General features: G+C 44.4%; 2 protein-coding genes across 4 annotated transcripts; both read right to left on the bottom strand.

Moving 5' to 3' along the window:
- Positions 1-14,707: 14,707 nt before the first annotated feature.
- On the bottom strand, positions 14,708-18,374 carry LOC132385513 (zinc finger protein 239-like). Its single transcript, XM_059957644.1, has 2 exons — positions 18,268-18,374; positions 14,708-17,232 (listed from the first exon to the last, which is right to left on the bottom strand). The coding sequence occupies exon 2, from the start codon at positions 16,668-16,670 to the stop codon at positions 15,813-15,815; it is 858 nt and encodes a 285-aa protein (XP_059813627.1). The 5' UTR covers positions 16,671-17,232; positions 18,268-18,374; the 3' UTR covers positions 14,708-15,812.
- Positions 18,375-46,123: 27,749 nt separating this feature from the next.
- LOC132385512 (zinc finger protein 226-like) lies at positions 46,124-64,872 on the bottom strand. 3 transcript variants are annotated; one of them, XM_059957642.1, is made up of 3 exons: positions 64,736-64,872; positions 64,558-64,636; positions 46,124-49,542 (listed from the first exon to the last, which is right to left on the bottom strand). In XM_059957642.1, the coding sequence occupies exon 3, from the start codon at positions 48,861-48,863 to the stop codon at positions 47,667-47,669; it is 1,197 nt and encodes a 398-aa protein (XP_059813625.1). In that variant the 5' UTR covers positions 48,864-49,542; positions 64,558-64,636; positions 64,736-64,872; the 3' UTR covers positions 46,124-47,666. The 3 variants fall into 3 exon arrangements, with proteins under 3 accessions (XP_059813625.1, XP_059813624.1, XP_059813626.1); XM_059957641.1 differs by lacking the exon at positions 64,558-64,636 and having other exon boundaries at positions 64,736-64,866; XM_059957643.1 differs by lacking the exons at positions 64,558-64,636; positions 64,736-64,872 and adding an exon at positions 52,039-52,282.
- Positions 64,873-72,089: the final 7,217 nt, after the last annotated feature.

Genomic DNA, 72,089 nt, shown 5'->3' with positions numbered 1-72,089 from the left:
GAGTTCCACAGATTCACCAACCTCTGCTGAAAGAAAATTTTCTTCATTCTGTTATGAATGGATGTCTCTCTATTCTGAATTTGTGTCCTCGTCCTTGACTCCTCCACTATAGGAAACATCATCTCCCCACCCTCTCCATCTCGACCTTTCAATATTCAGTAAGTTTCAATGAGATTCCCCCCACCCCATTCTTCTAAACTCCAATGAGGACAGGCGCAGAGCCGCCAAACGTTACTCATCTGTACACACTGTATACAGGAGTTCGGGAACCCTGCCGAGTGTTTGCCTGCTAATATCCCAAAGCTGTTCACTCTGTACAAGATTGAAGTTAGTAGCGTGACGGAATATTCTCCACTTGCCCGAATGATTTGCCACAGCCACAGAGTGCACGTGCCCTCACAAGTGGGCTGAAGAACGGGTTCAGCAAAAAAGTGGGGATTGTGGAAGGCGGACTCGCTAAGAGATGACAGGTGAAGCCAGATGGATCGACAAGGTAAAGGGCTTTGTTCCAGCCAGTTAGTGTTTCATTCTGATGGTATTTAACTCTTTTCCTCGTCGAATCTTAATTTAAAGTATAGCAATGTCTACACGAGGAAATCTGCAGATGCTGGAAATTCAAGCAACACACACACACAAAAGGCCAGGCTAGGCAGCATCTATAGGGAGAAGCACTGTCGGCGTTTCGGGCCGAGACGGGGCCTGCACCCTGGATGGGACAGGGAGAGTTTTCCCTCTCTTCCCAGGCTGACGAGCTCCATCTACCCGGATCAAAGAAAATACTTTGTATCAAAAGGACAGGCAGGAAGAGATAGGCGGCTATAAGAGGTGGAATTACCTAAGATCCGAGAATGTTGAATTTTTGTAGGTGGAGTTAAGTAGCCAAGATGTGGGGTTGAAATTGCAAAGAGAGCTGGATTAAGGGTAATGACACAATTGTGATGGGTGACTTCAATATGCAAGGGGATTGAGAAAATCGGATTGTTATCGGATCACAATGTTCAAGATCCCACATGACTGGTGACGTATCCCACCTTATATCCCAAAGCCCAGAGAAACAGCGCAGCTCGGAGTCACCATAGTTTGCAGGGTGACAAACATCATCGTTTCTCACGTGATGGGATCACCGCTGATGTATCAGATCGAAGAAATATTCTATCCTACCATCTCAGTGATTGCACTATCATGTAATGTTCAGTTATTGTCAGCTCTGTTATCACGCTAAATTTCCTTCCACTGCAGGACTTCTTTCTCCGGATGTGATTCTCAATGCTAACTGTTGTATTACCGACCCTCCTCAAGATGTGTGTTGTTTTAAATTTATAAAATGTTCTTCGGTGCTCTTTGATATCTCCTGCAGTGTTACTGCGCTTCGTTGCTGTAGGAACTGCGCTGCATAAGTCATGTCCACATAGCCATAGAATATAGGGACAGAATTTGACCATTTGGCCCATTTTCATCATGGCTGCTCTAATTTTCCTCTCAGCTCAAATCTCCTGCCTTCTCCCCGTATCCCTTCATGCTCTGACCAATCAAGAATCTATCAACCTCTGCCTTAAATACACATAACCATTTAGTCTTCAGAGCCTCCACAGCTGCTGGTGGCAAATTTCACAGATTCGCTACTCTCTGACTAAGGAAATTCCTCCTCATCATTCTAAAAAGGATGCCCCACTATTCTGAGGCTGTGTCCTCTGGTCTTAGACTCTCCCACCATAGGAAGCACCCTCTCCATATCCACTCTTTCAAGGCCTTTCACCAATCGATAGGTTTCAATGAGGTCAATCCTCATTCTTCTGAATTCTAACACTCTGAGGCTTTTCAAATGACAGCTATTCAGTGCTGGAATCATTTTCGTGAACCTCCTTTGAACCCTCTCCAGCTTCAACACGTCCTTTCTAAGATAAGGGGCCCAGAACTGTTCATAAAACTCCAAGTGAGGCCTCAACAAGGCTTTATACATCTGTGGTGAACTATGTGCCTGTCGGGACACGCCCCCTGCTGCTCCTGTGGCTCCTCCCACAGGCCCCTTATATATCTCGCCTTACGTCTCAGTGTGAGTTATTGATGGTGCATCAACATCTATGTAATGAAGCGTGTTTTGCCATTGTGAGGCTAATCGTGAGCTGGCGTTGTGGAATATTGGCGACAATGTTTTCTGAAATCAATGAGGAGGCAGTTCTGTGGTCAGTGTAGAACAAACCACAAATGAAAACCACACAAAATCCCAGTGATGGGTTTCAGTCAGAAATTTTGGCCTTTTTCCCCCCTCCATTGATGTTACCTGACTTGCTGATTTTTAAAAATATAATTTTGCATGTGTTTCTCAAGACTTTCAGAATCTCTTGTGTTTATGGTCATATTTAACAGCGTATTTGCATCGCTCAGCAAAATTATAATTTCAGTATTACATCTCTATTAATTTTTGTTTGTTCTGATTTCCAAAATATCACCAATCCAAAAGACACCAGTCTGCTGTTTCTGAGATGCCTCTGCTGATATCGTAGTCTTTATGTAAAATTGAGTCACAGTCGTAAATTTACACTGGAACCAGGTCTCTTCCCGCCTGCCACTTCGTCTATCCAGCGCAGCCCCAGCTGCCTGTGTTTGATCCAGATCCTCTTAAACACATTATGCACCCACCATTCTAAGATTCTTTGAACATGTTCATTGTAAACCAATCCACCAATTGTAAACCAATCTGACATCTCATTCCATGTTCCCACCAGCTCCAAACGTTTCCCTTCATGCGTTGTTTAAAATCTTTTCCCGCTCATCTTCAATGTATGCCTTCCCCAACGATGGGTTAAAAAAGATTGTGATTATGTACCCCAGCTCCGGCCCTCGGGATTTTATATGTCACCCTCACCCTCCCACTCAGTTTGGAGCAGAGTCCCAGCCTATACACCCACTCTTGATGAATCCGTTTTTAGGGTCACCCTCCCCCCCCCCCCACACCGTCCCAAAACTTTCCTACATCCTTCCCACCAAATCTGCGAACAATATTGCAGATCGAACACATATGATTCATTGAGGTGAATTCCAGTTAAAATTGGTCACCGACGGTTGTCATGTCCGTTTGCTCCATATCGATTAAATCACGTCCAATAATGTAAATATTTTTAAAATATATATGACAGACAGCATTGATATCGGGGAGATTGTCCTCCCGCGTTTATATTTTATTAGTTAAAACTAGAGTTGGCAGAAATGCAAGGGAAGTATGGTGGCATCGATGGGGCATAGTCTGCTAAAAGAGGAAAGGAATAGAAGACCCCGAGATAAAATGAAAGCAAGATATGCGGGAGTAACTCAGGATATCCGGCAGACTTGCAAGCCGAAGTTTTAGTGAAGACAGGTGTTTCATATTGAGAGTGTGAGAGGGAAGGACGCAGAGGTCGAACTTGTTATCTGGACAGGGGTGAACAGGTATTTTGTCAGGTGTATTAACCAGCAGGTGATTAACATTAATAAGGAGAGAAAAGATGAAGGTCTTCTTCACCAATAATGAAAAGAGGAAACCAAATGATTTTCCCCCCCCCCCCAACTATCTGAATAGTAAAGGACAGACAAGAGTGGAAAATGACAGTTTTCAGAGCAAGGAGATGGTGGGCGAACTGAGCAATTATTTCCTGTCAGTCTTCACTGTGGAAGCATAGACAGTTTGCCAGAAATTCCAGAGTGTCAGGGTACAGACGTGTCTGTGTAATCGCTACTAATAAAGAAAAGCTGAAAGTTCACAAGCTGGGGGACTGGAAAATCACAATGTCACTCTTCTCTGCTGATGAAGGGAACTACAAGATGGGAAATTATAGGCCAGTTTCCTTGACCTAATTGGCTGGTAAGATGTTAGAATCCATGATAAGGATAAGTTTACAGAGGCAGACAGTAAAATAGACAAACCTGCTGGATTTCTTCTGGAAAATAACAGGCAGTATAGACAAAGGGGAGTCCGAGTATGTTGTTTACTTGGATTTACAGAAGGCCTTAGCAAAGTAACATAAATGAAGCTGCTAAACAAGAGCCCACTATATTACATGAAAGGTACCAGCATAGACATCAGATTGGCTGAGTAGCAGAGGGAAAAGTATGGGAATAAAGGAGTTTTTTTCTGGTTGGCTTATGAGTAGCAGAGATTGGTGTGGATCCGATACTCTTATATCATATGTTGAGATGAGGAGGAATTTCTTTAGCTACAGGATGGCACCTGTATAATTCATTACCACAGACCGTGAAAGGAACAGCAGGGGATGACATGTTGCCTCCTAAATGACAGGGCCAAAGATGGTTCAAATCCACAGCATTCTGCATTGACACATTGACAGAAACATGCACAAAAAGAAAAAAAAAGGACAATATAAGAAATGTAGAGTATTGGCAAGGAAATTTTATTAAAAGGAGCCCAAGGGTAGAATCAATGGATTGATGCCTATGACAGGTGACAGGGGGTGAAAGGATGGGGAAATATGTCAGACAAATATGCAACTGAGACAGCGCAGGAGGGCACTGTTTGCAGATTTGTGTATTATGGAGATATTTGTCTGGAAAGATATTACCTATAAAAAGGGATGGGTATACAGTGAACTTCATAGAGACCAATGTTCTGTGGGCAGGTTTGTTAGAGCTGTTAGGAAGGGGTGAGAGACATAATAGTCGGTCAGACAATGGAGCAGTGGTTGTTAAACCCAAAGAGATGGTGAGGAAAAATAGGCAGTGGATGCGGCGTAAATGTGGTCAGTTGAATAGGTTGATATGTGTTTTCTTTAGTACAAAAAACATTAATGAATACGGGTGATGAACGTTGATCAGTGTGAGGAACCGTGATGTTGTTGCCATCACAAAGATTTGCCTGTCGCAAGGCCAGGTTTCGCTGCTGGATGTTCTGAGGTTTAGATGATTCAAAAGGGAGGCAAACGAGGTAAGAGTGGAATTGATAATCATGAAATATAGCTTACTTATGCATTTAAGCCCATTACCCCTACTGAGATATAGGCCAGTGACAGCAGGTTGCCATTGTCCACTATCCTGGGCCAGACTTTCCAAGTGTAGCCCATCTTACAAAAATCTTCTGAGTGAAGATCCAGGGATGAGATCTTTGGAGCTTCTGTTGTGCTATATTTTGGGGTTGCTAGCAGCTGGGACAATGGTGAAGTTATGGATAATAGCACAGCTACAGTAAGAGAGGATAATGGGGAGAGATTGCATGCTCAGCTAATGTGGTTGGAAATGAGAAAAGGTAAGTGGGCACTAGTCTATTGGGAGAAGTTTATAAATCCCCAGTAGCTAATAGATAAGCCAAGAAAATGATAAATAGGCAGAGGTTAGCACAATTACATAACACCCAATCCAGTATAGCTGATCCCCTATAGGCTGAACGACAAACTGCTATAACAAACTATCTCATAGGCATTCCACAAACTCACCCTCTTGATGTCTACCACCATCCTGATTTTCCCAATTGACCTGCATATTGAAATCTCACATAACTATCATAATGTTGATCTTCTGATGCACTTTTTTCTATTTCCCATTGTAATCTGTAGTCCACCACCCGAAATTCCTCATGTTCTTGATATTTGCTACCTCATCAGTTATTATGATGTCTTCCTTTCGGTATTTGCACAGTCTTTGCACACTGCTTGAACCCACAAGTTGCTGCTGTCTTTCATTAATTCTTGAAGATTTTTTTAATTCTGTTATGGACTTACTAAGAATGCCCACAGGGAAATGAACCTATGTTTTATATAGTGACATACATGTACTTTAATAATAAATATACATTGAACATTGCAATTTGAACCCTGGTATTTTTACACTGTGGAAATAACTCAGTGAAATTATCTATGCAGTTTCAAGAGCATGATAGGTGTAGGGTAATAACTCTTCCTGAACATGGTGGGGTAGGACCTAAGGCTCCTGTACCTCACTCCCAATAGCAGCAGTGAGAAAAGAGCATGGTGGATGTCCTTGTAAATGTGCTCAGTGATGGGGAGGGCTTCACCTGCAGTGAACTGGGCTGTATCCACCACTTTTTGCAGACTTCCCCCTTCCTTGGCACTGGTATTTCCACACCAGGCCATCATGCAACCAGTCAGGATACTCTTCACTTTGCATCTATAGAAGTACATCAAAGCTTTAGATGACATGCTGATTATACCCAAACTTTGAAGTCGAGCCTCTGTTGTGCCTTCTTTCTAATGGCACTTACATGTTAGTCGCAGGACAGATCCTCTGAAATGGTAACATCAAGGAATTTAAAGTTACTGACCCTCTCCACCTCCAATCCCCTGATGTTGACTGGCTCATGGACATCCGGTTTCTTCCTCTTGTAGCCAATGATCGGCTCTTTTATTTTGCTGAAGTCGGGTGAGCAGTCGTTGTGGCATTCAACCAGATTTTCAGTCTCCCCCCTGTCTGCTAATACGTCACTGCTTTTCGTTTGTCGAACAACAGTGATGCCATCAGCAAACTTAAGTATGGCATTTGAGTTGCACTCCACCACACACTCATAGGTATAAAGTGAGGGGTCTAAGCACACGCCCTTGTGGTGCACCTGTTCTGCTGGTGATTGTGGAGGAAATGCTGTTGTAATGTTCTTAAATGTGGAAGGGAAATAGAAATTACAGCTGAGAGAGAATAAAATTACGTTAAAATAAGCAAAATGTAAGAATGAAAATTAGATTCTGCTTCTCAGAAATGTGAAATAAATATTCTGAGGCTGTACCTTCAGATCTCACACTCTCCCACCATCATCTCCATGTACATTCTATTTAGGCCTTTTCAATATTTGATAGGTTTTCCCCCCTCATTCTTCTAAACTCCAGGGAAACAAGCCCAGAGCTCCTCATGTTAACCCTGGCATCATTCTCATGAACCTCCTCTGGACTCTCTCCAATGGAACACATTCTTTCTGAGATAAGGGGCCCAAAACTGCCCACCATACCTGGTGTGTGTTCTCAGCAATGCCTTATAAAGTCTCAGTTTCACTTCCTTGCTTATATATTCTTGTCCTCTTAAAATCAATGCAAATTTATTACTGACTCAATCTGCAAATTAACTTTAATTGAATCTTGCACCTTTAATTTCAGAACATTCTCCCTACTTAGAAAATAATTCTTAATAATGGACTCCCACATGTTACCAATCACTAAAGTCTGGCTAAATATTTCCCATTTTCTCTCTTCTTAAAAAGTGGAGTGACATTTGCAGTCTTCCAGTCCTCTGGAAGCATTCCAGAATCCAGTGAGTTTTGAAATATCACTGCTAATGCCTGCACAATCTCTTCAGCTACCTCTTTCAGAACCCTAGGGTGTAGTCCATCTGGTTCAGGTGACCTCTCTATTTTCATAGTAGGGGAGAAGGCAGCTAGGTGGAGATGAACCATGATCTCATTGAATGGTGGAGCAGGCTCAATGAGCCAGATGGCCTACACCCGCTCCTATTTCTTATGTTCAGACCTTTCAGCTTCCCAAGCAAGTTCAGTTAAGGGAGGCTATCAGACGACTGAAGAAATAGTGACTTGGGCGTGGAGGCTGAGGAAAAGGCCGTCACTCCGGATAAATAATTGCATAAGACTGGGGAATGTCTCGCCTCATGATTAACCTGTTTTGTGGGATACAAGTGTAGGCATGTTGCCTCTGGCTGTGAAGGAAACCCGTGACTTGCTCCCTCTTTGTGTACAAAGTGGTATTAATAACCGGATATGGAAAGAGGACGAAGAGCCTGCAGATTTGTTTGCATGAGTCCATTGTGCGGCATCGAGGGCTTTTCCACCTGTGGTAGACTGGGTACAATGGGGTGCACCTCGGCACACCAATTAATAAAAGAATTACAATGCTTCAATTGTGCAGAGTGCAGAGGGAAATCAGGAGCTTAGAAGAAGGCATGAGGTTGCTCTGACAGACAAGGGGAAGGAGAATCCCAAGGGGTTCTACAGATACAATAAGAGAAAAAGGATAGTAAGGAAGAGATCTCGGCCTCTTCAAGATCAGCATGGTCTTTTATGCATGGAGCCACAGTGGGGGGGGGGGGGTGGAGAGAGTGGAGCATGATGAATCTGTGGAATTCATTGTCACAGGCAGCTATGGAGGCCAAATATTTAGGGATATTTAAAGTGGAGGTTGATAGTTTCTTAACTAGTAAGGGTGTCAAAGGATGAGGGAGAAGGCAGAAGAATGGGGTTGAGAGGGTTAATAAATCAGCCATGATGGAATGGTGGAACTGACTTGGTGTGCTAAATGACCTAATTCTGCCCCCCTGACATATGGTCATGCGCTTTGGCCTAATATCCATGCCACTGTGCTGCCCAGAGAGATAGTTCCATCTGCGTTTGGCCCAGAACCCTCGAAACCTCTCCTCTTCACATATTTATCAAGATGGCTTCTAAGTGTCGCTAAAATGTCCACCAGTCATTATTTCTAGTAGCTCATTCCAAATATGCACCAATCTTTGTATGAAGAAACTACCCCTTGCATCCATTTTAAATCTCTTGCTTGTCATATTAGAACTATACTCTGTTGTTTTCAACATCTGTCCCTGGGAAGGAAACAATGGTCTTTCACTCCGTCTATGCCCTGCACGTCCATAGTATTTACCTCAAGCAGATCACCCTTCAATCTCCCACGTTCCAGGAAATAAAATCCTTGTCAACAGAACCCTTCCTACTAACTCACACCTCTACATCCAGCCAAAATCCTGGTAAATCTTTTCTGCACTTTCTAGCTTAATAACATCTTTCCTGTAACGTAAGACCATAAGTTACAGGAGCAGAATTAAACCATTTGGCCCATCAAGCCTGTTCTATCAGTTGATTAATTATCTCTCTGAACCCAATTCTGCTTTCTCCCATAACCTTTGTTAGCCTCACTAATCAAGAGCCTGTCAAACTCTGCTTTAAATATACTCAGTGATTTAACCTCCACCTCGATGGTGGAGCAGATCCACCACCTTTGGCTAAAGAAATTCCTCTTCATCTCCATTCTAAATGGATTTCACTTTATTCATATGCTATGCTCTCTAGCCCTCGACTCCCCACTATAGGCAAATCCTCTCCACGTCCATTCTTTGTAGGCCTTGAAATAGGTTTCATTGAAATCCCTCATTCTTACAAGTATCAGTGAATACAGGCCCAGAGCCATACAACACTCCTCATACATTAACCCTTTCATTCTCTGGATCTCTCTCATGAATCTCCTCTGGATCCTCTCCAATGCCAGTAAATAGTCTCTTGGATAAGGACACAAAGATCGTAGACTTAAAATTTACCCTTTTGAAACATTACAAAGTAGTCATCCCTCGGTATCCACAGGGGATTTGTTCCAGGACCCCCCCCTCCCCCACAGATAACAAAATCTGCAGATGCTCAAGTTTCTTATCTAAAATGGCGTTTGCATATAACCTACGCACATCCTCCCATATACTTTAAATCATCTCTAGATTACTTATAATACCTAATACAATGTGAATAGTTGTTATACTGTATTGTTTAGGGAATAATGACAAGAAAAAGAAAGTTTGCACGTGTTCAGTACAGACGCAACCATCGTAGCTCTTCCGGGAACGCTGTTGCTGCCTCCTGCGAGGCTGTAGCACTTTACACAGCCAGCCAGCCATCCCTTACTAACCCTTAAGCTCCTTCCTCTCGCTCGCAATGCAAGTAATGAATGAACAATGCTCAAACCGAGTACTGGAAAGAGACTACAGCAGGGTATGCCTACACATCACGTCTTTTGCGTGGATTCAGCGTAGTGCTTGGCGCGTGGCAAATTCAAATTTTGCTTTTTGGAACTTACTGGAATTTAAAAAAATATTTCCAATCCGCAGATAGGGAGGGCCGACTGTATTAGAGGAACGTAGCCATAAGCACTAAGTGTTTAACTGCTGTAACTCCAGATGGATGTGGAAGTGAACTGAGCTGGTAAACTAAGGGAACAAATTACAGGTGAACACGATGATCTATTTAGGAAAGGTTTGGCAGTTTGGGATGAACCCACCCTGCAGGCAATAAATGTTCACATCCTCCCAGCATGAACACCACAGAAAGATCATGCCTGCAAAATAAACCTGTATAGAATAAATAGTCAAAATTTCAATTAGACTTGTGATAATAGACAGTTTGTTTAACTAGTTAAATATGTGTACCTAAATGTGATTGATTAAAACCTGAAAACTCCACTTTTCAGAATCAGATTTAATATCACCAGCTTATTGTGAAATAAGTTAACTTTGCAGTAGTACAACGCTATACACAATAGAAAAAAAATGTAAATTATAGTATGAATATATATATAAACTAGTTAAATAATGAGTGCGAAAACAGAAAACAAAAAGAAGTGAGCTGGTGTTCATTGGTTCAATATCCATCCAGAAATCAGACAGCAGAGGGGAAGAAGCTGTTCCTGAATCATTGAGTGTGTGCCTTCAGGCTTCTGTACCTCCCACCTGATGGTAACAATGAGAAGAGGGCATGTCCTGGGGGATGGGGGTCCTTAATAATGGATGCCACCTTTCTGAGGCACTGCCTCTTGAAGGTATCCTGGACACTACGAAGGCTAGTGCCCATGATGGAGCTGACTAGTTTTACAATTCTCTGCAGCTTACTCTGATCCTGCACAGTAGCACCCCCATACCAGACGGTACAGCTCTGAATGGGTAATGATCCCATGAACACTATCTCACTATTTTTCTTTTACTTATTGTTGGCTACCCGACAATGCTGTTGATAAAAACGCTGGAGACAGGAGCCAAGTTTCATGGTTCTTTACTGGTAGATACCAAACTCTTAGCACATACGTACAGATCAATACGCGCCTAATAGCACATTCAACGACGTGTTACTAAAAATAGTCCCTTATTATACTGTAAGCTATATGTTATATGTTATTTTATTTATATGTATAAAATTTCAGTATATTTTATGTATTGTACTGTACCTCTGCCACAAAACCACAAATCTCTGCCCCTTCTTTAAAATCTTTATGATACTGCTCTCTTCACACTTCCTAGCCCTCCCTAATATTTTACGAGATACATCTTTCCTCCCACCAGATCTAGACGTTCTATTTGTGTTTTGATCTGCACATCAACCTCGATGCGCTTTTCTTCAGTGAACCTGCTCCCTCACTTATACACCACTTTCTCAATGCTGTCTCTTCCACCAGCGTCCGCGGTCATTTCTCTAAATCTCCCTCACTTATACACCACTTTCTCAATGCTGTCTCTTCCACCAGCGTCCGCGGTCATTTCTCTAAATTTCCCTCACTTATACACCACTTTCTCAATGCTGTCTCTTCCACCAGCGTCCACGGTCATTTCAATCACTTGCACAACCATTTCTTCACAAAAAAAAATTGCTTTTGCCTCTTTGTTGCCCTTCTCTGACCTCAACTGATCTATTACCCAAACATTCACAGCATCCTCATTCACCTCCAGATGTAAATGTGACCCAAGGTTCTAGTTACCTTCTACTTTAATTCTCCATTGCTCCCAATCTGACCTTGTCTATCCAGTCCGATTGCAGTAAAGCTCTTCATCTTCGTCTGGTAGGCGCTTCAGATCCCTCCAGACTAAGACTAATAGGCACTGGAGAAGTTTTTTCCCTACTGCAGTCACTTTGCTGAACAGTTAACTGCCGGTTAACTGTCGGCTAACTATTACTTGGATTGCACTACCTGTATGTATAATCTATATTTTCATTTATATTTATCATCTGTTATGAGCAGAGAGACAACATCTGCCGGAAGTAAATTCCTTGTATGTGCACAGGTACTTGGCGATTGAAGTCTGATTCTGATTCTGATCTTCGAACTAGGCCTGTTACAGTGTCCATTCTACGTATCTATTTATTTAGAGATACGATGTGGAATAGCCTCTTTCAGCCCAACACTGCCCAGCAATCCACCTATTTCACACTAGCTTTACAATGACCAATTAACCTACTAACCAGTACATCTTAGCACTGTAGGAGGAAACCCATGCGATCATGTGGAGAATGTACAAACTCCTTAGGGATGAACTCTGAACCCCCAAACTATAATACTGTCGCATTAATTGCTATGCTAACTTGGCTCAATTCGGGTTGCAGCAATTTCAAGTAATCATCAATTCTACCATTTTATTTTTGGTCTTACGAGGGGTGATTGATAAGTTCATGGCCTAAGGTACACGGAGTCAATTTTAGAAAACCTAGTACATATACACACATTTACACACTTAGTCTAACGGTCATTGAGCATATGGATCTTGGACCTCCAGAAAGTGGTCCACAGCAGGGGTCATTAATAAGTTTGTGGCCTAAGGTAGAAGGAGATGAGTTATACAGTTCTCATTACATGCAAATACAGTTCAACTCTTTGAACGACTATGCAGAAAGTTTGAAGTTAATAACTCATCTCCTTACAAGTTAATAACTTGTAAACCCGGTTTCTCTGACCCAGAACCCATTTCTTGTCATGCTATTCCCATACTGCAACTGAAGAACTTTATAAACAATCTACAGGTCCATAAATGTGCTTTTACAAAGTGCTAATTATTATTCTCATAAACTTCTCCAGTTACCTGCACACTAGAGGCAATTTATAGTGGCAAATTTGGCATCTTTGGGATGAGGGAGGAACCCCACGTTGTGACAGGGAGAATGTACAGAGAGGACCTGATGCTCTATTAGCTGTGCCAATGTTTAATGAATAAATGAGTTTAATGACTAGAAATTCAATATCAATCAGTAGTGCTAAATAGAAACAATGTTTCTAAAATTCAGATCCATTGATTTCTCCTCCAAAGGGAGGGAGGTGCCAGAGAAGAAAATTCATGACCTGGGAGCAGAATTAGGGCATTTGATTGATCAAGCCCCCTCCGTCATCACTGAGTCGTGGCTAAAAGAAGATTATAGCATCTAAGGATACACGTTGTATCAAAAGGACAGGCAGAGGCAGAGGGAGTTGTGTAGCTCTGATGGTGAAATATGAAACTTCATAGAAAGAGAAATCTACAAGAATAAAAAGACCCCAGTGGAAGGCCACTAACCAGTAGCCAGGATGCAGGATACAAATTACAATAAGAGTTAAAAACATAATGTCAAAAAGGCACTATTACAAGAATCATGGGGCATATGTGGGTAGATTGGGAAAATCAAGTGGGTGCTGCATCCCAGCAGAGAGAATTTGTAGAATGCCTTCAAAATAGCTTTTTAGGCAACTTGTGGTTGAGACTATGGGGATCAGCTGTTCTGGATTGGGTATGCCTAATGAACCTGGATTCGATTAGGGAGCTTAAGGTAGAGGAACCCTTAGGAGCCAGTGATCATAATATGATAGAACTCACCTGCAACTTGAGAGGGAGAAGCTAAAATCAGCACTCAAAGTTTAAATGTTCAAAGATCAAAGGACATTTATTATCAAAGTACGTATACAGTATACAACCTGGAGATTCATCTCCTCACAGGCAGCCAAAAAACAAAGAACGCTCAAAAGAACCCATAAAAAAGATCGTTAAATACCCAATGCACAAAAAGATCGTTAAAAAAGTGTAAACGATAGAAGTAAGGAAGTAGCTTTAGAACTGAAATTTCATGAAAGCCACAAAGCCAGTCATCACAGCAGCCACAGCAGAGCTGGGGAAAAGTCACGACGCGGCAAACAGAACGGAGCAAACCTGGCTGAGCTGACCCGTCCCTCAGCTATGGTCCTGACAACCTGACCCTTTCAGTCCGGCCCGGCACCCAAATCGATCAGACAACTGGACTCTCAAGGATGCCATGTCTCTGCTTCAGACAAACCTCCACCTCTGTCTCCACTTTCTCCACCATTTGTAGCCTAAGCCTCCACCTTCGCCACCACTCATTTCTCCATTGATCATTGTAATGAAGTACTATTTAGTAGTTTTGTTTCGTTTTTTCCCAGCAATCCACAGTTGTTGGGTATATGACCATTAAACACAGGAGCAGAATTAGGCCATTCAGCCCATCGAGTCTGCTCTGCCACTCCATCATAGCTGATCCCGGATCCCACTCAACCCCATACACCTGCCTTCTCACCATATCCTTTGATGTCCTGATCGATCAGGAAACTAACAATTTCTGCCTTAAATATACCCACGGACTTGGCCTCCACTGCAGTCTGTGGCAGAGCATTCCACACATTCACTGCTCTCTGGCTAAAAAAATCCCTCTTTACCTCTGCTGTAAAAGGTAACCCCTCAATTTTGAGGCTGTGCCCTCTAGTTCTGGATACCCCCTACTATCAGAAACATCCTCTCCACATCCACCCTATCTAGTCCTTTCAATATTCGGTAGGTTTCAATGAGATTCCCCCGCATTCTTCTAAATTCCAGTGAGTACAGGCCCAAAGCTGCCAAACACTCCTCATTCATGGAATTATCCTTATGAACCTCCTCTGACTCTCTCTAATGACAATACACCCTTTCTGAGATATGGGCTCAAAACTGTTGACAATACTCCAAGTGCAGCCTGCCTAGTGTCTTATAAAACCTCAGCATTAACTCCTTGCTTTTATATTCTATTCGCCTTAAAATAAATGCCAACATTGCATCACTAATGCCTTCTTATACTTTATTGTAGTGTAATAAAGGACATTACAGAGGCATGAGAGATCTGGCCAAAGTTGATTGGAAGAGCACATTAACAGGGATGACAGCAGAGCAGCAATGGCTGGAGTTTCTAGGAGCATTTTAAAAGACGCAGGATACATCCCGAAGAAGTGTTCTAAAGGTAGGATGATGCAACCGTGGAATATGCACTTTTATTTTGCTTTTATATTGGTTGCATCATCCTACCTTTAGAATACTTCTTCAGGTGAGTAGGAGAGAAGGGAGGGTCACAGCAATGGAGGGGGGAAAGAGGTGACACTGACGGCAGAAGAGGACAAGTCAGAGACGGGATGTGTGGAGGTAGGAGGGAAGGGGGTGACCCATGGACGTAAAGTTGTAACAGTGGAAGGACATGGGATGGGATGGGTAAGGGGGAAGACTCGGGCCTGCAGTGAGGGATGGAAGTTGTAACACCAACAGGAGAACTGGACGAGGCAGAGACAGGGTGGGGGCGGGAAGGAGACAATCCAGAGACGGAGAGAGGGCGAAGATTGTAACCGACCTGAGAGTAGGACAAGGGGTGGGAGGGAGGAGCAATGGATGAGGCGCAGGATCATGAGGACTTTGGTGTGGAACAGGTTTCACTGAGAAGCATTCCGATCTTGATAGTGCCACGCTCCCCTGGGTCTGATTCCCTCCTCATCATACAGACACACAGCCCATCAACCAGGCGCCAGTCTCAGGGCAACCCAAACGTGCCGCCATCAGGAAGTTGTCCCTCAAGCAGGCAGTAAGGACCCAAATCCAGAACAGCTGGAGGTGAGCAGCAGGGATGGATTTAAGGACAAGCTGAGAGAACACAGGAGAAAACACCACTACCGGGTGATGGGAGCTGACAGGACAAAAACAAGGCGGGGACCAGAGAGGCAGAATGGCTGTACATTGAGGGTGCTGCAGAGTCAGTAAGGACCTGAGACACAAGGTTTAAAATAGAACTAACTTAACTCCAGTCAAATTAATGGCTAACATCATCAGAACAAACCCCTCCCATACCCAGTGACCAGGGTGCTTCAGGTGTGACGAAAAGCAGAAACCGACACCAATAGTCACTCTTGAACTTACAACTGGATTTACCAAATGCGATGGTCAAAAATTTAACAAGAGTTATTTAAACAGCCTCCCATGTGAGCTTGTCAGCAGGTGTGACCGATCACACAGGACACGTGTGCAGCCTCTGAGTGTGAACTCGCCAATGGACTCTTCCCATAGACTTAGCAGGTGAACGGTCTCTCCCCCATGTGAACACGCTGATGTACCTTCAGTTGAGATGACTGAGTGAATCTTTTCCCACAGGCAGAACAGATGAATGGCCTCTCTCCTGTGTGAATTCGCTGGTGTGCCAGTAGGTGAGACGACTGAGTGAATCCCTTCCCGCAGTCTGAGCAGGTGAACGGCCACTCCCCAGCGTGAACTCGCTGATGCAGCTTCAGTTGCGATGACCGAGGAAACGTCTTCCCACAGTCTGAGCAGGTGAACGGCCTCTCCCCAGTGTGAACTGACTGATGTGTCTGTAGGCTAGATGACTGAGTGAACCCCTTCCCACACACAGAGCAGGTAAACGGCCTCTCCCCAGTGTGAACTTGCTGATGTACCTTCAGTTGAGATGACCGAGTAAATCCCCTCCCACAGTCTGAGCAGACGAACGGCCTCTCCCCAGTGTGAACTCGCTGGTGTACCTTCAGTTGAGATGATGAAGTGAATGCCTTCCAACAAGCTGAGCAGGTGAACGGCCTCTCCCCATTGTGAACTGACTGGTGTGCCAATAGGTCAGATGACCGAATGAATCCCTTCCCACAGTCTGAGCAGGTGAATGGCCTCTCCCCAGTGTGAACTGACTGGTGTGTCTGTAGGTGGGACGAGTGAGTGAATCCCTTCCCACAATCTGAGCAGGTGAATGGCCTCTCCCCAGTGTGGACTCGCTGGTGAGTTTGTAGGTGGGATGACTGAGTGAATCCCTTCCCACACACAGAACAGATGAATGGCCTCTCCCCAGTGTGAACTCGTTGATGGACCTTCATTTGGTAGGACCGAGTAAATGCCTTCCCACAGTCTGAACAGGTGAACGGCATCTCCCCAGTGTGGACTGACTGGTGTGTCTTTAGGTGGGACGAGTGAGTGAATCCCTTCCCACAATCTGAGCAGGTGAACAATCTCTCACCAGCGTGAATTTGCTGTCAGATATCTGAGTGAATCTCCTCCCACACAGGCAACAAAGGAATGGTCCGTCTTCCTCGTGAACTGACTGGTGTGTCTGTGGGAGGGCTGAGTGAGTGAATCCCTTCCCACACTGAGAGAAGGAGAATGCTCTGGCAGTTCATCGAGTCAGATGTAGTGAATCCTTTCACACAATCAATGCAGTTGCAGACCTGATCTCTAGAGGACAAATGCTGGTGTGTTCTCAGCATTCGGGTTCCAGTTGATTTCACTAAGTTACAACAGGAAAAATAATTTCAAACAGAAAGTACATTTCCAGCTGGGATGAGATACTCCTTCATCTCTAAGGAGGCAGAACGGCTATGTTGGTGTTACAAAGGAAATATCTGGTCACACCTTAAGTATCTGGACAGAGGCAACAAGTCTGGTATGTTGTTGTTTGATATTCCCATAAAGAAATTCTTTGCCGTTCTTAACCTGTCAAAAGATGTACAAAAGACATCAACGGGTGAAGGTCAGGATTTCAAATGACATAACTGTAGTCGCTATGGTGAACTCTGACATCACACTGTTACAGCGGGGTTCAACCCAAGTCGGCAGAACAACTCCGCATCTTCTAACTAGGCATGGAACAAGCACCCATTAAATTCTCTCACAGTCTGTATCAGAACAGACCTTTTCTCTCTGTATTCAATCTGTTCATATGCTCAGTTTGTTTCTCTCCATTAGTATTATTGTAATTTCTGGTCATTTCCCACAGCATGACAAAGATCCTGGAAACTTTCTCATTATTTTACCCCCTGACACCCCATCAGGTGTCTGACGATGGTGAACTCATCCATGGCAATGCCAATGATATGAAGAGGAGGGTAGTAGTCTTTCTCATTAGAGGGTGGCACTTTTGAGATGTGAAAGATCCAGTCACTTGTTACTGGGGACAAAGGTGCTTGATGTGATTCAATACCCAGAGAATGGTACAAAACACGGAAGAAAAGTCCAGGACATGAGGAGGCAGAACAAAGGTGATTTTTCTCAAGAACTAAAGCTAATGGAAAGATTTTGTTCTTTCTTTCTTTGCAACACTAACGGACATTTTCAGTGACTGGAAGGTAGCGCCTTCGTCCGAGATTAACTTGGAACTATATTTTGGTTCCAAGTTTCCACTCTTTGGATTTACATAGCTGAAGCATAACAGTACCTGGGAGATCCATCTGCTCCCATTACCTCTGCCTGTCCTCCCTTACAGACTGGTGGGAAAACACTAGCAATGTCAGCAATGGCCGCCCCTATACCCAGAAGCCCCACGAACGAGAGACCCGTCTATTCGCCGCTGTCCCAGCGATGCGCATGCGCGATACAAGGGCGCCAGCACCTTCGGGAAGGTGGAAGGCTCCCCGGGGCCCGGGGACGGATTGTGGGGCTGAGAGAGACGGGAACGCCCCGGGGTGCCCGCAGCTCTCAGCGATTGTCCCTGAGTCAGGGTGCGAACGCCGGTGCTGATCGAGAACCCACCTGAAACCCCGCTCCGACCCGCGCCCGATCCGCCACTCTTTTTGTCCGCTGAGCGCATGCGCGCTGTTCGGGACGGCCTGCCAGCCCGCACGCATGCGCGCTGTTCGGGACGGCCTGCCAGCCCGCACGCATGCGCGCTGTTCGGGACGGCCCGCCAGCCCGCACGCATGCGCGCTGTTCGGGACGGCCCGCCAGCCCGCACGCATGCGCATTTGATCACTGGCTGAAGCTGAAGCCGGCAGGTCTGTGTTCACGGGGCCTCGCCACATGCCTCCAAGACAGTCAATAGTGTAGAAAACTCAGCAGCGAGCTCTCACAAACAATATACTCAATAGCAGCAGGCATTGTGTCAAATGTCCAGCCTCCTCACAAATGCAGATATAAAACACAGGGGATTCTGCAGGTGCTGGCAGTATAGAGCAACACCAACGCAAAGTGCTGGAGTGGTCAGGCAGAAGAATAAACGGTCTAACCACAGCCCAAAATCTCCACAAGTATCCTCTACCCCGGGCGTCCATCCACCTTATTTATACACCTAGTGATTTTCCCCAAGACCACCCCTCAGCCTCCTACATTCCAAGGAAATATTGAAGAAAACACACAAAGTGCTGGAGGAATTCTGCAAGTCAGGCTGCATCTACAAGGTCACACCTCAACCTCCTCTGCTCCAGGGAAAATCGAATTAACCTCTCCAGTCTTTCTGTATAACTCATCCCTGGTAACATTTCTGCAATTTCCAGCTGAGCGACATCCTTCCCAGCTATCTACATGATCAGTGCCTCTCATCATCTTATACACCTCTATCGGGTCACCTCTCATCCTCCGTCGCTCCAAGGAGAAAAGGCCGCGTTCATTCAACCTACGATCATAAGGCATGCTCCCCAATCCAGGCAACATCGTTGTAAATCTCCTCTGCACTCTCTCTATAGTATCCACATCCTTCGTGTAGTGAGGCGACCAGAACTGAGCACAGTTCTCCAAGTAGGGTCTTCATCCAGTCATCCCCACTGTCCTGCTTTCACCCCACACCCTTTGATGCCCTGGCCCATCTAGCTCTGCCTTAAATGACTTGGCCTCCACAGCTGCTCATGGCAACAAATTCCACAGATCTACCATCCTCTGATTAAAGTAATTTCTCCACATCTCAGTTCTAAAAGGACATCCGTCAGTCCTGAAGTCATGTCCTCTTGTCCTAGACTCCCCTACCATGGGAAATAACTTTGCCATATCTAGTCTGTTCAGGCCTTTTAACATTTGGAATGTTTCTATGAGATCCCCTCGCATTCTCCTGAACTCCAGGGAGTACAGCCCAAGAGCTGCCAGATGTTCCTCGTACAGTAACCCTTTTGTTCCTGGAATCATTCTCGTGAATCTTCTCTGAACTCTCTCCAATGCCAGTATATCCTTTCTAAAATAAGGAGCCCAAAACTGCACACAATACTCCAAGTGTGGTCTCACAAGTGCCTTATAGAGCCTCAACATCTCATCCCTACTCTTATATACCTCCAGAAATGAAGGCCAACATTGCATTCGCCTTCTTCACCACCGACTCAACCTGGAGGTTAACCTTTAGGGTATCCAGTACAAGGACTCCCAAGTCCCTTTGCATCTCTGCATTTTCAATTCTCTCCCCATCTAAATAATAGTCTGCCTGTTTATTTCTTCCACCAAACTAAAGTGCATGACCATATACTTTCCAATAATGTATTTCATTTGCCACTTCTTTGCCCATTCTCCTAAACTATCTGAGTCTCTCTGCAGGCTCTCTGTTTCCTCAACACTACCCGCTCCTCCACCTATCTTTGTATCATCGTCAAATTTAGCCACAAATCCATTAATACCACAGTCCAAATCATTGACATACATTGTAATAAGTAATGGTCCCAACTCCGACCCCTGTGGAACTCCACTGGTAACCGGCAGCCAGCCAGAATAGAATCCCTTTATTCCCGCTCTCTGTTTTCTGCCGACCAGCCAATGCTCCACCATGCTAGTAACTTCCCTTTAATTCCATGGGCTCTTATCTTGCTAAGCAGCCTCATATGCACCACCTCGTCAAAGGCCTTCTGAAAATCCAAGTACACAACGTCTACTGCATCTCCTTTGTCCACCCTGCTTGTAACTTCCTCAAAGAATTGCAGTAGGTTAGTCAGGCAGGATTTTCCTTTCAGGAAACTGCAGGAAGTGGTTCTGACTGTGGTTTCTTTTCCTTTTCCTTTTCCTTCTTTCTCGGGTGCTCAGCATGATCTCGGGAAGTTCACTGGAGTGCCCTTCGATTGCTCCCGTTACGGTCTGATCTCTCCTTTTGGTTTCCTCAGCCTCAGCATCGTTTGAAGAATCCTCTGTTTTTGTATCTTACTTTCTGGCCTTCCATTTGGTCTCTGCATCTACCTTCACCGGCAGTTCTTTGTCTCCCAGTTGCAGTTTATGCAATAACGGTACTGCGCACAGAGTGAATTCGGGTTCCTTACAGTCACAGAACCTGAACGCTTGCAATTTTCCTGAAGCTCCCTGAACTCTCTTAAAACCAAGCCACACCTTGCAAGAAGCTGCCTGATTAACATATCAGAGGCTTTCTCCGATCTGTTGCCTACAAAGACCGTTGTAGTTGGACCACGTTCAAGGCCCCGCTGAGCGTCATGATCCTTCCTCGGTCCAGTCAGAGGCACAGAGACCGGCATAGAGATCTGCTGGGCAATGGTTCATGGTGTACAGCATCATCCAGTACCATTTCTTAATTCGCTTTCAGCTGACTTTATTGTAAGGGTCGTGGCATTCAAACTGCGGATGGATCTTCAACCAAGCTGTAGTTGTCTCAGCCGATCACACCCCCATACCTGAGGAGGCTTGCTGGTTGTTGTATTTCACGGTTACGAATGCCATTCCCACAGGAGTTATCTTGTTCTTCAGTTTTAGTTGAATATCTGCAGACTTCAGCTAGGTATCTTGGAAATACTGTTCAAACTCACTTTGTGGGATGACTGAAACAGCTGAACTGCTGTCCAATTCCATTTTAATTAATTTGCCATTCACTTCTGACTTAAGCCATATTGGTTCTCCATTGTTAATTTTCACACTGTCCTGTGTCACTCTTACCATATTGTTCACCTACAGCAAACAGATTAGTGCTCCTTTAAAACCTGCAACATGATGTTTTAGATTTTTCTCTTCCCTGTGCAGACAATTTACTTTTGCTCTTTGTATGTGTCCTACTTTGTTGCATTTTCCGCAAACTTTGCTTTTAAACCTCCACTGGCCTGGTGTGTACGAGCCTCTGCCGCAATAGTAATGCAATTTGTTCGGCCAGGCTGGGTTACTTGCTTAGGTGCTGCAGTTTAATTCTTGTTCACTTTCATTCCTGTCTGTACCTCAGTCACGTCACTGTCAGTGGTTTCCACTGATACAATGATTTTCACTGTTCTTTTAAATGTACTCTGTGCTTCAGTAAGGAGTCATTTTTGAATGCTTTCTTTTAAGATACCACAAACTAAATTATCTCTTATTGTATTATTAAGCCCGTTACTGAACAGATAAAGTTCGGACAATCTCCTCAATTCAGCCGCATGCACTGAAATTGATTCCCCTTCTTTTTGATTCCACTTATGAAACCTAACGTGTTCTGCAATCAGCGATGGCTTTGGTTCTAAGCAAATCCTGCATCACTTTTACAATAGCAGCAAAGTTAATTTCTGATAGTTTGGTTGAAGCAGTCAGACTTTGAAACAAACTGTATGCTTTTAAATCCACTGCACTCAGCAAATTTGGCACTTGTTTCTCATTGGCTATTTCATTTCCTTCAAAATACTGTTTAATTACCTGAGTTTCCATGAGTCATTTATCTCTTGGGTAATCAAATACATCAATCAATCAATGCATCAAATGCAATGTAGTCATCCATTTTTGGATTATTTTAATGATTATTATCACCCAGTACTCACTCTTTATAAACCCATGAATTCTTCCACTTCCTTACTTTTTTTTTAAACAATCAATCATGTCTTTCCTTCCAAAAAAATGTGCTTTTCATAACTCGACCGTTCCTTTTGTGTTTTATTTTATTTTGAATATCTTACTGCATTCTCAACATGTCGGTAACTGTCTCTGGTTTGTTTTCAGATACCTCATTGCCAATATTATGCTTTGTAACTTTTGAACATTAAACTAATCCAAGGAAGACATGGGAGTATGAAATGTGGGTGTAAGTTTGTGTCTTACTTTACGTGAGGCATGCACATATCACATGGTAACATGCAGACTTGTGCAATTCATGTATTTATACATATAATTCATACTGAATTACTTAAACAAAGAAGAATACTTAACTAACTAATATTATATATATATGTTTTTGTGAGAAAAAGTTTGTGAACCCTTTGCAATTACCTGGTTTTCTGCATTAATTACTCATAGGTGTGGTCTGATCACCTAAGTTAGGAGAGAATAAACTGGTTTTGCAGGAGGCTTGGAACCAGAGCACCAGATCAGTAAAGGGGTGGATTGCACCAAAAGGAAATAGTCAAGGAACGACAAAATCAAAATAACTCTTATGATGAGTCCGATAGTTTGAAGTGGGTATGCTAGGAGTATTATGGGTAAGGGTGGTGAGCTTAGAGCACGGATCAATACATGGAACTATGATGTTTCTGGCAAGTCCACATCAGACATGTGGAGGGTGCTTAAAGATCAGTTGTACAGGGAGGTGATGAATTTAATCAAGAAGATAAAGGAAAAGTATGTAAAGCTTCTGAAGTTAAGATCAAATGAGTACAAAGAAGCCAGTAAAGAAGGGAAATAGTTAGAAAAGCCAGGAGGGGCCTTGAAAAATCCTTGATGAGTAGGATTAAGGTAAATCCCAAGGCATTCTGTAAATCAAGAGCAAGAGGACAATTAGGAAGACCACTCGAAGATAAAGGGGGAATGCTTGCTTGGATGCAGAGAACGTGAGTGAGGTACTTAATGAATAATTTCCTTCACTATTTACCAAGGAGAAGGATTTGGAAGACCAGGAAATCAGTGCTGTGTGTATAAATACATTATACATTTCCACACATAGACTGGGAAGCCCATTCTGTAAAAGGGATGGATGGTTTGGAGTTTGTAAAATGTGTGCAGGATAGTTTTTTGCGGCAATACATAGAGGTACCAACTAGAGAAGGGGCAGTGTTGGATCTCCTGTTAGGGAATGAGATAGGTCAGGTGTCGAAGGTATGCGTTGGGGAGCACTTCGGGTCCAGTGATCACAATGCCATTAGTTTCAATATAATTATGGAGAAGGACAGGACTGGACCCAGGGTTGAGATTTTTGATTGGAGAAAGGCAAACTCTGAGGAGATGCGAAAGGATTTAGAAGGAGTTGAGTGTGACAATTTGTTTTATGGGAAGGATGTAATAGAGAAATGGAGCTCATTTAAAGGTGAGATTTTGAATCTTTATGTTCCTATTAGATTGAAAGGAAAGGTTAAAAGTTTGAGAGAGCCATGGTTTTCAAGGGATATTGGAAACTTGGTTCGGAAAAAGAGGGAGATCTACAATAAATATAGGCAGCATGGAGTAAATGAGGTGCTAGAGGAATGTAAAAAGAATCTTAAGAAAGAAATTAGAAAAGCTAAAAGAAGATACGAGGTTGCTTTGGCAAGTAAGGTGAAAATAAATCCAAAGGGTTTCTACAGTTATATTAATAACAACAGGATAGTGAGGGATAAAATTGGTCCCTTAGAGAATCAGAGTGGACAGATGTGTGGAGCTGAAAGAGATGGGGGAGATTGATATTGAAAGGAGAAGGATACTGAATTGTGTAAGGTAAGGGAAACAAGTAGGGAAGTTATGGAAACTATGACGATTAAAGAGGAGGAAGTACTGGCACTTTTAAGGAACATAAAAGTGGATAAATCTCTGGATCCTGACAGGATAATCCGTAGGACCTTGAGGGAGGTTAGTGTAGAAATAGCAGGGTCTCTGACAGAAATATTTCAAATATCATTAGAAACGGGGATGGTGCTGGAGGATTGACATATTGCTCATGTGGTTCCATTGTTTAAAAAGGGTTCTAAGAGTAAACCTAGCAATTATAGGCCTGACAGTTTGACGTCAGTGGTGGGTAAATTAATAGAAAGTATTCTTAGAGATGGTATATATAATTATCTCGATAGACAGTAACTGATTAGGAACAGTCGACATGGATTTGTGCATGTTTGACAAATCTTACTGAATTTTTTGAAGAGGTTACTAGGAAAGTTGATGAGGGATGTTGTCTATATGGACTTCAGTAAGGCCTTTGACAAGGTTCTGCACGGAAAGTTATTTTTATTTGTTATTGCACATAATGTCCAATCTCTTCATTTAAAATGTTCACAATAATCAATGTTTCAATTGAATAATACTTAAAGGTTCAATCTTTAGGTATTAATATTGAAGTAGTAAAATGGATTCAACAGTGGCTGGATGGGAGATGCCAGAGAGTAGTGGTGGATAACTGTTTGTCAGGTTGGAGGCCGGTGACTAGTGGTGTGCCTCAGGGATCTGTACTGGGTCCAGTGTTGTTTGTCATATACATTAATGATCTGGATGATGGGGTGGTAAATTGGATTAATAAGTATGCAGATGAAACTAAGGTAGGTGGCATGGTGGATAATGAAGTAGGTTTTCAAAGCTTGCAGAGAGATTTATGCCGGTTAGAAGAGTGGGCTGAACGATGGCAGATGGAGTTTAATGCTGATAAGTGTGAGGTGCTACATTGTGGTAGGAATAATCTAGGAATAATGGTGCATAGCTCCCAGAAAGTGGAATCTCATGTGGATAGGATTTGGTATGCTGGCCTTTATAAATCAGAGCATTAAGTATAGGAGTTGGGATGTAATGTTAAAATTGTACAAGGCATTGGTAAGGCCGAATTTGGAGTATTGTGTACAGTTCTGGTCACCGAATTACAGGAAAGATGTCAACAAAATAGAGAGAGTACAGAGGAGATTTACTAGAATGTTACCTGGGTTTCAGCGCCTAAGTTACAGGGAAAGATTGAACAATTTAGGTCTTTATTCTTTGGAGCGTAGAAGGTTGAGGGGGGGGACTTGATAGAGGTATTTAAAATAATGAGGGGGATAGATTGAGTTGACGTGGATAGGCTTTTTCCATTGAGAGTAGGGGAGATTCAAACAAGAGGATATGAGTTGAGAGTTAGGGGGCAAAAGTTTAGGGGTAACATGAGGGGTAATTTCTTTACTCAGAGAGTGGTAGCTGTGTGGAACGAGCTTCCAGTAGAAGTGGTAGAGGCGGGTTTGATATTGTCATTTAAAGTAAAATTGGATAGGTATATGGACAGGAAAGGAATGGAGGATTATGGGCTGAGTGCAGGTTGGTGGGACTAGGTGAGAGAAAGCATTCGGCATGGACGAGAAAGTCAAGTCAAGTCAAGTCAACTTTTATTGTCATTTCGACCATAACTGCTGATACAATACATAGTAAAAGTGAGACAGCGTTTTTCAGGACCATGGTTTACATGACACAGTACGAAAACTAGACTGAACTACGTAATAAAAAAACACAGAGAAAGCTACACTAGACTACAGACCTACACTGGACTGCATAAAGTGCACAAAACAGTTCTGGCATTACAATAAATAATAAACAGGACAGTAGGGCAAGGTGTCAGTCCAGGCCGGGTATTGAGGAGTCTGATAGCTTGGGGGAAGAAACTGTTACATAGTCTGGTCGTGAGAGCCTGAAAGCTTCGGAGCCTTTTCCCAGACGGCAGGAGGGAGAAGTGATTGTATGAGGGGTGCATGGGGTCCTTCATAATGCTGTTTGCTTTGCGGATGCAGCGTGTAGTGTAAATGTCCGATGATCTTCTCAGCTGACCTCACTATCCGCTGCAGGGTCTTGCAATCCGAGACGGTGCAATTTCCGAACCGGGCAGTGATGCAGTTGCTCAGGATGCTCTCAATACCACCCCTGTAGAATGTGATGAGGATGGGGGGTGGGAGATGGACTTTCCCCAGCCTTCGCAGAAAGTAGAGACACTGCTGGGCTTTCTTTGCTATGGAGCTGGTGTTGAGGGACCAGGTGAGATTCTCCGTCAGGTGAACACCAAGAAATTTGGTGCTCTTTACGATCTCTACCAAGGAGCCGTTGATGTTCAGCGGGGAGTGGTAACCTCCTGAAGTCAACAGCTATCTGTTTTGTTTTGTTCACTTTAAGAGACAGGTTGTTGGCTCTGTACCAGTCCGTTAGCCGCTGCACCTCCTCTCTGTAAGCTGACTCGTTGTTCTTGCTGATGAGACCCACCACGGTCGTGTCATCGGCGAACTTGATGATGTGGTTCGAGCTGTGTGTTGCAGCAGAATTGTGGGTCAGCAGAGTGAACAGCAGTGGACTGAGCACGCAGCCCTGGGGAGCCCCCGTGCTCAGTGTGATGGTGTTGGAGATCCTGATCCGGACTGAGGTCTCCCAGTCAGGAAGTCTAGGATCCAGTTGCAGAGGGAGGTGTTCAGGCCCAGTAGGCTCAGCTTTCTAATCAGTTTCTGAAGGATGATTGTGTTGAATGCTGAACTAAAGTCTATGAACAGCATCCGAACGTATGTGTCTTTTTTGTCCAGGTGGGTTAGGGCCAGGTGGAGAGTGATGGCAATGTCATTGGGACGGTACGCAAACTGCAGGGGGTCCAGTGAGGGGGGCATCAGGGTCTTGATATGCCTCATGACGAGCCTCTCGAAGCACTTCATGATGGTGGATGTGGGTGCAACGGTACGGTAGACATTGAGACAGGACACTGAAGACTTCTTCGGCACGGGGACGATGGTGGCGGCCTTGAAGCACGTTGGAACGGTGGCGCTGCTCAGGGAGACGTTGAAGATGTCAGTGAGAACATCTGCTAGCTGGTCTGCACATCCTCTGAGCACTCTACCAGGGATGTTGTCTGGTCCAGCAGCCTTCCGTGAGTTGACCCTGCACAGGGTTCTCACGTCGGCCATGCTGAGACACAGCACCTGGTCATTTGTAGGAGGGGTGGACTTCCTCACCACCACGTCATTTTCCACCTCAAAGCGGACGTAGAGGTTATGACGAGATAGCCTGTTCCTGTGCTGTAATTGTTATATGGTTATATGATCCCCATTCAATCTGACAGATCTTGAGCAGTTTTGTTAAGGAGAACGGGGGAGATTGCAGTTGCCAGATGTGCAAAGCTGATGAGACCCGTTCACACAGACCCTGGCTGTAATTGTTGCTAAAGGTGCATCTGCTAAATACTGACTCATGCAATCAATTATTTTGTGCTTTATATTTGTCATTAATTTGCTGATCACTTTGGAGAGATCTGTTTTCACTTTGACACAAAAAAGCCAAATTAAATCACTATGATTCAATGTTGTAAAGTAATGATAATTTCCGGGGGGGGGGGGGAGCGGGGTGAATACCTTTTAAAGGCACTGCTGGTGGGTGGGTTAGTAAATTTATGGACGAGTCTAAGACTGGTGCCTTTGTGGACAGTGTAGAAGAATATAGATCGCAACACAGCACAATTAAAAGCAACATCCTTAACAGTGCTGCTGAGCAGAGAGATCTTGGAGTCCGAATTCATCACTCCTCAAAAGTGGCTACACAGGTCAATAAAGTGATTAAGAAGGCTTATGAAATGCTTGCTTTGATTAGTCGAGGCACTGAGTTCCGTTGCCACTTTACAGAAGACTCTGGCATCTGGAGTATTGCGTACAGTCCTGGTCACCCCACCACGGGAAGGATGGTGAGACTCTGGAGAGGGTGTAGAAGAGGTTTGTCAGGATGCTGCCTGGTTTCGAGGGCACGTGCTGGATAAATCGGTCGTTTTCTCTGTAGCGCTGGGGGCTAAGGGAAGATCTGACAGAGGTTTACAACATCATGAGAGGGTCAGATAGAGTGGACAATACCAGAGGGCTTGCATTGAAGATGGGAAGGGGTGGGTTCAAGGGGGATGTGAGGGATAAGTTTGTTTACTCAGAGCTGTGGAAGCCTAGAATGCACTGCCTGGTATGGTGGTAGAGGCTTTTAAAAAAACGTTTGGATAGGCACATGGATGGAAGGAAGATGGAGGGATGTGGACGTGGGTGCTTTTCAGCTGGCTGGGCTCAGCACTGTGGGCTGGATGGCCTGGCTGTACGGTTTACGTAATCCAGCATTTAGGATGTTAAAGAGGACACACAATTTTCAAAAAACAACTGAGTATAAAAAAGCAAGCAATGGTAAGGAAACTTTTGGAAAGATAAAACTGGAATATTGGAGTAAGTTTAGTGACTCTGATGGAATACTGAAAGGATTTGGAAGGTGATAAAAGAATGAACTGGATATGATGGGAGAGAGCTGCAGAATCAACCGAGTGGAGCGGTCATCGAGGGACTGATCTGAGGCAGAGTGGTAGGGCTTTGCCTTATTCGGGCTCCTGCGATAACGGGTCTAAGTGAGGTAGGTTACCTGTGAGGAATAGAAGTATGTCTGTGAGGCGAGTGTTCTGTTCTGGGTGTCAGATGTGGGGTGTCCGGGAGACTCCCAGCCTCCCAGAAGGCCACACCTGAGCCAGGTACGTCGAGCTGCAGCTCCTTCGGACTTTTGGCTGGTCAGGGAAAATGAGGAGGTGATAGAGAGGAGCTATAGGTAGGTAGTCACACCGGGGACTCAGGAGACAGATAAGTGGGAAACAGTCAGGAGGAGGAAAGATCAAGTCAGATACTAGAGTACTGCAACAGTACTCAAACAGTACTCAAACAGTGCTCCAACAGTACTCAAACAGTACTCCAAAGGTACTCAAACAGTACTCCAACAGTACTCAAACAGTACTCAAACAGTGCTCCAACAGTACTCAAACAGTACTGCAACAGTACTCCAAAGGTACTCAAACAGTACTCCAACAGTACTCAAACAGTACTCAAACAGTGCTCCAACAGTACTCAAACAGTACTCCAACAGTACTCAAACAGTACTCAAACAGTACTCCAACAGTACTCAAATAGTACTCAAACAGTGCTCCAACAGTACTCAAACAGTACTCCAACAGTACTCAAACAGTACTCAAACAGTACTCCAACAGTACTCCAACAGTACTCCAACAGTACTCAAACAGTACTCAAACAGTGCTCCAACAGTACTCAAACAGTACTCAAACAGTGCTCCAACAGTACTCAAACAGTACTCCAACAGTACTCAAACAGTACTCAAACAGTACTCCAACAGTACTCCAATAGTACTCAAACAGTACTCAAACAGTACTCCCAACAGTACTCCAACAGTACTCCAACAGTACTCAAACAGTACTCCAACAGTACTCAAACAGGAGTACTTCTTGCTAAGGGGAACAGCCTACCTGGGGGAAGCAAAAGTGGCCGTGCCTCTGACACAGAGTCTGGCCCTGTGGCTCAGAAGGGTAGGGAAAGGAAGAGGAAGACAGTAGTGATAGGGAACTCTATAGTCAGGGGTCAGACAGGTGATTCTGTGGACGCAGGAAAGAAACACGGATGGTAGTTTGCCTCCCAGGTGCCAGGGTCCGGGATGTTTCTGATCCTGCGTCCAAGATAACCTGCAGTGGGAGGGAGAACAGCCAGAGGTCGTGGTACATATTGGTACCAACGACATGGGTAGGAAAAGGGAGGAGGTCCTGAAAACAGACTACAGGGAGTTAGGAAAGAAGCTGAGAAGCAGGACCTCAAAGGTAGTAATCTCGGGATTACTGCCTGTGCCACGCGACAGTGAGTACAGGAATCGAGTGAGATGGAGGATAAATGTGTGGCTGAGGGATTGGAGCAGGGGGCAGGGATTCAGATTTCTGGATCATTGGGACCTCTTTTGGGACAGGTGTGACCTGTACAGAAAGGACGGGTTGCACTTGAATCCGAGGGGGACCGATATCCTGGCAGGGAGGTTTGCTGAGGCTACTGGGGAGAGTTCAAGCCAAAATTGCTGGGGGGGTGGGAACTGAACTGAAGAGACGGAGGTAGGGGCTTGGAGATAGTGCGAGAAGGGGGATAGGCAGGTGATAGACAAGGGATATGCTCAGACCGATGGTTTGAAATGTGTCTATTTTAACACAAGAAGCATCGTGAACAAAGTGGATGAGCTTAGAGCGTGGATCGGTACTTGGAGCTATGATGCGGTGGCCATTACAGAGGCTTGGATGGCTCAGGGACAGGAATGGTTACTTGGAGTGACAGGCTTTAGATGTTTCAGAAAGGACCAGGAGGGAGGCAAAAGAGCTGGGTGTAACACTGTTGATCAGAGATAGTGTCACGGCTGCAGAAAAGGAAGAAGTCATGGAGGGATTGTCTGCTGAGTCTCTGTGGGTGGAGGTTAGGGACAGGAAGGGGTCAATAACTCTACTGGGTGTTTATTATAGACCACCCAATAGTAACAGGGACATTGAGGAGCAGATAGGGAGACAGATTCTGGAAAGGTGTAATAATAACAGGGTTGTTGTGGTGGGAGATTTTAATTTCCCAAATACCGATTGGCATCTCCCTAGAGTGAGGGGTTTAGATGGAGTTTGTTAGGTGTGATCAGGAATGGTTCCTGTCACAATATGTAGACAAGCCTACAAGGGGAGAGGCTGTACTTGATCTGGTTTTGGGAAATGAACCTGGTCAGGTGTCAGGTCTCTCAGTGGGAGAGCATTTTGGAGACAGTGATCACAATTCTATCTCCTTTACCATAGTGTTGGAGAGGGATAGGAACAGAAAAGTTAGGAAAGCACTTAATTGGAGAAAGGGAAGTATGAAGCTATCAGGCAGGAACTTGGAAGCATAAATTGGAAACAGATTTTCTCTGGGAAATGTGCAGTAGAAATGTGACAAATGTTCAGGGGATATTTGCATGGAGTTCTGCACAGGTATGTTCCAATATTCCAATAATGGGAGGGTACAGGAACCGTGGTGTACAGAGGCTGTTGTAAGTCTAGTCAAGAAGAAAAGCTAAGCTTACAAAAGGTTCAAAATATAGGTAATGACAGAGATCTAGAAGGTTATAAGGTTAGCAGGAAGGAACTTTAAAATGAAATTAGGAGAGCCAGAAGGGGCCATGAGAAGGCCTTGGCAAACCGGGTTAAAGAAAACCCCAAGGCATTCTACAAGTATGTGTATTTGTTGTTGCTCGTCCTTCGGAGTCCAAGACGACCACGACTTCTGTCAGGTGGAGGGTTTGTGACTGTGGGTCCGGAGGTGACTGGTGAGGCCAATCTGGGCCCTGAAAGCTCGCCCACATGTGGGACACATGAGGGTAGGTACTGCAGTGGAAGTGGAGGCTGCTCGAGCCTTGCGCATGGCACATTTCCTCTGAGCCTCTGCGGTGCGTCTGATTTCTGCTGCATACGGTCCTGCAGTGGTCCTGCTCCACCAGGTTGGGCGTTCCAGAGCAAACGATTCCCAGCTACTGGGATTGATGTTGAGGTCTTTGAGGGACACTTTGAGGCAGTCTTTGAAACGTTTCTTCTGCTCTCCAACTGAGCGCTTGCCCTGGCTCAGCTCTCCATACGGCAGCTGTTTTGGTAGTCGACTGTCAGACATCTTTCATAGGTACGTTCCAATGAGGCAGGGAAAGGATGGGAGGCTACAGGAACCATGGTGTACAAAGGCTGTTGAAAATCTAGTCAAGAAGAAAAGCTAAGCTTTTCCACTGTCGCACTTGATTGGTCCTATTCTCTCATGTCTTATCCTCTTGCTCTTCACATACTTGTCAGGATGTCTGAGGGTGGTCAGTGTATGGAATGATCTGCTAGCGGAAGTGGTTGAGGTGGGTACATTAACAAGATTAAAAAGTTACTTGGACAGGTGGATGGCTATGTGGTAGGGAAATTCTAGGCAGTTTCTAGAGTCAGCACAACATTGTAATGTGCTGTAGATTTCTATCTTCCATGTTCTAAAAGGTTTTGAGGGATATAGACCAAATGAAACGGGACAAGCTCAGATGGGAACCATGGTCGGCACTGACCATTTGAACCACTGACTCAATTCGATGACAAACTTTTTTAAACGGCTTGTTATTTCTTCGTAGATCACAGATCGAAGCACGTTGCCAACAACGTGTTAACAAGAAGTTAACAGGATTACAGTTACCTTCTTTTTCTCTTCTACCCTTCTTCAACAATGTTTGAGGCTGCCCACTCCACTGGGACCTTCCTGGAACAGAGTGAGATTTAACAAACTTTAACTATTGCCTCCACTTTCTCCCCAAACCCTAGGGCACAGGTCATTTGGACTTTGGTAATTTTCCCCGTAACAGTGAGTTGCACAGTATTGAAATGTCACCCATCAGATATCTATGGCGTGTTTGCTGAATTCCTACCATGAACATTGATCAAATTATTGAATTGACTGATTTGCTTTTTCCTTGCTGAATTTACTTTAGTCTCTTACTGAAATACTCTCTGGACTACCCCCAGCCCTTGCCCCTTGATATGCTCTGTGATGCTGTTGACTATCTTGGTTGACCACAGATGTCTCTCTCCTGGATCTCTCTGTCAAATTGGGATCATTGTCTGCTGGGCATTATGAACCAGATGTTTAAACATCTGCCGCTGTTCATCCACTGACCCATCCCTAAACAGCTTTTTGGGGACATTGTCCGTGCACCCAGTGTTTCCAGCTGCTTTTGAGGACGTGTGTGGCAGCATTGGGCCAGGTACCGAATGTAAACGAGGGACTGTGCGGTACAGCCCGGGGAGGTAGCGAGAGTGATGGGGACCCCCAAATTTCCCGGAGTGCCTGAGGGTGAGATTTCCGGCGGGGGCACTGTTGAGGGCCCTCGGTTGTACAGGCGAGCAGGACGGCAGTGATGGTCAGAACACTACAAAGGGGAAGGTCACTTCCAAGCAGGGGGTGCCCTTGGCACCTCAGTTCCTGGTAAAGGAAATGCTAATGTCCCCGTGAGGCATGCCGGGAAGAAACTATTGGAAGGTGGTGGGGGGGGGAAGTTGACTGCTGAGGACACTCTGTTTAGAGAGAGAGGTCGTGGTGACTGGCCCCCACAGAGGTGGAGGACGTGTGGCAGCATTTGCGTGAGTTGAAGGAAACTGGGATCATCACCGAGTCCCGAAGCCCCTATGCGTCCCCGATAGTACTGGCCTGGAAGAAGAACGTGTGTGTGGACTACAGGACTCTGAACAGCTGCACCGTCCCTGACCAGCACACGGTCCCGAGGGTCAGAGACTCGCTGGTGTGAAGTGGTTTAGTGTGCTGGATCTGAGGAGTGGATGTCGCTAGTTCTCGAGGGGTGACGCTCAAAGGAGATCAAATGGAGAAAAGAAGAGTGAGCTCCAATGATTTGTGCACAGACTGCTTTAATAAGATTGGCACCTTTTGTTTTATATCTTGTTCGCTACTAACCACATAGTCAAAGTAAGAGTTATAAGTCTTAATCGTTTTACCGCATATTGTGTACTGTTTGTTACTTCCAGGTACTGATTTGAAACGGGGGGCATCGTGCAACGACCACCCAAACGCCGCTAATTAAGTTTGGCCCGGGGGGGGGGTTTATCACCCCCCAGAGTAAGCCACTAGGCAAGCGAGTGTTACACAAGATTAAAAAGTTACTTGGACAGGTGGATGGCTGTGCGGTAGAGAAATTCTAGGCAGTTTCTAGAGTCAGCACAACATTGTAATGTGCTGTAGATTTCTATCTCCCATGTCCTAAAAGGTTCTGAGGGATATAGACCAAATGAAACGGGACAAGCTCAGATGGGAACCATGGTCGGCATAGACCATTTGAACCACTGACTCAGTTCGATGACATTAAACTTTTTATAATTCTCTGTAACTTCCGCCACCTCCAATGGGATCCCACTACCAAGCACATCTGTCCCTCCCCCCCTTTCTGCTTTTCGCAGGGATCGCTCCCTACGTGATTCCCTTGTCCATTCATCCCCCCCCCCCCTCATCCCTTCCCACCGATCTCCCTCCTGGCACTTATCCTTGTAAGCGGAACAAGTGCTACACCTGCCCTTACACTTCCTCCCTCACCACCATTCAGGGCTCCAGACAGTCCTCCCAGGTGAGGCGACACTTCACCTGTGAGTCGGCTGGTGTGGTATACTGCGTCCGGTGCTCCCGGTGTGGCCTTTTATATATTGGTGAGACCCAACACAGACTGGGAGACCATTTCGCTGAACACCTACGCTCGGTCCGCCAGAGAAAGCAGGATCTCCCAGTGGCCACACATTTTAATTCCACATCCCATTCCCATTCTGATATGTCTATCCATGGCCTCCTCTACTGTCAAGATGGAGCCACACTCAGGTTGGAGGAACAACACCTTATATACCGGCTGGGTAGCCTCCAACCTGATGGCATGAACATTGGCTTCTCTAACTTCCATTAATGCCCCTCCTCCCCTTCTTATCCCATCCCTGACATATTTAGTTTGTTTTTTCTCTCCCTCTGCCCATCACTCTGCCTGTTCTCCATCTCCCTCTGGTGCTCCCCCCTCCCCCTTTCTTTCTCCCGAGGCCTCCCGTCCCATGATCCTTTCCCTTCTCCAGCTCTGTATCACTTTTGTCAATCACCTTTCCAGCTCTTAGCTTCATCCCACCCCCTCCGGTCTTCTCCTATCATTTCGGATTTCCCCCTCCCCTCACTACTTTCAAATCTCTTACTATCTTTCCTTTCAGTTAGTCCTGACGAAGGGTCTCGGCCCGAAACGTCGGCAGCGCTTCTCCCTATAGATGCTGCCTGGCCTGCTGTGTTCCACCAGCATTTTGTGTGTGTTGGTTAAACTTTTAAATGACTTTTACATGATTTTTACAAGAAAAAAAATCCCCCTAAACTAACAAAAAAAACCAGAATAAAAACAAAACAAAAGCTGGGCTGCCTTATTTCATCGGTTAAAATCGTTATTTCTCAAGTCAACCTTTATTGTCATTTTGACCATAACTGCTGATACAATACATAGTAAAAGTGAGACAGCGTTTTTCAGGACCATGGTTTACATGAAACAGTACAAAAACTAGACTGAACTACGTAAAAAAAAAGGGAAAAAAAACTACACTAGACTACAGACCTACACTGGACTGCATAAAGTGCACAAAAACAGTGCAGGCATTATAATAAATAATAAACAGGACAGTAGGGCAAGGTGTCAGTCCAGGCCGGGTATTGAGGAGTCTGATAGCTTGGGGGAAGATAGTGTTACATAGTCAGGTTGTGAGAGCCCGAATGCTTCGGAGCCTTTTCTCAGATGCCAGGAGGGAGAAGAGATTGTATGAGGGGTGCATGGGGTCCTTCATAATGCTGTTCGCTTTGCGTGTGCAGCGTGTAGTGTAAATGTCTGTGATAGCGGGAAGAGAGACCCCAATGATCTTCTCAGCTGACCTCACTATCCGCTGCAGGGTCTTGCGATCCGAGATGGTGCAATTTCCGAACCAGGGCAGTGATGCAGCTGCTCAGGATGCTCCCAATACCACCCCTGTAGAATGTGATGAGGATGGGGGGGTGGGAGATGGACTTTCCTCAGCCTTCGCAGAAAGTAGAGACGCTGCTGGGCTTTCTTTGCTATGGAGCTGCTGTTGAGGAATCAGGTCATTTGTGTCCTCTATACACAAACAAAAAGTTATTGAGAAGGATTTGGAAAAGGTCAGCTCACATCAGATGAAAATGCTGAATAAATGGCCTCCAAGTTCCTTCAAGTTTAACCAAAGGGTTGGTTGTGCCACTCCAAATTTTTTCCAAGTTTAAACATGTTATAGTTTGGGAAAACCCTACTATAGTCGGGGGTTTAGAATCTTTCCATTTAAGTAAAATGGACCTTCTGGCTATTAATGTAACAAATGTGATCAAACGGCAAGCTGAAGGGGATAATTGACTGGAGTCTATCACTGGTAACCCAAAAATTGCAGTAATAGGATGAGGTTGTAAATCAATACGCAAAACTGCTGAAATAATATCAAAAGTACCTTCCCAATATTTTTCAAAAAGAGGACAAGATCAGAACATATGTCTCAAGGAAGCTACCTCAGACTCACATCTGTCACAGACAGGATTTATATGACAATAGAAACCAGCTAACTTATCCTTGGACATATGGGCCCTATGAACCACCTTAAATTGTATCAAGGCAAGTCTAGCACACATTGAAGAAGTGTTAACTAGTTGGGGAATTTTCTCCCATTTCTCTATAGGTAAAGATACCTGAAGTTCTCTTTCCCATTCATTCTTAATTTTATCAGATGTACCTAGACGTATTTTCATAATCAGATCATAAATAATTGCTATTAAACTCTTCTGATAGGGGTTTAAACCTAAAGTTCTTTCTCTAATTTGAGTTTGATGTGACATCGGAAAAGTAGGTAACATAATATTCAAAAAGTTTCTAATGTGTAAATATCTGAAAAAACTATGATCTAGGCAAACTATATTTATTAGACAACTGTTCAAAAGTCATTAGACAGTTATCCATGAATAAGTCACGAAAACATGTTATTCCCTTCATTCTCCATAAAAGAAAAGCTTGATCAATTCTGGAAGAAAAAATAAAATATAATAGGACTTGATAGGATAAATTTATTCCATTGAAAAAATTTGTGAAATCGAAACCATATTCCTATTGTATGTTTAGTTATTGGATTAGTCATTTGTTTATTCAGTTTAGTAAATGCAAAGGGAAGCGAGACCCCTAAGATAGAAGCAAATAAGAACTCATGCTCGTGGACATTGAATTTCATCCAGATCTTGTGTCCAAAATGTTAAATGTTGAATATTAATTGCCCAATAATAGAATCTTAAATTCAGCATTGCCTGATCACCATCCTTTTTTGATTTCTGTAAATATTTCTTACTTAATCTAGGATTTTTATTCTGCCATATATATGAAAAAATCTTAGAGCCAATAATATCAAAAAAGGATTTAGAAATGAAAATTGGTACCGCCTCAAATAGATACAGAAATTTAGGTAATATAATCATCTTAATAGTATTAATTCTACCAATCAACGATAAGGACAATGGGGACCATTTAGTAAGCAGTTGTTTAACAAGATCAATTAAGGGGAAAAGTTAACTTTAAATATATCCTTATGCTTCTTAGTAATTTTAACGGCCAGATAAGTAAAGGAATCAGTAACCAGTCTGAATGGTGATTGTCTATAGATTGGAGCTTGTGTATTTAATGGGAAAAGTTCACTCTTATTAAGATTCAATTTATAACCAGAAAAAGTGCTAAACTGAGCAAGTAGTGATATTATTGCAGGGATGGATTTCTCTGGGTTAGAGATATATAGTAACAGGTCATCCGCATGTAGTGATACCTTATGTATCTCATTCCCATGAATAATGCCAAGTATATTGGGTGAATTGTGAAGAGCAATTACCAAGGGCTTCAAGGCAATATCAAATAGTAAGGGACTTAAAGGACAGCCCTGTCTAGTAGCTCAAAAAAGCCTGAAAAGGGGGGAATCTCTGATTATTGGTAAGTACAGAGGCCAAAGGTGTATAATATATCAATTTAATCCAAGATATAAACTTTGGGCTAAAATTAAATTTCAAGCATATTAAATAAATATTCCCATTCAACTCTATCAAACGCCTTCTCGGCGTCAAGCGAAATAACACATTCTGGGGTTTTAGATGAAGGAATATATTCAATATTCATTAACCTCCTAACATTAAAATACAAATAATGATTTTTAATAAATCCTGTCTGGTTATCAGAGACAATTTCTGGCAATACATTTTCCAATCTAATTGCCAATATTTTGGAAAAGATTTTGGAGTCCATATTCATTTTGAGGGCTTGCTTGATGGGTGGTAGGCACTGATGTTTCCCCATTAACTACTAAGAGGAGATCTAATGCCATGCAATTTTGAAGGACATCTTAAGTGTGGCAACCATTTCTGCCGTAACCTTTCTCAAGGCCTCAGCAGTGTCATTGCTTACCCTTTCTAAGGCTGCAGCAACATTTTAATTGCTCTTATATTGCTGATGTTGTGGCATTGGAATCCCCATCTCAGAATGCAGTCCTTCATCAGAGTTTCTGTTGTGTGAGTGGTAGTGTCTCTCCCTGCTGGAATGGCTTCCATCTATCTCGGAAACTTGTCGACCATTACCAGTACATCTGAGTATCCTTCACACTTTGGCGAAGAAATGCAGTCCACTAAGTGTAAAAATGGACCAGATGGGGCAGGAGCACTAATTATGGTGGCTTTTCTGATGCTCCAGGATTCATTTTCTGATATGCTTGTCCTGGTTTTCCCTGCATTTTGGATTTCACCACCATTGGGAGAACCTGTGGATGATCTTCTGCACTCCAATGTGCCCTATGGAGTGTACTCTTTGTGCCAGATAAGGAAGCAATGTAGTTGGAGCTACTAGTCTATGACTAGTGCCATATCCCCATGCTCCATCATTGTTTAACCTCCCATCATTCTCCATTCAGAACCACTTTTCCAGGTTATAGCATTGAGCTTGCATCTTTCAAGTACCTTGTACGTTCATCTGTGATTATAGACCAACTTTTGTTTCCATATTTACAATTGTCGGGTTTATTGCATACATTATCTTTCATTCCTTCCCACGCTGCCTTTTTGGAATTTCTTTTGCGAATGCATTTCCACAGTTTTGCATTGCAGTCATTTTGGAGTGACTTTTACATTTCAACATGTCAACTTCTAAGTCCTTGTATTAGTTGACTATTCTTGATTGGGGTTCCTTCAGCCATAAGAATTTCTCTTCGTGTCTATAAGTTTCCAAACTCATAACCAACCCCAAAAGCACATGGAGAATAAGTCTAGATATTAGCTGATCTTCCTTCTGCCAACTTACGGGTTTCAATCAAAACTTTTAGTTCTTCCTGTTGCACAGAGGTACGGAGAGCCATGCATCCTGATGACAACACTTCAGTTCCAGCAACAACCATTGAAACACCATCAATGTGTAGAGTGGGATCTTTGGCAAAGATCGCCGCTGGGCTCCTGTTCTTGAATTAAGTCAGCTATCACATGCGTCTCGTTTACATGCAAGTGCCAGGGATTCTTAATGCAGGAACATTATACAGTGTCAGTTTTTTAAAGTTCGAACTGCTTTCAGCTGTTATTCATTAAGAATCATAGGGTTGTCTGAGAACTTGTTGTCCTTCAGCAAATTGTTGAGTGATTGACCAATAGTTGATGGATTTTCAATACATTAATTAACAATGCTTTTATCTGCAGTCTTGTGTGTCTTTATTGGAGTAAGCTGCAACATAGCTGTTAACGGTATTGTTTTTTCACTGTTGCCCATACTTGAGTTGCTAGGGACCACTGCAGAGTCCATTTCATGTCTAGCACAGGAGCAGGGCATTTGTCTACAATGTTGTGCAGAACTAGCTAAAAAGCAAATGTGGAACACCCAAGCACTAATCCTACATACACCACGTCCATATCCCTCCATCTTCCCCACATCCATGTGTCTATCCAGATGTCTCTTAAAAGCCTCTGCTGTATTGCCTCTACTGCCAGACCAGGCAGCACATTCCAGGCATCCACAACTTCGAGTACCCCTCACATCCCCCTTGAACCCTACTCCCTTTCACCTTCAAAGCACGCCCTCTGGCATTAGACATTTCAATCCTGGGAAAATCTGTCTACACTAGCTATGCCTCTTCCAGATCTCCCCTCAGAAAACAATCTAAGTTTATCTAGCCTTTCATGATGGTACATGCTCTCAAAACCAGGAGGCGCCCTGGGAAACCTCTTCTGCACCCTCCCCAAAACCTGTTTGGCTCTCCCTAATTTCCAAAATCCCTAAGAATTTACTCCAGCAATTTCCTTACAACTGACCTGAGACTCATTGGTCTTAGTTCCCTGGATTTTCTCTTGTTCCATTCTGAAGCAGAAGTACAATGTCACCCACTTGCCAATCGTCCAAAGTTCACTGTCTTTGGAGGAATGTCCACTGTAGCTTGGAATTCTCCAGAGTACAGGCGGTGTCGTTATCTCCAGACACAAAATGCTGGAGAAACTCAGCATGTGGAAAAGAAAAAGAAAACAGTTGACATTTCAGGCTGAGACCCTCCATCAGAATAGTCGAGGCACTGAGTTCAAAAGTCAGAAGGTTTACTTTTTTCCAAAGATACTGCCTTCAAGTTCCTCCTGTAGGGAAAGGAGTAAACAGTTGATGTTTTGGGTCGAGACCCTTCTTCTTGAAAACATGCCTGTGTTTTTTTCCAAAATCAAATCAAGTTTAATTGTCATTCAGACCATACATGGACACAGCCGAACAGGACGGCATTTCCCCGGGGCCCAGGCGGATAACATACATTTCAAGTCGCTACTTGATAGAAAAGAGAGAGAAAAACATACAAGCACACATCGTTATGCAAGAAAATAAATGTATAGTCTGTTCAAGTCCCTAAGCAACATGCAAATTGGTGGTGCAGATCCCGGCAATCCAGCCTGTCATTCTGCCGGTCGGACACTGGAGGGCAGTACTGACCAGAGAGGCCAGCTCCCAACCAAGCAGAGACTCCGGACCCCACTCTACACCACCTCCAGTTTCGTCCACTCTATGTGCACCGCAGGAGCAGGCAACCGAGGCCACGCTGCTGCCTTGTTGTCTGTCTCACCATTGAACAAGCGAAGCAGGCTTGCAACATGGTCTACACCCAGGTCAGCTCCTCCGAATCTTCCCCCGGCCCAGCCGGCAGCTCTGAACATCCATCATCCATACATCTGCCTTAGAGTTCGGTATAGTCTTACGAGCGTAAGAAACACATTTTAATCAGAAAAGTGCACCTTTGGTTGGCCCCCAAATGGCTGGTGTGTCTGAATGTGCCGCCATCTTACCACATTGACTTTGTTTCAGTTAGTTTCTGAGCCCCAAGAAATGCACATCAATTGAATTACAGAGATTCTGTAGATGCTGGAAACCCAGAGCAACACACACAAATACTAGATCCTCCAGCATTTTGTGTGTGATTCTTCGTTGATGCGAAGAGTCATTATCGGTCACACCGGCATGTGTCGTGAAATTTTGTTAACATCAGCAGTAGTACAATGCAATGAAGGAGAATGAGCAAGTGCAACAGGCAGTGAAGAGGGCAAATGGAATGTTGGCCTTTGTTACAAGGGGAATTGAGTACAAGAGCAAGGATGTCCTTTTGCATTTGTACAGGGCCCTGGTGAGACCACACCTGGAATATTGTGTACTGTTTTGGTCTCCAGGTTTAAGGAAGGACATTCTGGCAATTGAGGAAGTGCAGCGTAGATTCACTAGGTTGATTCCTGGGATGGCAGGGCTGGCTTACTCAGAGAGATTGGAGAGATTGGGCTTGTACACGCTGGAATTGAGGAGATTGAGAGGGGATCTGATTGAAACGTTTAAGATAATTAAAGGATTTGATAGGATTAAGGCAGGAAATATGGTCCAGATGTTGGGAGAGTCCAGTACCAGAGGGCATGGATTGAGAATAAGAGGTCAGTTATTTAAAACAGAGTTGAGGAAGAGCTTCTTCTCCCAGAGAGTTGTGGAGGTGTGGAATGCACTGCCTCAGAAGACAGTGGAGGCCAATTCTCTGGATGCTTTCAAGAAGGAGCTAGATAGATATCTGATGGATAGGAGAATCAAGGGATTGGGGACAAGGCAGGGACTGGGTATTGATAGTGAATGATCAGCCATGATCTCAGAATGGCGGTGCAGACTCGAGGGGCCGAATAGTCTACTTCTGCACCTATTGTCTATTAATAAATTACAGTTTACAGATATTGATTAGATTAAAAATAGTGCAAGAACAGAAATAATTTTTTTTAAAGTGAGGTAGTGTTAGGGTTCAATGTCCATTATGTCCATTTAGTAAACGGATGACAGAGGGGAAGAGGGTTTTCTCGAATCGCTGCATGTGTGCCTTCGGGCTTCTGTACCACCTACCTGACGGTAACGACAAGAAGAGGGCATGCCCTGGGTGATCCTTAGTAATGAACGTCAGCTTTCTGAGGCACCGCTTCTTGAAGATATTTTGAACACTATGGAGGCTAGTACCCACAATGTACTGACTAATTTTACAATGTTCTGTAGTTTCTTTTGGTCCTGTGCAGTAGCCCCCTCATACCAAATAGTAATACAGCCTGTCAGAATGTTCTCCACATCTATAGGTTTGAGTGACAAATATCTTCTGACTGCTAATGAAATATAGTAGGAGTTCTGCCTCCTTTATGGTTCCATCGCTATGCTGGGGACCAGGTTGAATCCTCAGAGATCTTGACACCCAGGAACCCATTGCTTACAGTAATGGAGTGGGCAAATGTAACAGTAACGGCCTACGACCTCCTCATCACCAACACAAGCATTGGCATTGGCATCTTATCGACTATGTCATTGTCAGGAGAAAAGACAGGCAGGATGTCAGAGTGACTAAGGCCTAAGGCCATGTGTGGTGCTGACTGCTGGACAGATCACAGGCTCATTGTCTCCAAAATGAAGCTCTGCATCAGACTCAAGAGCTGAGCACATTCTTCTCTATCAGCGTGGCCTGGCTGACGAACCCCGGCATAGCTTCAGCACTGGCTGAAGATTAGAAACCAGGTTTACTGACCTACACCTTGCAGGCAGTGCTGTAGACCACTAGGATCGCTTCAGGGATGCTGACCATTCATCTGCACTGAAGATGCTAGGGCTCTCTACCCGCAGGCAGCATGACTGGTTCGAGGAGAACGATGAGGAGACACAGGCTCCACTTGTTGAAAAGCACCGTCTTCATCGCGCCCATCATCAGTTGCCAAGAAAAACTCCTATACTGGTGTTCGCAGGACAGTCAAGAATAAACTGTGTAAAATGCAAGATGCATGGCTGAGCACCAAGGCAGATGAAATACAGGGATACGCTGACAGAAACGACTTGAAACAATCCTATGAAACCCTCAACACTCTCTACGGGCCTCAGTCTCTGGGAAGTTCCCCTCTCCTGAGTACAGATGGAACAACTCTCATTACAGAGAAGGCTCAGATCCTGCAGAGATGGGCTGAACCCTCAACCGATCACCATCTATTAACGATGAGGCGATAGACAGGATTCCCCAGGTCGACATCAACAGCGCCATGGTGACCCACTGGTAGCAGCCGAATTCACGAAAGCTGTCAGCCAGCTATCCAGTGGTAACGCCCCAGGGGCAGACACCATACCTACAGAGATCTACAAAGCCGGTGGTCCTGTACTTACAGAGAAGCTCACCGAGTTGTTCCAGTCTTTTTGGAAGCGAGGATCCTTTCCTCAAGAATTTAAAGATGCGTCCATCGTACACCTCCACAAGAGGAAGGGCAATCGACAAGTATGCGACAACCAGCGAGGAATCTTGCTGCTCTCCATGCAGGAAAAACTCTTGCAAGAGTCCTGCTAAACCGCCTGGAGCTGGGCCTGCTGCCAGAGTCACAGAGTGGCTTTCGCAAAGATCGCGGGACTATTGACGTGATTTTTGCCGCACGCCAACTTCAGAAGAGTCAGGAGCAGAATCGCGAACTCTACACGACTTCTGTTCACCTCACGAAAGCCTTCGACACTGTCTGCCGACGAGGCCTGTGGAGGAACGTGTCCAAGTTCGGCTCTTCAACCTGAGGAGACTTCAAGCTATTACCGAAGTGAAGGAGACTGTTCTGAGAGGCTTCCTCTCTGCCGATGACTGCGCCCTGTATGCTGGCTCAGAGACAGAGATGCAAGTCAACATGGACAAATCCTCCACGGCTTGTGACAGCTTCATCAACATCAAAAAGACCGAAGTCTGCTCCTCGTGCACCGTACACAGAACCCAGAATCACAACCAAAGGACAGAAACTACAGGCCGTGGACCAGTTTACTTACCGTGGCAGCACCCTCTCCCGAGCAGTGACTGTTGATACAGAAGTTACCTGCAGAATAGCAAAGGCAAGCTCTGCTCTCGGTCGACCGCGCTCCACTGTGTGGGAACGCCGAAGAATCAGCCCAGCAACAAATCCGTGGAGCCGTGGTACTCACTACCCTCCTGTCTGCCTGTGAAATGTCGTCTGTGTATCAAAGGCATGCAGGGCAGCTCAGCCACCTCCACATGACTGGTCTTCGCAGAATATCAGGCATCAGATGGCAAGACACTGAAGTTCTCTCTGGAGCAAGTCCGCCATCTGCTGGTGAGAGTGGGCAGGTCCTGTCATCCGCATGCCGGACGAACACATACTCAAGCAGCTCCTCTTTAGGGTACTCTCTGCTGGAAGACGCTCACATGGAGGACACAACACATTACAAAGACACACTACAGGCCTCCCTGAAGTCGCTTGACATAAGACACGACCTCCTGGGAAACACTGGCACGGCCTCCTCCACAGGGGCTGTTCTCATGAAGCGAGGCACACGGCTGAAGCACAACATAAACACGAGCTGCGCCACCAGCGCAACAACTGCGGTGCCTACAAGTCTGCCCAACATGTGCCAGGACATTCTGTGCCCTAATTGGCCTGACCAGTCATCTTCGGACACACCGCACCCAGTCTCAGTGACTCGAGGTCTTCATCTCCTCTACCTGTGTGAGGATTGATTCGTCTTTCTTCGTCTTGCCGTTCAGTTAAGTTTAAATAGGGAGTGGATGTCCCTGAATCGCTGAGTTAAAGTAGTCTTTTACTAATCGAAAGCACACCACGTGCCGGTGATTAATCGCTCGCATCTTCGATCAAACCCAGCACATGGTCTTGGCTGTCTAGCAGTCATTTCATATTATCATCAGGAGCCACCGTTCATTACATTTACAAGCACCTCACTGGGCTTATACGGAGACTTGGCCCGTTGCTGACCCGCTAACAGCCACCTTTCATAAACAATAGGCACCTAGGGTCGGTATGATTCGGGTTTCAACCAAACAGGAACGTTGTAATACTCCAATTAACAAAATAGCGATTTGCCCATACACAATTGACGGTCAGCAAGAAATAACAAATTGTTCACTAAGTAAAATTATAAAAAAGTATACTTACAAAGTTCAACTTTATAAAAATAAAAGAAATAAAAGGGCCTATTATAGTTAACCCAGTCCAAATGTGCACATTCAGTTGGAGATCATCTTGAAGTTGCCCTTTTAATTCATGCATTGGACCCTCGGTCTGTGTGAAAGCACAAACCACACGCGTGTCACTCAAAATCCATCTTGAATGAACGGGCTCTTCCTCCTTGGAACCATTCATCTGCACAGGAACAGCGTCCTCGGCCATCTTCCCTCCTGTCCTCTCGCAGCTCCCGCTAAAAAGACATTGTCCTTCAGAAACTCTTCCCCACATTCCTGAGTTGGAAAATGTGTCCTTAACTTAGCTGAAGCAAAAACACCCTTTCCAGCATGGCACAGTGCTTTTTACAGAAACTGCTCATAACGAAATACCTACTGCATCGCAGTAAAAATCTTAACCAGGGCATTACATTTTCAACATTGATGCTATATTTCAATAACGTTATCAAAATTATGTTTCATTTAGTTAACAGCTGTCAGTATATTTCACGGCTTTTGTCATGTTTTGATTCAATCTTAAATACATATGTACTTTTACTTTGACAGTGATCTGGAAATTTTAACAAGTTGTCCTGCAAGCTGAATTTATTTTTTTCTGTGCTCGAAATTTCTTACCTCCTCTGCTTGTACAAATTTGACTTTTGATGCTCCACTGACTTGTATATTTAATTAGTGCTCTACAGATTTTACAACAGATGTTTTTAAAAGTAGCTACACAGCAGCCCTCAATCCTGATTTCATACAATGGAACTAGTTTTTTATTTCCTCAATTTGTAACATATAAGGACGTTCCTCACCCTTTTGTTCACATGCTGAATAAATCTGGCAAGCTCTAAAACCTGCCAACTACCATATATATGTGAAATGATGGCTTTTGGATTTAAATTCAATATTCTTTTAGAAGTCAGGAATGAGGCATAAACTTTTTGCTTTACGATCATTTTATTAAACGATGATAGAATAGGAACAGTGCCGGAGTCTTCTACTTGAAGCAGAGAAGCTAAAGATGGTACATAACTATCATAAAAAAGCCACTTTTATACCCAAAGATAAGAAAATTTCCATTCAAGTCTACTATTACAATAATCCAATAAGTACTTTGTCAATATTGCAGTAAAAATTAACCAACGAGGAAACACTACTCACCAAATGAGGTGCAAAGAAGCTCCAGAATTATACTTTGTACAACCACTAGGGGTAGAATAAACGGTTATGTATATAAAGGATACTTAAAATTCAAGCAGAAAATTAACTGTTAAACTGCAAAGATAATTACAATTAAAATTAAACAATTGGATGCAAGAGGCTCTTGGGCGCGTGCACACTCAATCTGCAGGGATTTTAAAGATCAGATTTCTGGGTAAGAATGGTGCCATTGAAAGCATTGTCTCCCCTCTGCCAAATGCCACCAATCCAGTCAATATTTTAATGAGAACTCAGTTGGCAATCTCAGCAAGATCCCACTAGCAAAATAATGGCATAGGTATTGTGTGTCGTAAGTCAGTCAACCTAATTATACTCTGTCAGTCAGCTTCCACATGTTGCTACTGTCATTCGATGCCGTGCGCCTGCACTGTTTCCCTGCTTTTACCCCTCCCTACCTTGGTGCAGAGCCCAAACTCTGCCCTATGCTGACCAGACTCTGGTTTGTGACACTGAACATCCAACTAATGGTTCTCTATTCTGCTTTCAGACTTTAGGGGACAGTTACATTGGACATAACATTCACTTACATTGTAAGTGAAAATAACCCATAGCATTGAAATGAACAGGGAATAAGGAGATTATCAACTAATGCCACTCTTTCTCATCCCAGAGGTCTGAGGGATGAAGAATATGCCAGACATCATCTTCATCGGTCTGCAGAAAGACACGCGGGAAATTCAAGGGAAACCTCTTCACCCACAAAATGGTGACTGGAACCCACCACCACAGGGAGAGTGAGAGGTGAACAGCAGGGATGGATTTAAGAAGGCTGTCGGGGAACAGAAACTCTTAGGCTGAGTTGACTCCCTACCGTAGACTGGGTGTGTTGTAGATTCACCAAGCACCTAAGACAGAGTTTAACATTGAACTAATTTCTTTCTCACAGCTCTAGAATATTAACCCTATTAAAGGTGAAAATCTGCAGAAGAAGCACTTCGCATGCCTAGTGATCAGGCTGCAGAGCTGGGTGTGATGAGTGGCAATAATTGCAGACTTCGACACCAATAGAACTTACATCTGGATTCACCAACATACCCAGCATGAAGGTTACTTAAACTGTTTCCCTAGAGTGCGTCACAAGGTCAGATGAGTAAGTGAATCCTTTCCCACATCCAGAATTAGAGAATGGTTTCTCTCCAGTGTGAACTGAATGGTGTGGATGTAGGAGGGTTAACTAAGTGAATCCATTCCCACACACGGCCTCTCCCCAGTGTTAATTGACTGATGTCTCTGTAGTCTGCATGACTGAGAGAATCCTTTCCCACAGTCAGAGCAGGTGAAAGGCCTCTCTCCCAGTGTGAACTTGCTGGTGTCTCTGTAGGATGCATGACCGAGTGAATCCCTTCCCACACACGGAACACGTGAATGGCCTCTCTCCAGTGTGAACTCGCTGGTGTCTCTGTAGGCTGAACGACCGAGTGAATTCTTTCCCACAGTCTGAGCAAATGAACGGCCTCTCACCAGTATGAATTCGTTGATGTAGCTTCAGCTGAGACGATCGAGTGAATCCCTTCCCACACTCTGAACAGATGAACGGCCACTCCCCAGTGTGAACTGACTGGTGTGCCAGTAGCTGAGATGACTGAGAAAATCCCTTCCCACAATCTGAGCAGGTGAATGGCCTCTCCCCAGTGTGGACGCGCTGGTGTGTTTGTAGATGGGATGACTTAGTGAATCCCTTCCCACAGTCTGAGCAGGTGAATGGCCTCTCCCCAGTGTGAACTCGCTGGTGTTCCTTCAGGTGAGATGACCGAAGAAATCCCTTCCCACAGTCTGAGCAGGTGAATGGTGTCTCCCCTGTGTGAACTGATTGGTGTGCCAGTAGGTCAGATGACCGACAGAATCCCTTCCCACAGTCTGAGCAGGTGAACGGCCTCTCCCCAGTGTGAACTGACTGATGATTCTGTAGATGGGATAACCGAGTGAATCCCTTCCCACACACTGAACACGTAAATGGCCTTTCCCCAGTATGAATTCGTTGATGTACCTTCAGTTGAAAGGACCGAGTGAATCCCTTCCCACAGTCTGAGCAGAACAACAGCCATTCCCCAGCGTGAACTGACTGATGTAACAATAGTTGAGATGACAGAGTAAATCCCTTTCCACAGTCCGAGCAGGTGAACGGCCTCTCCCCAGTGTGAACTGGCTGATGTGCCTTCAGTTGAGATGACCGAGTAAATCCCTTCCCACAGTCCGAGCAGGTAAATGGCTTCTCTCCAGTGTGAACTCGCTGGTGTTCCTTCAGCTGAAATGACCGAGGAAATCTCTTCCCACAGTCCGAGCAAGTGAATGGCCTCTCTCCAGTGTGAACTCGCTGATGTGCCTTCAGGTCAGAAGACCGAGTGAATCCCATCTGACAGACTGAGCAGGTGAAAGGCCTCTCCCCGGTGTGAACTCGCTGATGTTCCTTAAGATGAAATGACCGAGGAAATCCCTTCCCACAATCTGAGCAGGTGAACGGCATCTCCCCAGCATGAACTAACTGGTGTTCCTGTAGATGGGATAACCAAATGAATCCCTTCCCACCCTTCGAACATGTAAATGGCCTTTCCCCGTGTGAACTGACTGGTGTAACAATAGTTGAGATGACAGAGTAAATCCCTTCCCACAGTCTGAGCAGATGAACGGCCACTCCCCAGCGTGAACTGCCTGGTATTGCAAAAGTTGAGATGACCGAGTAAATCCCTTCTTACAGTCCCAGCAGGTGAGATGACTGACTGAATCCCTTCCCACAGCTGAGCGGGTAACTGGCCTCACTGTTGTGCCTGGGGGTTGTCTGCATGGAAGAATCCTTTGCCACAGTGATATCTCCCTGCAAGGTTCTCTGAAAATTCAGAAAGTTGGAAGTTAGAGGTAGTGAATCTGTCAGTGTGAAGAACTGATCTCTGGTGAACAAAAGCTGTTGTGTTCTCAGCACCTCGATTCCAGTCAATTTCACTGAATTACAACAACTAACTTCATTTCAGACACAAAGCACATTTCCAGCTGGGATGAGATATTTCTTCACCTCCACTGATCAACCACAAACATGTTGGTGTTACAAAGGAAATATCTGGTCACTTCTTAAATATCTGGATAGAGGCAGCAAATCTGATGTGTAGTTGTTTGAAATTCCCGTACACAGGTTCTTTGCCTTTTCTAACCTGTAAAAAGATTTACAAAAGACATTAATGGGATAATTAATCAGGTAGGATAATTTTAGGCCTGACGGCAAGCTCTGAAATCATACTGTTACAGTGAGGTTCAAATATGTCCTCAACTGTCCAGGGCGTCTAGACTGACCATCGAATTCTCTAACGGTCCTCCTGTCTGTATAAGAATGGAACATTCCTACCCAATGTTAATCTGTGAATTGGCTCAGTTTGTCTCTCTATTAGTACTAATTCAAGTCCTGGTCATGTCTCACAGCATCGCAAAAGAGCGCATGATATTACATGGCTAATTCCGCAGACTTGTTAGTGATGAACTCAAAATGGAATGCCAATGAATATGATGGGAAAAACAGCGTTTCTTAGTAGAACATAGCACTTTTGTGATGTGAAAGCTACAGGTTACTTGTTACCCAGGACAAAGTTGTTTGATATCATTATGTACCCAGAGAAAATGATACAAAACATGTTCTCTTGGTAGAAAGGTCCAAAAGAGGAGGAGGTAGAACAAAGTTGATTTTTTCAAGAACTAATGGAAGAATTTTGTTCTTTTTTTCATGCTGCACTAACAGACTGGAAGTTAGACTCTTCATCACCGATTAACTCAGAACTATATTAGTAACACGCACAAAATGCTGGAGAAACTCAGCAGGCCAAGCAGCATCTATGGAAGAGTAAACAGTTGGTGCTTTGGGCCGAGACCCTTCATCAGACTGGAAAAAAAGATGAGAAGTCAGAGTGAGAAGATGGGGGGGGGGGGTGGCAGGGGAGAAAGGTTTTAGGTGATAGATGGAATCGGGAGAGGGGAGGGGTGAAATAAAGATCTGGGAAGTCAATTGGTGGAAGGGCTGGTTACGGGGGAATCTGATAAGAGAGGACTGAAAGAATAAGAGAATCTTAAAGAAAGGGAAATGGAAAGAGCACCAGAGGGAGGTGATAGGCAGGTAAGGACATAAAGTGAGAGAAGGAAATGGTAATGAAGAATAAGGGGGGTAATTTCCGTAAGTTCAATAAATTAATGTTCATGCCATCAGGTTGGAGGCTACCCAGATGAAATACAAGATGTTGCTCGTCCAACATTGCAGAGGAGGCAGCGGACCGGCATGCCGGAATGGGAATGGGAAATAGAATTGAAATAGGTGACCATCGGGAGATCCCACTTTTTCTGGACAACAGAGCCCAGGTGCTCGGCAAAATGGTCTCATAATCTACGTCAGGTCTCACCAATATTCAGGAGGCCAAACCAGGATTACAGGATGAGTCCAATAGAATCACAGGCGAACTGTCACCTCACCTGGAAGTGAAAGTGAAGGAGGAGTTGTAGGGGTAGGTGTGGCATTCGTTCCGCTTGCAAGGGTAGTTACCAGGAGGAAGAAAAGTGGGGAGGGATGAATGGACAATGGAGTGATCCCTGCAGAAAGTGGGGGGAGGGGGGAAGATGTTCTTGGTGATCAGGTCCTGCTGGATATGGTTGAAGTTAGAGAATTACGTGCTGGATGCCAAGGCTGGTGGGGTGAAAGGTGAGGACAAGAGAAGCCCTACCCTAGTGGCGTGAGGGCAGTAGTGTATGAAATAGAATAGATGTGGGGGAGGGCAGTTTGATGGTGGATGAAGTTAAGTCCCTTTCTTTGAAGAAGGACACCTCATTAGTTCTGGGATGGTGGAGAAAGGACAGCCCTCGTCTTTGAAAAAAAGGGAGTGCGTCTTGCTCTCATCCCATCCACTCACCACTGTGGTGGGGTTCCTCTCATCCACACCCACCAGTCTCTGCATCCAAACCTCATCCCATTCACCTGCCACCCCAAATGGATTGCCCAGTGGTCACCCATTCTAATTCTACATCACACTCTTGCAATGAGGCAACATATCCATCCGGGTAGCCTCCAACCTGATGGCATTAACATCAATTTCTTGAACTTACTGTAACTGCCCCCCACCTTCATCATTCACCATTCTCCTTTCCCCTCTCCTTACCTGCCAATCACCTCCCTCTGGTGTTCCTAGCCCTTCCCTTTCTTCCATGGATTTCTGTCCTCTCTATCAGATTCCCCCTCTCCAGCCCTTTATTTCTCCCCACCCCTCTCCCGATCCCACCTATCACTTACTATCTTGTCCTTCTTCCTCCCCTCTCCCACCTTCTTACCCTGACCTCTCATCTCTTTTCTCCAGGTCTCAGCCCAAAACATCGACTGTTTATTCTTTTCCATAGACCCTGCCTGATCTACTGAGTTTCTCCAGCATTTTGTGTGTATTACTTTGATTTCCAGCATCTTCAGAATTCCTGTTGCTTGGAACTATACTTCTGTTCCGAGTTTCTAATCCTCGAATTTAGATAGCTGGAGATACATCCACTCCCGTTCCCTCTGCCTGTGCTTCTCCAACCACGGCGGAGAAAGTGCTGGAAGTGTTACCTTTGGCTGCCCTTATACAGAGAAACCCTATGAACGAGAGACCCAACTACATGTCGTGGTTCCAGCAATGCATATGCACCTCAGAAATGGCACCAGCAGCTCCCGGGGACGGGGTACAGATCGTACGGCTAAGAGAGGGGGAAATGACCAGAACTGTCTGGGTTTGCAGAACCACAGCGTGTCCTTAGCTTGCAGCAGATGTCCTCCAATCGCGGTGCGGACACCAATGCTGATGAAACTCCTGACACGTGAAATTCTGCAGAAGCTGGAAATCCAAAGCAACACCTTAAGACCATAAAATATATGAACAGAATTAGGCCATCGAATCTGCTCCACCAGCTGAACCATTTTCCCTCCCAGCCCTGATCTACTGCCTGCTCCCCATATCCCTTAATGCCCTGACTATCAAGAATCTAACAATCTCCTTTGGCCTCCATAAATAACTGTGGCAACAAATTCCACAGATTCACCACTCTCTGACTAAAGAAATTCCTCTGCTTCTCTGTTCTAAAAGGACACTCCTGTATTCTGAAGTTGTGTCCTCTGGTCTTAGACTCTCCCACTATAGGAAACATCCTCTTCACATCCACTCTAACTAGGCCTTTCAACATTCAGTTGATTTCAATAACGTCACCTCTCATTCTGCTAATGCTGTTCATATGACAAGCCTACCCCGGAACTATTTTTGTGAACCTCCCTTGAACCCTCTCCAATATTAGCACATGAACACCCTTTCTTAGATAAAGGCTCACAATACTCTGTGAGGCCTCTCCAGTGTTTTAAAACTCTTGAAATGACTCAACCTGCAAATTAACCTTAAGGGAATCCTGCACAAGGACTGCCAAAACCCTGTCCTTTTAATTCTTGTTCTTTAAGCTCCCAGCTATAAATCTTTCCCACTATGATTCAGTGATGCCCACAATATCATACGTGCCAATCTGTAACTGTGCTACAAGTTAATCTACCTTACTCTGTATACTGTGAGCATTCAAATTTAACACCTTCAGTCCTGTATTCACTTGTTTCAATTTGGTCTGCCCTTTCATACTGCAACTCACCCTGTTGACCGTAATTTTGCCCTAGCCCCTCCTTGCTAGGAGTCTCCCTACACACTGTTTTCGTCTGGAAACCACTACCTCATCCTCAGCCTACCACTCCAATTCCCATTCCTTTGCCAAATTAAAAAAAAATAGAAACATAGAAAACCTACAGCACAATACAGGCTCTTTGGCTCGCACAGCATGTCCTTGTCTTAGAACAATCAGTTTCAAATCTCCTGAACAATTCTAGCAAACCTTGATTAATCCTATCTATCACCTCCTCATTCTCCTGTATGAGCCAAAGGTAATCGCGCTGCAGCTCTGGTTCATGAATACATTTCCTGAGAAGCTGCACCACAGCCCGCTCATACCTGCTGAGTTCCTCCAGCATTCTGTGCATGTTACCGATGACAGCCCCTCTCATACCTGCTGAGTTGCTCCAGCATTCTGTGCATGTTACCGATGACAGCCCCTCTCATACCTGCTGAGTTCCTCCAGCATTCTGTGCATGTTACCGATGACAGCCCCTCTCATACCTGCTGAGTTGCTCCAGCATTCTGTGCATGTTACCGATGACAGCCCCTCTCATACCTGCTGAGTTGCTCCAGCATTCTGTGCATGTTACTGATGACAGCCCCTCTCATACCTGCTGAGTTCCAACAGCATTCTGTGCATGTTACCGATGACAGCCCCTCTCATACCTGCTGTTCCTCCAGAGCCTTTTGTCCACGAAGCTAATGTGTAATATTCAGGACCCTGATGCCCATGCACTTGATCGCTTCGTCACCAATGGTGAATTGTAAAGCGCAGAGGGTTTTGAGTTAGCAAAGAACCATTGCAAGTATCTGTATGCACCATTTCCAAAAGACCATAAGACACAGGAGCAAAATTAGGCCAGTCAGCCCATCGTCTGCTACACCATTCAATAATTGCTGATCCCTTTTTTTGCCTCAAAAAGTCAATATTTTTATATAGAACATTCAGCAGCTGCGTTAATACAGCAAGCTCCCACAAACAATATAATCAACGCTGTGCTGTCTTTACGACAGTTATTTAGTTTATAATATTTTTGCTTAGTAATTCATTCGATAGTATTTTCTAGTTAGAATTAGAAGTGTTTAAAGTGTATTCATTGCATGTAAAATATATCGGCATGTGATGACGTCACATCCGGTTTCGCCGCGTCTTGTGGGAAAGTACCGGTTTGAAATTGGCGCGAGGGTGGGGGCTCACCACGAGGCACACCTGAGCAGAAGTTGTTTTGCAGGCATTAGAAATCACAGTGAGAGCAACACTGTAAGTTAATAGATAATCGATATATTGAACTAAGATGTTAATGCCGATCCTGTTAGAAGTAACGACGGTCGATAATGTTTATGCTTTCGTTAGTTAAAGAGTTGCGGATAGTTTGCATGGAAGTGTATTTAAAGTAGTCAATGGAGCAGGTAAACTCTGCCTGTATACTGCACCTTAGTGTAATGTACTTATAGTCACCTTTGCAAGTATTTACAATTGAAATGTGATATTAAGGAAGGAACAAATACTGTATCAATCTTGTATTGTTTTATCAACAGTTTTCACCATATGTTAATGTGAAGAGTGAACAGTAAATGGTTAATCTTACTGCGATCTGGTTCTCATTGACTGTGGTTTATCTCGACGTTGAATTCGACGTTATCAGTTACACGCGAAGGAGAACGTTACAGTGAAAAAGCGACATTATCAGGTGTTTCAAGTGCTGCAATGTCAGCTCGATCCAGCATCAAGTCGACGCCACCCAGCGACAAGGGCGGTAAACCGACATCAAGTAAGTCCACCCAGGCAAGAGCCAAGGCAGAAGCCGCCAAGGTGCGACTGCGTTACGCCAGACAAGAAGCAGTTTTGAAAATGCTGCAGGCCATCAGAGAAGCCGAAATCCAGAAAGAAAAGGCTGCCAGAGAAGCCGAAACCCAGTTGGAAATGGCAAAAATATCGACAGAGTTGCAAGTGCTGCAGCTAGAAAGAGAAGAAGAAGCTGCCATGGCGGAAGCAGAGTACATAGAAGAACCTGAAGGGTCGCGTGATCTGACCGAAGTAAGATCTACTTTAGAAAGGACCAGACTGGAACGCACAAGTGACTATGTACAATATCAAATAGACAGGCAGGCTCGTCTCCCCTCTCCATACGTATTCGATAACTTCCCCAGCTACGAGGAACCTCAGAGAGTCACGATTGCATCACATCCATACGAGGAAGAAAATTTACCCTCGCGGCTCCGTGATGAAGTCAAGAATGAAAGAACCGACAACGCTCCTTCACCCCCACAACAGGACGGCGGGGAGGGAGAGGCTCACTCTAGGTCAACAGTTGTCAGCACGAACTGTACAGAAGTTTGCGGTCAAACTCAGTCAAGCCGTTCTTGTTCCAAGATCTGCCTCACTAAGGTGTACCCTAAAGAAGCACAACAAGACATTACCAAGCGTAAAGTAACCGACGAGACGCTAGGTCAGTCAGTTTTTGTTCGAACCGAGCACGGAAACAAACTTGCACAATCAGCTCAAGATACCATTTCTTTAAAAACCAAAGACACCAAGGTCTTCAGAGATGAAGCAAATAATGGGGTTGCCCCAATGCCTTTCAGAGAACCACGCCAGCGCTCACCAGATAACAAAGAGCAGGCAGTCAAACTGTTCACGTCCTTACGGAAAACCCGGAAAAGGAAACCTGAGATGCAGCAACGCACCCGATTGGCCCACGAGGTACTGTGCACCCTAATGGCAGAGGTCACAGCCATTATAAACGCACAATCATTCCTACCTGTGTCTTCTGACCCAGAAAACCCCTTTATACTTTCGCCATCAACGCTCCTTACACAGAAGGCAGGAGCACCTCCTCCACCAGGAGACTTCTCAGACAAGGATTTGTACACAAAGCAATGGAGGCAAGTCCAGGCTCTGGTAAATCAGCTCTGGTCTCGCTGGAGACAAAAATATCTACCTTTGTTGCAACAGAGACAAAAGTGGACAGAACCCTGCAGGAATCTTCAAGTTGGAGACTTAGTCCTGCTCAGGGACAAGCAAATCGCCCGCAACAGCTGGCCAACAGCCAGAATCACTGCTACATTCCCTAGCGGGGATGGACATGTCAGGATGATCGAATTGAAGACTACCGACCAAGGCGATGTGAAAATTTACCAAAGGCCAGTTACAGAAGTTATTCTACTTCTACCCAATGACTGATTAAGAGACTAAGTTTTGTACTCTGCTCATTGTGACCTTACGAAGGTCAAGCGGGGAGTGTGCTGTCTTTACGACAGTTATTTAGTTTATAATATTTTTGCTTAGTAATTCATTCGATAGTATTTTCTAGTTAGAATTAGAAGTGTTTAAAGTGTATTCATTGCATGTAAAATATATCGGCATGCGATGACGTCACATCCGGTTTCGCCGCGTCTTGTGGGAAAGTACCGGTTTGAAATTGGCGCGAGGGTGGGGGCTCACCACGAGGCACACCTGAGCAGAAGTTGTTTTGCAGGCATTAGAAATCACAGTGAGAGCAACGCTGTAAGTTAATAGATAATCGATATATTGAACTAAGATGTTAATGCCGATCCTGTTAGAAGTAACGACGGTCGATAATGTTTATGCTTTCGTTAGTTAAAGAGTTGCGGATAGTTTGCATGGAAGTGTATTTAAAGTAGTCAATGGAGCAGGTAAACTCTGCCTGTATACTGCACCTTAGTGTAATGTACTTATAGTCACCTTTGCAAGTATTTACAATTGAAATGTGATATTAAGGAAGGAACAAATACTGTATCAATCTTGTATTGTTTTATCAACAGTTTTCACCATATGTTAATGTGAAGAGTGAACAGTAAATGATTAATCTTACTGCGATCTGGTTCTCATTGACTGTGGTTTATCTCGACATTGAATTCGACGTTATCAGTTACACGCGAAGGAGAACGTTACATGCGCATTGGCTGTCAAATGTTAAAGTCCAACCTACTTACAAATGTAGATATAAAACACAAGAGATTCTGCAGATTCTCGAAATATAGAGCAAAACACAAAAACTGCTGGAGGAACTCAGCAGGTCAGGTCGCATCTAAGTAGAGGAACGGACAGACTAGACATGGTGAAGGATCTCAGCCCAAAATATCAATGGGCATCCCTACCTATGGGAAAAAGACTGTGTCCATTCACTTAATGATTTTATACTGTATATTTCTACTTGCTCACTCCTCAGCCTCCTTCCTGCATTCTAGGGAAAACAGTCACAACACATCCAGCCTTCCTTTATAACTCAAGCTCCCCAGCCCTGGTAACGTCATTGTGAATCTGTTCTGCACTCTTTCTAGCTTAATGACATCCTTCCCACAGCTGGCTGACCAGAACTGTGCACAATACACCAGGAGTGGTCCCACCAATGATTTGTAGTTGCAACATTACATCCCAACTCTAGTACTCAGTGCCCTGACTGATGAAGCCAAGTGCTGCATACACATTCTTCACCATCCAGTCCACCTGTATCGCTGCTTTCAGGGAACGATATTCTAGTGTTCCTGAGTCCCTCTGTTCTACAATACTCCCTAGGGCCCTACAAGTTACTGTATGTGTTCTGCCCAGGTTCCACTCACTGAAATGCAACACCTCACACTGTCCGAATTCAATTCAACATACCATCCCTTGGCTCACTTCCCCATCCATCGAGATCCCATCGTAAACTTAGATAAAAATCAACATTGTGCATTGCATCACCAATTTTGGTATCAGCTGCTAACTTACTGATCAATGCTACCAAATTGTTCATATAGATGACAGAGGATAGTGGGCCCTGCACTGATCCCTGTGGCACAACACTGGTCACAGGCCTCCAATCCTCCACCTACAACCTCTGTCCCCTTCAGCTAAACCAAATTTGTACCCAATTGGCTGGCTGGCTTTGGATTCCATGTGAACTACGCTTTCAGACCAGTCTATCATGCAGGACCTCCTCAAAGGCCATGGAGACAATGTCAATCCCCTTGTTCAGCTCTTCAAAGAAAAGCACATTCATGAGACACAATTTCCCATGTGTAAAGCCATGCTGATGATCCCTAATCAGTCTTTGCTCTTCCAAAAGCTGGTAGATCCTGACTCTCAAAATCCTCCCTTCCCACTGACATTAGATCCAACAGTTTGTACTTCCCCGGCTTGCCTTTACAGGCCTTCTGAAACAAAGACATGCCTCCATCCTTCTGAAACAAAGACATGCCTCCATCCTTCTGAAACAAAGACATGCCTCCATCCTTCTGAAACAAAGACATGCCTCCATCCTTCTGAAACAAAGACATGCCTCCATCCTTCTGAAACAAAGACATGCCTCCATCCTTCTGAAACAAAGACATGCCTCCATCCTTCTGAAACAAAGACATGCCTCCATCCTTCTGAAACAAAGACATGCCTCCATCCTTCTGAAACAAAGACATGCCTCCATTCTTCTGAAACAAAGACATGCCTCCATCCTTCTGAAACAAAGACATGCCTCCATCCTTCTGAAACAAAGACATGCCTCCATCCCTCTGAAACAAAGACATGCCTCCATTCTTCTGAAACAAAGACATGCCTCCATTCTTCTGAAACAAAGACATGCCTCCATTCTCAAAGACATGCCTCCATCCTTCTGAAACAAAGACAAGCCTCCATTCTTCTGAAACAAAGACATGCCTCCATTCTCAAAGACATGCCTCCATCCTTCTGAAACAAAGACATGCCTCCATCCTTCTGAAACAAAGACATGCCTCCATTCTTCTGAAACAAAGACAGGCCTCCATTCTTCTGAAACAAAGACAGGCCTCCATTCTTCTGAAACAAAGACAGGCCTCCATTCTTCTGAAACAAAGACAGGCCTCCATTCTTCTGAAACAAAGACATGCCTCCATTCTCAAAGACAGGCCTCCATCCTTCTGAAACAAAGACAGGCCTCCATTCTTCTGAAACAAAGACATGCCTCCATTCTTCTGAAACAAAGACATGCCTCCATTCTTCTGAAACAAAGACAGGCCTCCATTCTTCTGAAACAAAGACATGCCTCCATCCTTCTGAAACAGACATGCCTCCATTCTTCTGAAACAAAGACATGCCTCCATCCTTCTGAAACAAAGACATGCCTCCATCCTTCTGAAACAAAGACATGCCTCCATCCTTCTGAAACAAAGACATGCCTCCATTCTTCTGAAACAAAGACATGCCTCCATCCTTCTGAAACAAAGACATGCCTCCATCCTTCTGAAACAAAGACATGCCTCCATCCTTCTGAAACAAAGACATGCCTCCATTCTTCTGAAACAAAGACATGCCTCCATTCTTCTGAAACAAAGACATGCCTCCATTCTCAAAGACATGCCTCCATCCTTCTGAAACAAAGACAAGCCTCCATTCTTCTGAAACAAAGACATGCCTCCATTCTCAAAGACAGGCCTCCATCCTTCTGAAACAAAGACAGGCCTCCATCCTTCTGAAACAAAGACATGCCTCCATTCTTCTGAAACAAAGACAGGCCTCCATTCTTCTGAAACAGACATGCCTCCATTCTTCTGAAACAAAGACATGCCTCCATTCTTCTGAAACAAAGACAAGCCTCCATTCTTCTGAAACAAAGACATGCCTCCATTCTTCTGAAACAAAGACATGCCTCCATTCTTCTGAAACAAAGACATGCCTCCATTCTTCTGAAACAAAGACATGCCTCCATTCTTCTGAAACAAAGACAGGCCTCCATTCTTCTGAAACAAAGACATGCCTCCATCCTTCTGAAACAGACAAGCCTCCATTCTTCTGAAACAAAGACAAGCCTCCATTCTTCTGAAACAAAGACATGCCTCCATTCTTCTGAAACAAAGACATGCCTCCATTCTTCTGAAACAAAGACATGCCTCCATCCTTCTGAAACAGACATGCCTCCATTCTTCTGAAACAAAGACAAGCCTCCATTCTTCTGAAACAAAGACATGCCTCCATTCTTCTGAAACAAAGACATGCCTCCATCCTTCTGAAACAAAGACATGCCTCCATCCTTCTGAAACAAAGACATGCCTCCATTCTTCTGAAACAAAGACATGCCTCCATCCTTCTGAAACAAAGACATGCCTCCATCCTTCTGAAACAAAGACATGCCTCCATCCTTCTGAAACAAAGACATGCCTCCATCCTTCTGAAACAAAGACATGCCTCCATTCTCAAAGACATGCCTCCATTCTTCTGAAACAAAGACATGCCTCCATTCTTCTGAAACAAAGACATGCCTCCATTCTTCTGAAACAAAGACATGCCTCCATTCTTCTGAAACAAAGACATGCCTCCATTCTTCTGAAACAAAGACATGCCTCCATTCTTCTGAAACAAAGACATGCCTCCATTCTTCTGAAACAAAGACATGCCTCCATTCTTCTGAAACAAAGACATGCCTCCATTCTTCTGAAACAAAGACATGCCTCCATTCTTCTGAAACAAAGACATGCCTCCATTCTCAAAGACATGCCTCCATTCTTCTGAAACAAAGACATGCCTCCATTCTTCTGAAACAAAGACATGCCTCCATTCTTCTGAAACAAAGACATGCCTCCATTCTCAAAGACATGCCTCCATTCTTCTGGTACCTCACCCGTGTCTAAAGATGATACAAATATTTCTGTAAGGGCCCATATAAACTCTTCCCTTACTTCTTACAGTATCCAAAGATAAACTTGGCCAAGACCCTGGCAATTTATTCATCTTAATGTGGCTAAAATTTCCAGCATCTCTCATTTTGTAATGTCCATTTGTTTGTAGACATGACTATTCAATCCCTTAAATCAAGTCAAGTCACTTTTATTGTCATTTCGACCATAACTGGTGGTACAGTAAAAATGAGACATTTTTTCAGGACCATGGTGTTACATGACACAGTACAAAAACTAGATTGAACTATGTAAAAAATAACACAGAAAAAAAAACTACACTCGACTACAGACCTACCCAGGAATCATGAGCTTCCAATACCTCGATGGTAAATACAGATGAGAGATAATGATTTAACACTGCCCGTGCCTCCAAATGTAGATGATCACACTGATCCTTAAGTGGAAAAGAACTCTCCCTTGTAAAAGATTAGTGATTTGTAATTAATTTTGTTTGATGAATGTAGATTAAAACATCAAAATATACAGTTAGATGCTTTGCTTGCATCAAGGACATGCTAAGGTAGCCCACAAATGTCTTCACACTTCCAGCGCCGACATAACATGCTAATGCTAACTCATACATCTTCGGAAGGTGGGAAGAAACTGGAGCACATAGAGGAAATCCACATGGTCGTGGTGAGAACGTACAAACTCGTTATAGACAACAGTGGGAATCGAACCCCAATCAGCAAATACACTGTAAGCGAACTTACCAATGATTTTATACACCTCTGTTCCACCCCTTGCTAGCTTTAGACTCACCTACCCAGGGGAAAGTTTGTTAGAGTCCACCTCTCCTAATTTTAAACACTAACACTTATCTATGCCTCTCTTGACTGTTCTCCTATGCCTGGAGAGTCGAACAACTCAAGATCCTTCAACATCTCAGTCCCTTGAGTCCCAGCAACATCCCTGAAAATCTCCTTTGTCCTCAATCTGGGGTTTTGCAAGGCCAATTACTTTGGACACCCCAGTCCACTCCCATCCTCCACCAACACCTCTTCCCTATTACTACACTTCCCCTGCGACCACATTGTCCTCACCTGTGAAATATTGACAGTAGGGAATTTGGATGTTCCTGTAAGAATAGAGGTCTGGTTAACTAATTTAGGGAACTTTGGTTATGGAGGGATATTGAGGTCCTGGTTACAAAGGAGGAGGAGGGCAGTTTGAATCAAATGAGATGCTTGAGGGGTATAAGAAATGCATGAGAAGACTTAAGAGTCATAGTCATAGGAATAGTACAGCCCAGAAACAGAGCATTTGGCCCATTTAAACTGTCTACTCCCATCAACCTGCATTCATAGACATATAGGACCATAGACCTTACCATCCATGTGACCATTCAAACTCCTCATAATTCTTCAAATCGAGCATGCATGCACACTTGCCCTCACAGCTCCCTCCACACACTCATAACCCTCTGAGTGAAGAGGTTCGCCTCATGTTCCCCTTAACTTTTTATCTTTCCCCTTGATCCATGACCTCTACTTGTAGTCCCATCCAACCTCAGTGGAAAAAGCCTGCTTGCATTTACCCTATCTATACCCCTCATAATTTTGTATACCTTTATCAAATTTCCTCTCAATCTTCTACATTCCAAGGAATAAAGTCCTAACCTACCGAATCTTTCTTTGTAATTCAGGTCTTCTAGACCTGGCAACATCCATAAGGTTGTCTGTACTATTTCAACCTTATTTACATCTTTCCTGTAGGTAGGTGACCAAAACTTTACGCAAAACTCCAAATTAGGCCTTACCAAAGTCTTATATAATATCAACATAGTATTCGATCTCCTGTATTCAATGATTTGATTGTGCCAAAAGCTTTCTTTATGCAACCTTATCCATCCGTGACACTACTTTGGACCTGTATTCCCAGATCCCTTAACAACACCTGTCTTCACAACCTCTCCACTCTGGTTCCCATCTCCCTGCAACTTAAGAGAGATATCAGGAGGGCCAAATGAGAACATGAGACAGAAGAGGCAGAGCTGAGTGATGATGGTGCTAAATGGCGACTCCTTTGCTTGCATCTTTGGAAACAGCTTTGATATCTCTATTTTTCCCTTCCAAGGTTCTTTTGAAGACGCTGACCTGGAGTCGCACTCTGACTTTGGGTCTTTGCGGGAATGGGACCCGCTCTCAGGGCCTGACGACCGGCTGCTTTTCGATATGCCAAGGACACGGCCTGGAAGACCAGCGCATCTTCAGGGTGCCGGATTCTCGCGGCTCTGGAGGAAGGCAGGAGCTGCTGCCACCGACTGATGCATCGTGGGAGAACAAGGAAGATCAGAAGTAGCGGGCTTGCTGTTGGCTTTGTGCCCAGAGGCAGAGAGCTCAGAAAAAGTGACGCAACACCATAAATCAGTGAGTTGTTTTGTTATTTCTCCCCTTATACTGTGAAACGGCAGTCCCTCTTTCTCCCTTATTAGGGAGGAAGAGAGCCTGTGGTATGTCAAATACCGGGTGAATGAGTAATTTTTGGGGCACTGCAAGCCTGTATCTTTACTGATGTTTTGCTGCACACTTGAGTGCTCAGTGGAGGGCGCTGATGCTTTTTGCTGGTGCGGGAGGGGGGGGATCGTTGCTTTGCTGCTGCTTGTGTGTCTGAGGGGGCAGCTGGGGGGGGCTTTGGGGTTCTAACATTTAACTGTCAATCATTCTTTGGGGCACTCATCTGTTTTCGTGAATGCTTGCGAAGAAAAAGAATTTCAGGATATATCTTGTATGCATTCCTCTGACACTAGATGTACCAATTGAAATCTATTGATTTGTTCTGCTGACAAGGTGGAACAGATGCCAAAGGGCTTTGAAAATATATTACGGGAAAAAGACAGCAAGGGTGAGATTTCGTCCATTTGAAGACCAATGTGGAGATCTATCCACAGAGCCAAAGAGATAGGGAAGAACTTCATTTGATTATTTGTATTTCCTTGGAAGACATACACAGGATCTATAGAACTGACTGAGGCAAAAGAGTACTGGTGATGGAACTTAACCCAATTACAGGAAAACAGGTGTTTGCTGTCTTTGGTCAAATTCACTGGATATATCCCCAGGGCCTGACAAGAGGTCCCCTCCACCTTGCAGTAGGCTGGTGCAGAAATCATTGGGGGCTTGACAGAGATATTTAAAATGTCCCTAGCCAAGGGCGAGGTGCTAGACAACTGGAGGATAGCTAATTTTCCACTATTTAAGAAAGGCTCGAAGAATAAGTCGATAAATTACAGGCCAGTGAGCCTGATATCAGTTGTGGGTAAGTTCTTGGAAAGTATTCAATGGAACTGGAGATAGAAATATTTGGATAGATATGGTCTGATCAGGGAAAGTTAACCTAGATAAGACATACCAAGCATAAAGTTATTGAGGTTTTTGAGGAGGTTACAAGGAAGTCTGATGTAGGAAAGTCGGTGGACTTTTGTGTAAATGAATGTGAGCAAGGCCTTTGACAGCATGGGAGGCTCGTCCAGAATGTTAACTCTTGGCATTGAAACAGTGAGTAGTAGCAGACGGTTGTTTCTTTAACTGGAGACCTGTGACTACTGGTGTGCTACAGAGATTGGTGCTGGGTCGTCTACATCGATGATTTGGATGATAATATAGTAAATGGGATCAGAACGACAATATGATTGGAGCTTTAGTGGACAGCGAGGAAGGCTATAGCAACGCGAACTGGACCATCTGGAAGTACGGGTTGAGAAATGGCAGGAGGAATTTAATGCATGCCAGTGTGAGATGTTACACTGTTTTGAGAACTACATGCGTGAGAGGAGTCTGGTCCGGGTGCAGGTAGAGGGGATCAGGCAGAAGAACAGGTCGGTAGTATTAGATAGGCCGAACGACCTGATTCTGTGTTGTACTCTATGACTCTCACCTCGTCCCGCGGCCCCAAACTTTCCTTCCAGGCGAAGGAGTCTCACTTTTCCAAATGAGTGGTCACACAGTAGTCGCCTCTACAACGGAGAAACCAAACGCAGATTGGCGGACCCTGTTACCCTCATTTTCGCTGTTCATGCCACTGGAGGAGCTGCCAATTTATTAAAGAGACTTACGCGGTTGGATCCTCTCACTCTGTCCTATCGGTTTGTGGCCTCCTGCAGTGCGAAACGGAAAAGCGACGCGAGATTGAAAAAGAGACCCTCGTCAGTCTGGGAACGTCGCAGCTCCTGGACTCCATATTGGACAGAGCATTGGTACTGCGCCTGCGCGGCCGGATCGCCCCCTCCCCCCCCCGGCTCAGGAGCGGAGCTGCGCACGCGCAGCCTCCCCCCCCCCCGCTCAGGAGCGGAGCTGCGCATGCGCGCCCGCTCCGGCCGGGCAACGGCGACAGTGAGTTCAGGCGGGGACCAGGGAAGGGGGAAGAGCCGCCCGGCCGCTTCCATACCACATCCTCCCGTAATACCCTTACATACCTCCCCAATACTTCCCCCTCCAACCCCACAGGAGCATATTTAGGCCATTCGGCCATGGCTAATTTATCTTGCCTCTCAACCCCCAACCTTCTCCCCATAACCCCTTACGAATCAAAAAACCTACCTTCCTCAGTTCTCAATAACCATTTCAGAATCAACTGTTCTTGAAAGATCACTACAATCTGTTCCGATGCCTCATTCAGCATCCCGGGGTGTAGTCCATTTGGTCCAGGTCACCCGCCTGTTCAAACCCGAGGGAGAGGTAGGCAGACGAGGTGGTGAGGCTCAGCTGGCAAAGAATGGCATCAAATCAGTAGAAAGGTGTAACCTAGGACCAGAAGACGTAGCATACTTGAGGGTTGAGTTAAGAAACTGCAAGAGTGAAAAGACCCTGATGGCAGTTATATACAGGCCTCCCACTAGTAGCTGGGATGTGGACCACACATTACAACAGGAAATGGAAAAGGTGTGTCATGAGGTCAATGTTCTGATAGTCCTGGGAGATTTCAACATGCAAGTCAGATTAGGAAAATTAAGTTCGAAATGGGTCTTGAGAGTGAAGTTGTTGAATGCCTAGCAGATGGCTTTTTAGAGCAGTTTGTCGTTGAGCCTACCAGGGGATCAACTACACTGGATTGAGTGTTATGTAATGAACCAGAGGTGATTAAGGTAAAAGAACCCTTAGGAGCAGTGATCACAATATGATAGAGTTTAATTTGAAATTTGATAGTATTTAAACTGTATTTCAGTGGAGTATGAGGAATTACAGTGGTATGAGAGAGGAGTTGGCCAAAGTAAATTGGAAGGAGATGCTGGCAGGAATGACAGCAGCACAGCAATGGCGTGCATTTCTGGGAAAAATGAGGAAGGTACAGTATAGATGTGAAGAAATTCTCAAATGGCAATACAGCATAATACAACTAGCTCACAAGGGAAGTCAAAGCTAATACAAAAGTAAAAGAGACAGCATACAGCAAAGCAAAAATCAGTGGGAAGACAGAGGATTTTAAAACCCTACAGAGAGCAACTAAAGGAATCATTGGGATGAAAAAATGAAATATGAAAGCAAGCTAGCAAATAATATCAAAGTGGATATTAAAAGCTTTTTCAAGTATTTAATAAGAGAGATGACAGTGGATATAGGACTGCCAGAAAATGAGTATTTTGCATCATTCACTGTGGAAGACACTAGCAGTGTGCCTGATGTTGAAGGATGTGAGGGAAGCAAATTGAGTGAAGTTACTATCACAAGGGAGAAGGTGCTCAAAAAGCTGGAAGATCTAAGAAGTCATCTGGGCCAGATCTACTGCATCCTATGGTTCTGAAAGAGGTAACAGAGGCATTAGCAATGATTTTTCAAAAATCATTGGACTCTGGCATGGTGCCAGAAGACGGGACAATTGTAAATGTCACTCAACTGTTTGAGAAAGGAGGAAGGCAACAGAAGGGAAATTATAGACCAGTTAGCCTGACATCAGTGGTTGGGAAGATGTTGGAGTCAATTGTTAAGGATGAGGTGGTGGAGTACTTGGTGACACAGGACAAGTTAGGACAAATTCTTTGAGGAGATTACAAGTGTGCTAGATAAAGGAGAAAGGTTTAAAAAGGAGAGGAAGTTTTCAACGGTTATTTAAATCGCAGCAAGAGGTGGAGAGGGAAGAGGTAAAAGAAGCTCGGAGAGAAGCTTTTTTTTAACTGATCGGTGCAGAGGCTAGACTGCGCAGGTGCATGACGTAGCGGGCCAAAGGTTTAAAAAGAAAGACTGCCATATACAGCGGCTATCGTCGGAGTGGACTGAGGCAGAGTGGGATGGCTTTGGCTCAATCAGGCAGAGGCGAGGTTTGAACAGGGCACAACTGCGCAAGTGCGTGAAAGTTGGCCTCTGAGATCAGCGGGGGAATTTAAAAAGCAAGCAGAGGCTGAGAACGAGCTTCAGTCCAAGTGAGGTAAGGCCGGGTAAGCTGTAATTAATCTAATTAGCTTAGGAGTAGGTAATGGGGGCAGCAGTTAGGGCAGTTGAGTGCTCCGTTTGCAGTATGTGGGAAGTCAGGGTGAGCACAATTGTCCCTGATGACTACACCTGCAAAAGGTGCATCCAGCTGCAGCTCCTGAGAAAACGTGTTAGGGAACTGGAGCTGGAGCTGGATGAACTTCGGATCATTTGGGTGGAAGAGGCAGAAATAAACAGGAGTTTCAGGGAGACAGTCACCCCTGGTAGCTGGGTGACTGTCAGGAGAGGGAAGGGGAATAAACAGGAAGAGCAGAGCACCCCTGTGGCCGTTCCCATCAACAATAAATATACCATTTTGGATACTGTTGGTGGGGATGACTTACCAAGGACAAGTTGCAGTGGTTGCGTCTCTGGCAACGAGACTGGACTCTCAGCCTGGAAAGGAAGGAGGGAAAAGAGGAGAGGGGATTCAATAGTTAGGGGGACAGATAAGAGGTTCTGTGGAAGAGATCAAGAATCCCGGATGGTCTGTTGCCTCCCTGGTGCCAGGGTCCGCGATATCTCGGATTGTGTTCTCAGTATTTTCAAGAGGATGGGTGAGCAGCCGGATGTTGTGGTCCATGGGTAGGAAGAGTGAGGAGGTCCTGAAAGGTGAGTTTAGGGAGCTAGGTGCCAAGTTAAAGGACAGGACCTCCAGGATAGCAATCTCAGGATTGCTACCAGTGCCACATGCAGGTGGGTTTAGAAATAGTAAGATAGCGCAGATCAACACGTGGCTGAAGACATGGTGCAGGAGGGAGGGCTTCAGATTTATAGATAATTGGGCAGTTTTCCAGGGAAGGTGGGACCTGTTCCGGCAGGATGGTTTACATCTGAACGGGAGGGGGACAAGTATTCTTGCAGGTAGGATTGCTAGAGAGGCTCCAGTGGATTTAAACTAGACATGAGTGGGCAGGGGAACCAGAGTTTAGGAACAGATGTATAGGAGAAGGAAGAAAAAGAAGTAAAGTTCTTTGTATGGTTAGAGAAAAACAGAGAGGAAGAGGTGGAGAATTTCTTAAATGCATTTATTTTAATGCTTGGAGCATTGTAAGAAAGGTGGATGAGCTTAGAGCATGGATGTTGGAAATATGATGTTGTAGCTATTAGTGAAACATGGTTGCAGGAGGGGTGTGATTGGCAACTAAATATTCCTGGATTTCATTGCTTCAGGTATGATAGAATCGGAGGGACAAGAGGGGGAGGTGTTGTGTTGCTTGTCAGAGAAAATATTGCAGTGGTGCTCTGGCAAGATAGATTAGAGGGCTCATCTAGGGAGCCTACTTCGGTGGAATTGGGGAATGGGAAAGGTGTAGTAACACTTACTGGGGTGTATTATAGACCACCTACTGGGGAGCGAGAATTGGAGGAGCAAATTTGCAAGGAGATAGCAGGTATTTATAGTAAGCACAGGGTTGTGATTGTGGGAGATTTTAATTTTTAACACATAGATTGGGAAGCCCATACTATAAAAGGGATGAGCAAACACAAGGAAATCTGCAGATGCTGGAAATTCAAACAATAACACACACAAAATGCTGGTAGAACACAGCAGGCCAGGCAGCATCTATAGGGAGAAGCACTGTCGACGTTTCAGGCTGAGATGGATGGGTTGGAATTTGTAAAATGTGTGCAGGATAGTTTTTTGCAGCAATACATAGAGGTACCGACTAGAGAAGGGGCGGTGTAGGATCTCCTGTTAGGGAGTGAGATAGGTCAGGTGACGGAGGTATGTGTTGGGGAGAACTTCGGGTCCAGTGATCACAATGCCATTAGTTTCAATATAATTATGGAGAAGGACAGGACTGGACCCAGGGTTGAGATTTTTGATTGGAGAAAGGCTAACTTTGAGGAGATGTGAAAGGATTTAGAAGGAGTGGATTGGGACAATTCGTTTTATGGGAAGGATGTAATAGAGAAATGGCGGTCATTTAAAGGTGAAATTTTGAGGGTACAGAATCTTTATGTTCCTGTTAGGTTGAAAGGAAAGGTTAAGAGTTTGAGAGAGCCATGGTTTTCAAGGGATATTGGAAACTTGGTTAGGAAAAAGAGAGATATCTACAATAAATATAGGCAGCATGGAGTAAATGAGGTTCTCGAGGAATATAAGGAATGTAAGAAGAATCTTAAGAAAGAAATTAGAAAAGCTAAAAGAAGATAAGAGGTTGCTTTGGCAAGTAAGGTGAAAATAAATCCAAAGGGTTTCTACAGTTATATTAATAGCAAAAGGATATTGAGGGATAAAATTGGTCCCTTAGAGAATCAGAGTGGACAGCTATGTGCGGAGCCAAAAGAGATGGGGGAGATTTTAAACAATTTCTTTTCTTCGGTATTCACTAAGGAGAAGGTTATTGAATTGCATAAGGTAAGGGAAACAAGTAGGGTAGTTATGGAAACAATGATGATTAAAGAAGAGCAAGTACTGGTGCTTTTAAAGAATATAAAAGTGGATATGTCTCCGGGTCCTGACGGGATATTCCCTAGGACCTTGAGGGAGGTTAGTGTAGAAATAGGAGGGGCTCTGACAGAAATATTTCAAATTTCATTAGAAACGGGGATAGTGCCGGAGGATTGGCGTATTGCTCATTGTGGTTCCATTGTTTAAAAAGGGTTCTAAGAGTAAACCTAGCAATTATAGGCCTGTCAGTTTGATGTCAGTGGTAGGTAAATTAATGGAAAGTATTCTGAGAGATGATATATATATAATTATCTGGATAGACAGGGTCTGATTAGGAACAGTCAACATGGATTTGTGCGTAGAAGGTCATGTTTGACAAATCTTATTGAATTCTTTAAAGAGATTATGAGAAAAGTTGACGAGGGTAAAGCAGTGGATGTTGTCTATATGGACTTCAGTAAGTCCTTTGACAAGGTTCCTCACAGGTTTAGTTAGGAAGATTCAATCATTGGGTATTAATATTGAAATGGTAAAATGGATTCAACAGTGGCTGGTTGGGAGATGCCAGAGAGTAGTGGTGGATAACTGTTTGTCAGGTTGGAGGCCGGTGACTAGTGGTGTGCCTCAGGGATCTGTACTGGGTCCAATGTTGTTTGTCATATACATCAATGATCTAGATGATGGGGTGGTAAATTGGATTAGTAAGTATGCAGATGATACTAAGATAGGTAGCGTTGTGGATAATGAAGTAGGTTTTCAAAGCTTGCAGAGAGATTTAGGCCAGTTAGAAGAGTGGGCTGAACGATGGCAGATGGAGTTTAACCCTGATGTGTGATGTGTTACATTTTGGTAGGACTAATCAAAACAGGACATACATGGTTAAATGGTAGGGCATTGAAGAATGATCTAGAACAGAGTGATCTAGGAATAATGGTGCATAGTTCCCTGAAGGTGGAATCTCACGTGGATAGGGTGGTGAAGAAAGCATTTGGAATGCTGGCCTTTATAAATCAGAGCACTGAGTATAGGAGTTGGGATGTATTGTTAAAATTGTAAAAGGCAAGGTATTGTGTACAGTTCTGGTCACCAAATTATAGGAAAGATGTCAACAAGATAGAGAGAGTACAGAGAAGATTTACTAGAATGTTACCTGGGTTTCAGCACCTAAGTTACAGCGAAAGATTGAACAAGTTAGCTCTTTATTCTTTGGAGCGTAGAAGGTTGAGGGGGGACTTGATAGAGGTATTTAAAATGATGAGGGGGATAGATAGAGTTGATGTGGATAGGCTTTTTCCATTGAGAGTAGGGGAGATTCAAACAAGAGGACATGATTTGAGAATTAAGGGGCAAAAGTTTAAGGGTAACATGAGGGGGAATTTCTTTACTCAGAGAGTGGTAGCTGTGTGGAACGAGCTTTCAGTAGAAGTGGTAGAGGCAGGTTCGGTATTGTCATTTAAAGTAAAATTGGATAGGTATATGGACAGGAAAGTAATGGAGGGTTATGGGCTGAGTGTGGGTCAGTGGGACTAGGTGAGAGTAAGCGTTCAGCACGGACTAGAAGGGCAGAGTGGCCTGTTTCCATGCTGTAATTGTTATATGGGATGCGGTGGATGTTGTATGTTTGGACTTTCAGAAGGCCTTTGACAATTAAGAGCCTATGGTATTATAGGTTATAGTTACTGGCATGGTTAGAGCATTGGCTGATTGGCAGGAGGCAGCAAGTGGGAACAAAGGATCCTTTTCTGGTCGGCTGCCAGTGATCAGTGGTGTTCCACAAGGGTTGGTGTTGGGAGCACTTTTTTATGTTGTAAGTCAATTATTTAGATGATGGAATACGTAGATGGCTTTGTTACCAAGTTTGCAGATGATACAAAGATTGGAGGAAGGGCAGGTAGTATTGAGGAAGCAGATAGGCATTAGAGGATTTAGACAGATTAGGAGATTAGGGCAAGAGAGTGGCAAATGAAGTATATTGTCAAGCATATTTGTAGTTGAAATAAATGGGCAGTTTATTTTCTAAATCTGGAGAAAATCCATAAATCTGAGATGCAAAGGGACTTGGGATTCCTTGTGCAGAACATCCTAAAGGTTAACTTGCAGGTCAGAGTCAGTGGTGCGGAAGGCAGACACAATGTTAGCATTACAAGAGGTTTAGAGAACATGAACAAGGATGTGATGCTGAGGCTTTATAAGGCACTGGTGAGGCCTCACCTTGAGTATTGTGAACAGTTTGGGCTCCTCGTCTTAGAAAAGATGTGCTGGCATTGGAGTGGGTCCGGAGGAGGTTCACAAGGATGATTCTGGTAATGAAAGAGTTATTGTTACATACCCTGTGGTAGCTTGTGACTGTCACATGACCATGATGTAATTGAGGCTGTGCTGGGCATGATGTAATGGTCTTGCGATGGTGGAGTGATGTAATTTTCCCACCAGTGAGGGGTCATGTGATGGCCTCTTTCAACAGGGTATAAAAAGAGAACGCATCTGTGACGCAAGTCAGTTCGTGGCTTAATTCGTCAGTGACTCCGTTCTGCTGCGTATTTGATTTTATGACGCAGCTTCGTTTAAAAGTGGAGTTTTAATTTCTACTGTAAGATTCGTTGTGC

The sequence above is a fragment of the Hypanus sabinus genome (assembly GCF_030144855.1).
Source record: "Hypanus sabinus isolate sHypSab1 chromosome 24 unlocalized genomic scaffold, sHypSab1.hap1 SUPER_24_unloc_4, whole genome shotgun sequence".
NCBI lineage: Eukaryota > Metazoa > Chordata > Chondrichthyes > Myliobatiformes > Dasyatidae > Hypanus > Hypanus sabinus.
Note: the sequence above shows the minus strand (reverse complement) of the source record. Positions and strands in the feature narration are given on the sequence as shown.

Coding starts and splice junctions, on each gene's coding strand:
- LOC132385513 (XM_059957644.1), bottom strand. CDS start 16,670: ATGCCGTTCACCTGTTCAGACTGTGGGAAGGCATTTACTCGGTCCTAC.
- LOC132385512 (XM_059957642.1), bottom strand. CDS start 48,863: ATGCCGTTCACCTGCTCAGATTGTGGGAAGGGATTTCCTCGGTCATTT.